This window comes from Hoplias malabaricus, chromosome X1, assembly GCF_029633855.1.
Source record: "Hoplias malabaricus isolate fHopMal1 chromosome X1, fHopMal1.hap1, whole genome shotgun sequence".
In the NCBI taxonomy this organism is placed as follows: domain Eukaryota; kingdom Metazoa; phylum Chordata; class Actinopteri; order Characiformes; family Erythrinidae; genus Hoplias; species Hoplias malabaricus.
The window spans coordinates 17,094,900-17,164,098 of record NC_089818.1 but is presented as its reverse complement, the minus strand read 5'-3'; the positions used below and the strand labels follow the sequence as shown (position 1 = coordinate 17,164,098).

At 39.7% G+C, this 69,199-nt stretch overlaps 1 protein-coding gene and 1 pseudogene across 1 annotated transcript in view; both read right to left on the bottom strand.

The window, feature by feature from the left end:
• The window catches only part of LOC136675466 (uncharacterized), a 1,544-nt gene extending 796 nt beyond the window's left edge, over nucleotides 1-748 (bottom strand). Inside the window, exons 1-4 of the mRNA XM_066652017.1 lie at nucleotides 681-748; nucleotides 404-528; nucleotides 271-320; nucleotides 67-129 (exon numbers count right to left, since the gene is read on the bottom strand). Of these exons, the coding sequence (XP_066508114.1) occupies nucleotides 67-129; nucleotides 271-320; nucleotides 404-528; nucleotides 681-748 (306 nt within the window). The remainder of the gene's footprint in view (nucleotides 1-66; nucleotides 130-270; nucleotides 321-403; nucleotides 529-680) is intronic.
• Nucleotides 749-21,299: 20,551 nt separating this feature from the next.
• LOC136675465 (polymeric immunoglobulin receptor-like) lies at nucleotides 21,300-52,463 on the bottom strand (annotated as a pseudogene).
• Nucleotides 52,464-69,199: the final 16,736 nt, after the last annotated feature.

The following is a 69,199-nucleotide window of genomic DNA, read 5'->3' as shown; positions in this document are numbered from 1 at the left end:
AAGCTGGTTAATTTGTTCTATACATTCAGGCAAAACAGTTAATGAACGTAAAGAATAAAGTCTTACCTTCTCCTTTTTGAAAATCACAGTGCTGTATGTTACTGAGAATTCACCTTCAGCTGTACAGGTCTATTTCAGTCGCACACACACACACACACACACACACACAAACACACACACACACACAAACACACACACACACACATATTACATCAATGACAAAATCTGATGCCAAAGAGGCACAGTACTATCTCCTGCAAAACACCTGACCTGAACTGCAGAGTTACTGCTCCTCTCTCTGCTCTCTGTTTGACTTGCTTCTGTTAGAGAGAGAAGGAGTGAGTGGTGATGAGTGTAATAAAGTGTACATTTGATTAAAAAGCCTGCGCCTACAAATACTTACTGGTAAGTTTTCTCAATATGAAGGTTATAACACAGACCAGGAGCAGGAGCAGTCCGAGGCCTACAGCCAGGAGAATCCAGATAAGCTTTGAGTTTCCATTGCTGCAGTCAGTTAAGTCACATGACCTGTGTAAGTTATTAATTAAGAAATGGAGACCCACCATGAAGCATATGAGTCACTACCACACAAAAATATCATATTATTAAGTGTTACATGCCAAAGAAACTGCTTTATCAGTCACTAAAGTAATAAACATGTCTCATGATGTGATAATTACTTGTTGTCCACGCTCTTGTTGTTAGTTGAGTGGTTAATATGTTCAGCAGTTTCTGCAGAGGGGGCCATTTTTACTGAAGAAAAAGCTGTTGTTCTGCAAGAAAAAAGTGGTGTACAGTGGTGTGAATGAACAACAGGATTCAAAGGCTAACAAACAAACAAATACACTGCCCTGCACAAATGTTTTTTTTTAAATAGGTAAAAAAAATAGGTTTGTTAAAGTGGAATTTGTTTTCTAGAACTAATAATCTAATATCAGAACCTGACCTCACTAATATTCTTGTAATTAAAAGGCAATCATGTTTTTACAGCAATGTTCTCTCTAGTGTAAAGCCTTCCTTAAACATAGTTCCTCCAGAAATTAGTCTCTGACCTAAGGCTGTTAGAGCTTACACTGCTAAATAAGGAGAACATTTGCATTTTGTATACGTTTCATACTTCATTTCACACTTTGGTTGGAACTTGTACATCTTCAGAGTTGTTATATTTTAGAACAAAGAGTTACAGTTCTGCAAAAAGCAAAGAGCAAAAGTATACTACACTGAAGTGTGAAAGTGTAGCTGTAACAGACGTTCACTACTTACTTATTTGCTGTTGTTGACAGTTCATATTTAATCACAGCTGTGACACCTAAAAAAAACAATTATTGGATTTTTTTTTGTTTATTCATTATTTTTAACTCTAACATAAGATTGTGATCTCACCTGGTGAGATCTCATTGATGATGATTTTCTCAGTTGAGGAAACTGTAGTCACAGCTGTTGTTGCTGTTGAAAATGAGAAATGGCATCATTCAATTGCAAATTTGTGCCATAAATGATCTGCAGATGTAGGCCACATTTGGGCCAAATATTCATTGCCCTCTGGGTATGGGCAGTGTTTCTGATAGATGTGATCTTACTTGTAGGTCTTTCAGTGACATTGAGGTGAACAGTAACTCTCACTTCTCCTGCACTGAACCAGTACCAGCCAGCATCACTCTTCTTCAGTCCACTCATCTCCACACTGACCGCTCCTCTCCCATCATCACTGATCTGCACTGCTGAATTCTGGGATGTTAAGCAGCTCCAGTCTCTAAATCTGCACCACTGCTTCTGTTTATTCTTATAATCAGTTCTGTAGAGACACTGGACACTGACACTGCCCCCTTCCTGACCACTCACTCTGCTGTTTATCACAGACACAGCAGGATCTGAATAAAGAGGCAGAGAATGAGTGCTGTAAACACGTCCTCCATCAAACAAGCTTTAAGTTACAGTGAACAGGTTCTACTTCACACAGAGAGACTTCCTACCTGCACTGACCGTCAGGTTCAAATAATCACTGTCATCTACTGTCCATTTATCTCCAATTTCCACAGCGCACCAATAATATCCAGAGTCAGAGTCTTGGAGACTGTTGAGTTCCACAGTAAACATATTCTGGGTCGGATAATCAGTGACTGATGTTCTTCCACTTGTGTTTGTACGGGCTACTATTCCACAGGAGCTCCACTGAGACCCCTTACACCAGTATTTAGCGTTTGATTTGTATTGTTCATCATAAAAACATGGAATGGTGAGAGATCCTCCACTTTTTACAGCTACATTCCTCAGTGTCTTCACACTCTCAGACTCTACAGAGAAGAAGTCAAATGGTACAACAGTGTTACTCCGACTCAGGAACTGCCTCAGAACTATATCAGAGGAATAAACTGGTCATAACTGAGCAAACACATTTCACCCTCGTCCTAAATGTTATTATTCAGTATCCACTCTGCACCCTGGAGCAGGTGAGTTAATCAAAGTGTATTTAAAGCAGTGAGAGAGTGAAGAACACACTTCCAGTGCACAGGAATGATGCAGTATTGATCTTACCTGAGATGTAGAGGAAGAACAGAGAGAGAATTAAAGAACTCATGAGGGAGTAGAAGTGCATCTTCTGTAAAGCAGTTCTGTCACCAATAGAGTCACAGTGGCAGAATACATGAGGTGAGCAAATTAAACAGGAGGTTTAATAGTTTGTAACATGAGATTTGTCATGTTAAAAGTATAATGTGTGTGTGTGTGTTGTCCTGTTACTGTTTTAATGACTATACTGTGCAAATGACTATAAATATATATACTCTATTTATGTAACTTAATAACAATCTACAGACTATTCATGTGAAATTAAATATATTTTATCTTAATAGAGAGCAGTCTTTCACCAATCAGCCATAAATTTATGAACGCATTCCTGGTTCTACACTCTGTCCATACTCTCAGCTTAACTGATCACACAGGACCATTGGTCACACACAGGTTGTTTGACACTTTTTATCCTTTTTCCAATAGCAGTGACCCCACAAGTCCACCACAGAGCGGGCATGATGTTCGTGGCGGGGGCGCTGCCCTCCTCAAGATCGCTTTCAAGAGGCTACTCAGGAGCTGGGCTGACTGCTATGCTGTCTTTAGCCACTAGAGGGAGGCAAAGGTCTACTCCCCAGTAAATTCCGTTCATCACCCAACACCTGATCACTTCCCTATTTAAGAGCTGCTTACAACCGTTATCGTGCTTGTCCTCTATTACATACAAATACAAATTACATACAAATTACATACACTCCTAGCGCCTTTTCTCTCTTGGGAAGATAAAAACCAAACATCTAAGAAAGTGTATGGAAGCAATCTGTCTCATCAGACTTTGAAATATTACCACCTTTGAATTTGTAGCACTGAATATTTTTACACTGAAATTATGCATCTGAATTTTGTTGCTTTTGAATTTAAGTCTTCAGATTAACACGTCTGAATATAATTGCTCTTGAATTGAACTTGTGGATTTTCAAGAACACGTTTTCACTGTTATTATTCAAGGTTAATAAATTCAGATAAAAAAATTCAAACAATATATTTCGAAGTTGCTCATATTCACATATTCATGTCACTTGCTATATTCACAGGGCCATGACAAAAAGTCCACAGTAAAATATCTTCATCTTCAGGATATCAATAGTCTGTTATATTGTGTCTTTAGTGAGACTTTCAGATTTTCAAAGTGAGACACTTTGAAAATAAAGAGATAATATCCGCGGAATGAAGGTAAACGTGTAGTTTTTCCACGGTGTGGAAGTTGTGTTCGTATTTCGCCATCTAGCGGCGACAGAATGCAACTACTGCACCATTTAAGGTGAAAGAGAAAATCCAAATGAATCGATTGCTCATCCTGGGTGTCCCGAATTCGTACTCTGAATTTTTTTAACTCGTGTTTTGGCATCTCCATTTGCTCTATCGAATTTGAGAAACTTCAATTAATTCTCTCTGTGTTCTTCCTCTACATCTCAGGTAAGATCAATGCTGCATCATTCCTGTGCACTGGAGGTGTGTTCTTCACTCTCTCACTGCTTTAAATACACTTTGATTAACTCACCTGCTCCAGGGTGCAGAGTGGATACTGAATAATAACATTTAGGACGAGGGTGAAATGTGTTTGCTCAGTTATGACCAGTTTATTCCTCTGATATAGTTCTGAAGCAGTCCCTGAGTCGGAGTAACACTGTTGTACCATTTGACTTCTTCTCTGTAGAGTCTGAGAGTGTGAAGACACTGAGGAATGTAGCTGTAAAAAGTGGAGGATCTCTCACTATTCCATGTTTTTATGATGTAAAATACAAATCAAACCCTAAATACTGGTGTAAGGGGTCTCAGTGGAGCTCCTGTGGAATAGTAGCCCGTACAAACACAAGTGGAAGAACATCAGTCACTGATTATCCGACCCAGAATATGTTTACTGTGGAACTCAACAGTCTCCAAGACTCTGACTCTGGATATTATTGGTGCGCTGTGGAAATCAAAGGCGGTTCAGATGTAAGTGATCATCTCCAAGAGTCTGGCTATCTCTGAAGAACATGTTCACTGTAACTTAAAGCTTGTTTGATGGAGGGCGTGTTTACAGCACTCATTCTCTGCCTCTTTATTCAGATCCTGCTGTGTCTGTGATAAACAGCAGAGTGAGTGGTCAGGAAGGGGGCAGTGTCAGTGTCCAGTGTCTCTACAGAACTGATTATAAGAATAAACAGAAGCAGTGGTGCAGATTTAGAGACTGGAGCTGCTTAACATCCCAGAATTCAGCAGTGCAGATCAGTGATGATGGGAGAGGAGCGGTCAGTGTGGAGATGAGTGGACTGAAGAAGAGTGATGCTGGCTGGTACTGGTTCAGTGCAGGAGAAGTGGGAGTTACTGTTCACCTCACTGTCACTGAAAGACCTACAAGTAAGATCACATCTATCAGAAACTGCCCATATCTGCTGACCGTCCTGCTGTAGGATTATTGCATTAACATCTTTTCTCTGATTTTCCTCTGTAAGCAACAACTCTGAATTACAGACAGAAAACTGAAGACACTGTAATAACTCAAGGTAAATTTACAGATATTTCTGAAAATTCCGTAAATAGTGGAAGATAAAGTAAAGGGCATCATGTGATGAAACACAGCTCCAGGGCCCTTTGATAATGGGCTGATGGTGTGGATCAGATTTGTTTAGGGAACAGTTGAAGTGGTTATGTCTGTGCTCCTGTAAAATTGTTCTGGACACCACTGACACTATTAGAAATCATGTAGATTTTAGTGCTTTGAGAGAGCAGTGATTCACATCAGTGACATTCTGTCCTTGTTCAACTGTAAAAGAGCAGTTATCATTTTCTGTATCCTGATTATATAACACTATTATATAATTATATAACACTGTTATACGTATAAAATTACTCCCAAAATCAATGCCTGAAAATGTAATGTTTCAAATTATTGCTACAACATCAAAACATCAAAGTAAACTTAAGAAGCTGTAGTGAAAGCAGAGGCCTGTTGTAAAAAGCCATTATAAATGTTTGTGAAGGTTTATTTCAGCTTCTTATAAATAGCTTTTTTAAGGGTCCTGTTTCCTTCTCAGCACTTCAGTAAAGGATAACTCTGATTTCTTATGTTTACTGCAGCAGTTATGACAACATTTTTCAGGGTCAGACAAACTGAGGACATTCCAGGAACGTTCACAAACACTCTGTGATCAACCAAATCTGAACCTGTAAAATATATACAGAGTCAAAAGTCTCAATCTTCAGAAACAAAAGGGAAAGTGGCATTTTTGAACACCCCAGCAAGTAATGTGTGAGGGGGCCTATGTTTTAGGCTATGGCCGGAACATGGCTGTCACCTTGAAAGCTACCATATTGCCATAAGGCCACATTTTTCTGAATTGTCCAATGGGAAAGTGGTCATGTAGCATTTCAAAGAAGACCAGATTTTATTTGACTTTTGTGTTCTTCCTCTTTCTGACCCTCTCCTGCTCTGAATAGATTTGTCAAAAAATACTAAAGTCCTTTTGATGCCAAATTTTAAATGATATTAAGTTAATTAATAAAAATTAAGAATAAAATTAAAACAGTTACTGATTTCAGAGAGATTTCACTGTGTTCACACCCAGAGAGGACAGTCAATCAGGAGTAGTTCAACCAGGCTTTAAATTCTGTTTGGTGTGTATTAATACAAAAAAAAAATCTCTATTTGCTGGATATTGCACTTGATAAAAAATACAATGTGTGCAGTTTAAGGCCGTGTGAGTGTGAGTAACCCCTGTGAAATGACTCTGATTGGCTGTAGGTTGATTTCAGGTCAATATTGTGATTGGTTTAGGTTTGATGATGGGTAAGTGGATCAGCTGCACCTTACTCACTCTTTGTTCAACAGTCCATAGCTGCCCATGAAGACTACAATGCTTTAATGTGTCTCAATTCCCATCTATGGACCATTAGTGTGGCCTTCAGTGAGGACCAGAAAACCCAGTTGTTACCCAAAACTCATGAGACGAAATTAAGGCTCACTTTGCATGTGAAATAGAGTTTTGTCACCAAACAACTACACAGTTCAGCAGAATATGGATCTCTGTTTAAAAAAAAAAGTTGGGAAAGCACATATCTTTGCAATGCTGTATGCTGAAATTCCACTGAAAAAAAAGTACAAGGGCCCACAGGAGGCTGGATAAACATCTGACTGAGCTTTTGCTCCTCAGGCATTCCTCTGTTCTGTCTATGTGGCTGCCTCTTTATTTAACCATGTCTGTCACTGTGGCGTAGAAAAGTCTCTTTTTTAAAACCTTTTCAAAAACTGCCTGAGAAAAATAATGTTCCAAAAATGTCAAATGGAACTGACAGACACTGTGAAGGAATTAGCTCAGAAAATTGCAATAGAAAAGGCATGTTTTGGGCATTGCTCAGTGTAAGAGTGATGTATTGTGTCTTTTCTTTTAGCATGCTGGAAACAGGACCTCAAACCCACTTCTTCTGTTGGGCCCCAGAATTTTGCAATATGCTACTGCTGATGTTAAATGTTTTCATATTATTCTAAGTGTTAATATGTACATTCCCCCTCTGCAGAGAACACACTTTTGCACATTTACACAGTTAATGCACTGTTATCTAATAAAACACTAAATGTGGGCTGTGAAACAGCACATACTTTCCCCCAGTGTGTTAACATAGCATTTAAGTCTGTTCTACTGAATAAATAGTTAATATTTTATTAAAAATGTAATAATGGGTGTTAATGAAAAAAATAAATGGGCAAAATTGGAACATGAAATACATTATATTTTAATTAAAATAACTGTTGCAGCTCAGTTCCATCTACAGAAAACCAATTTACACCATATATTTGTCAAGGATAGAAAACAAGACTGAATCTGAGAGTGAATAATGACTCTTTTAAAGCATATAAATAACAGGAAACTTTAAAGCAATGTGCATTTATATACAGTGACCTACACTGGCCAATATGAAGATTCTATTGTTCTAGTGCTGAAATCACTAAATGTTTTTTTAGAGAAGGCTTTGTTTCGCTTGATCTTTGGTGAAGTTTCTTCTTGCAATTGGCCCGGTCAGGCTGTTTGTCCAGGAATACAGCTGTTTACACCTGGAACCAACACAAACCAAACAGAAACAACAAGCAGAAGGCCAAAAAGTGTCAGAAGCACCTCATATAATAAAGAATTATATAAAGTATGGGAAATTCTGACTGACCTATTACCAGTGGCGATTGCTCTAAGACTGCAAGGGAAGCTCACATTCTCCTAAAATGTCAAAAAATAAGTGATCAAATATATACTGTTGTGTGTACAAGTCATTGAATAAATATGCACTACAACGCGCTCAACTTTTGTTCAGAATCAGCTTCTTATCACTGGTAAAGACGCTTTCTTCTCAATCATTCCCGCAGCTTCACAGTCCTTTAAACAGCGTCCACAGAGTTCAATAGCGAAGCAGTGAAGTGCAGCGAAACGAGACGAGTCATTGGATAAATGCTGGGCCCATCGGATGCTCAGCGTCTCTGGGGGTCTATGGGGCAGTGGGCTGGCCTCGGCTGGCCTGGACGCTCAGCTTCCGCATGATGATTGTATGATCTGTCTGAGGCTGAATCCCTTTTTGATTGACAGCAAAATGAGCGAATCAGCGATCCTTTGGTGTAAAGATCCGTGGGAGCATTACATTTTCATTCTGTTCTGAGTTGAACCGGAGACTTTCTTAATCCTTTTGCGGCATTTTCTTTGTTAAAAACGACTAACGAAAATCGAGCTTCTATTTCTGGTGGCTTTTGCTGCTTGTGTTTGGAGACTGACTTCTATCACTCTTTCTGACTTCTATCACAGTTTCTGTCCAGCGGGTGCTGCTGAGCCCCTCCACCATCACAAAGCACTCACAGGCGGACACACTTCACATAGGCCAAGTCTGTTTAAGCAGCCTAGCTCTGCTGGCCATTGAGAGGACACTAGTCAAGTCCCTGGAAAAGACGCCTTGTTGGTACGACAGGGTCACAGATCATTTTCTTGAAAAGGAACAGAGGGTAAAATTTACGTATAAATAAACCGACACATTTTATGATGTAGGCCGAAATTGAGCTTCCCCTCCTTGAAAGACCAGCATCCGCCACTGCTAACAAGTGTAGTGCATTTTTATGTAATCTCAGTTGGCCATTGTTTGCTGGAAGTTTAGCATTACATTCTGCACTTATTCTTTGCCTCTTTGTGTTGTCTCAGAGACCTGGGTTCAGTCCCACTACAGAGTGCAAGAACATTTGATTTCTGTGTTAAATAATGCATTGAGAAGATGTGCTGTTTTCTAGCAAGCACACCCCTCCACTCATTTAACTGCTTATTTCCTCACAGAAATGTTAAGACAGCGAATCGCTGGTAGAATATTTATAATTTGATTGATAACAACAAATCTTCATATTACAATGTTTGGTGTGAATGTGCCTGATGAAATCTTCAGAAGCACCACCACTGTACACCTTGAGCTGGTCTGAATTCAGCTGCACTTTCCCCTGACACCTGGAGAGATGACTGCAGCATGTGAAAGCAGAGATTTATGTAAATTACAGTATGTGAGTTGTTGAGTACGGCACTCTTGAATTATACATGTCTCAGGAATAATACGTGACTAATTACAGGTGTGTGCAAATGTCAGATGCTTTATTTTACTAAGTGAAAAAAACAAGTACACACACTCTACAGAGAACACACTACTACACAATCACACATTTTAAAGGCTACATCTATAATTGTGGGGAAACACCCTTCTCTCGATTGTTTACATTTAAAAGCTTTGTGTGTTATAAGGTGCAACGGTATGTTTGAGGGGACAAAAAAGACAAGTGTAACTTGTCTGTACGTTTTTAGTCATTGTTTAATTTACCACAGAAACTCATTTGTTTCCTGAATTTAGAGTCAGTTCAATCTACAGCAAAATTAAGTCAAAATTACCACCTATGAAGCAGAAATAATGCAATATCCACATCTTAGGTCATGCTTTTCAAGGTTTGGAGGTCAATTAGTTGTCTAAAAACCTGCAGATGCCTTTTTTCTGCCATGAACAAAGAGGGAAACCTAGCATTCCAGACCAAGACACTGTTTATTTTTACCCATTTACAGGGGGTAATTAATGTAAATAATGACTTATTTACATTAATGAACATACAAGTGTCCTTTACATACAAGCTGTAAAATACATTTGGGAATACCATAATGGTCAGTAAGCCTATGCTGCACTGACCACTACAATGAGAACTGCTTTCGCAAACATTGAAATCACACAAAATTATTTTTATATTAAATATTTTGTTTAGCTTGACCAGCAGTGCAGTGTCGTCTGTGCAGTTGATCTGGTTCGGAATCAACACGGAACAGAAACAATAAGCAGAAGGCTGAAAAAAGTGTCAATCAACCCATCACAGAGATCATGGTGAATGATGGCTCACCTCTTACTTGTAAAGCACAGAGCTGTAGATCACTGCATCATCTTGAGTTGTTGGAGAGAGCTGGAAAATGGGACAGCTTTAGAAATAAAGGAGATCTCTCTGAAAGATTTTTCCTCACTCAACATCAGTTTGCAACAGAAACAGTTATTTCTATGTGCTGCAAAGAACTTATGGGTTAATCAGAAGAATCCACCTCTATAACTCCATTACTAGAAAACTGTGGCTGTTTTACTTGCTGGATGTTATTTCACTTGAAATCTCAGTTGCTCGTATTCATGGACCAAGGTTGGAGACACACTGAATCATGGAAAATTGCACTACATTCTGTGGAATCTCTGTTGCTGTCGTTTCAAGTTTTCATATGTGCAGTGTTCATACACCATTAAATAATGAAAGAAAGAATGGAGGATCTCAGCTTTTTCAGTAAGTAAACTGAAGGCTTGGTCAGGCAACTATCACCTAAACTAGATATTTCACATAAACACTTACTGCTTTCTGGAAAATGATGTGAATCACTGTTAATTTTTTAGTAAACGAGTACTGTTTATAAAGCCACAAGCCATTTTATTTATATCTACTTTTTTTTTACGTACATTCATTGTCCAATTTTTATTAGCCCCCCAAACCATAAAAGACTGCTTTGTAGTTCTAAAATTACACACTGTAGTCCACCTGTTGTTGTGCATATTTTCCCCCTTTCACCCTGTTCTTTAAATGGTCCCACAGAAGACTATAACAGAGCAGGTTTTGGGTGGTGGGTCATACTCAGCCCTGCAGTGACACTGATGTGGTGGTTGTGGTGTGTCTGTGTGTTGTGCTGGTAGGAGTGGCTCAGACAGCAGTGCTGCTGGAGTTTTTAAATCCTGTGTACACTCACTGTCCACTTTGTTAGACAAACCTAACTTGTTCCACCTTGCAGATGTAAAGTCAAAGAGGAGTTCATCTGTTGCACTGTTCTCAGTCCAGCAGTGACACTGAGGTGTTTAAAAATTCCATCAGCACTGCTGTGTCTGATCCACTCCTATCATCACAGCACACACTAAAACAGCACCAACACTTCAGTGTCACTTCAGTGCTCAGAATGAGAACAGAGGGCAAAGTATGCACAGCAAGACGTGGACTGAAGTCTGCAAATCTAGAAGAACAAATTATTGTTAATTACCCTTTGGGCATTAATAAAGGCAATGTAATCTAATTAAATATGCACAGTGGAAATGATAAAATGGCCAATGAATATAAAAATGTAATTTTAATCTTACAACTAATCAGTGTATTAACACATGCACATGAAAATCGTACTATATTCTCTTAATGTTTCAGTGAGTAAATACAATTAAATGTAGACGGATGTGAAAGTTATATTTTTACCTTCTTTTTGTGAATCACAGTACTGTATGTCACTGATTTCTCAGCTTCAGCTCTAGAGGTCTATTGTACACACACACACACACAAACAGTCATGCAATAAATTAGCAATAACAACAAAAAAAAGTTGCTAAATGGGCAAAATACTAACTATTGCACTATGTATATGAACACTGAGACTGATACAAAATGTGGCCCCTATCACTCACAGCACTTTTACTGTGAACTGCAGAGTTACTGCTCCTCTCTGTGGTCTCTGTTTGTTTTGCTTCTGTTAGAGAGAGAGATGGAGAACATTACACAGATTAAACATTATTTATTAGTCACCCTTCTTTTCCAAAGAATGTTTGAAGATTAGAAACATTAGCATCATAACTTCACCATCTGTCAAAAACCGTTTAAAATGATTAAGAGTCCATAAGTGTGTGTCAGATAAAAACTAACTAGATCTCTTTCTCAACATGAAAGTTATAATACAGACCAGGAGGAGCAGCAGTCCGAGGCCTACAGCCAGTAAAATCCTGATAAGCTTGGAGTCTCCATTGCTGCAGTGAATGAAGACACATGACCTCTGTTTAAGTTATAATTTAAACAAAATGGAGACCCATCATGAAGCATATAAATTACTCACACAATAAGTGAAGTGTTTCAGAGCACACATGCTGCCTAATGAACAGTTTCATCAGTATCTGAACCACAAAAGGTTCAGTAAACAACTTTTCACGGTATGTGGGAATAACTTATCTTGCCCACTCTCATTGTCACTTGAGGGATCAGCAGGTTCAGAAGTTTCTGCAGAGGAGGCCATTTTACCTAAGATGACCATATGTCCTCTTTTCAACATACATGTCTTCTTTTTTTTGGACCTAAAATATGCATCTGTTTGTGATTTCTAAATTGTCAAAAATGTCCAGAATTCTGTTGTCTGCACTTTTCCCTGTACCAGTTTTTGCCCAAATACATAAACCCTTCCTTCAAGTGTACACCTTTGCGATGTTTGATGAAATTGTTGAAGAGTGAGCATAAAGGGCACAAGGATTCAAGTGTTCAAGGGGTTGGAGCTGAGTAGAACTGGGACAAACGATGTTGTGAAAATGGGGCCAAAATATTTAAGAACCAAAATAGCTGAATCTTTCATTAATTCACTGTCTGTAACTGTTTATCCAGTTCAGGGGCGCAGTAAACGCTGAATCCATAACCAAAAAATTACATTTCGAAAGGAAGAGGACACATCTGACGAGTTCATCTGTCCAACTTTTTGTTTAATTTTAATTTTTTTACTAAAACAGGTGGAAACTCTGGATTATTAACAGTGAATTACATACAGATTCATTTTATTAGTCAGATCTTTATATGAAATGTAAGTATTCCTACATAAATATCTGGTTTGCAATACTTTATTCCTTTATCCAATATAGGCTATATTAATTCTGGCTGATAAAATGTGGTAGTTGCTTTTATTAATTTTAAAAACATCACAGTTAAAATGTAATCTTGTCAGTTTCTTTCATTATCATAAGTTTCTGGTGTAAACCAGTCATTTGAATGTTATTTCAATACAGTGATAACTGCACGCAGGGACGATTCTAGGAACAGAGCTTTAGGGGTAAAAAAAGAGCATCTGGTCATCCCACTGTGAGCAATGAAGTCACATCATTTTTACTTTCCTCTCCTCTCTCACCTGAATCTGACTGAGCAAAAAAGTGCAGAAATCCTTATCAGAACTAACCTCACTTACTGGACTCACCTGCTAACCCCACCACTCGAGTGTGTGTGTGTGTGTGCACAAGGCTTCAGAGAGTGGATTATACCATATGGGTGAGGGGAGGGGGAGTGGGGATTGCTGTATTTTCCTTGTTAAAATATTTAGTTTAAGCCATATGTACGTTCTATATATATATATTTTTACACTTTTTTAAAAAACGTTTTTAGCTTGTGAGAGATAAATCTACAAAAAAAGACCTTTTCCACTTATTTTTAGGGGTGCTTGGACTCATGTTATGGGTGCTTCATTACCTTCAAAGGTTCATTACTGTTATGCGTTTGTATTTAAAACCTCTCACCTTCCCCAAGTGATCTCTTTTTATTTAAACCAAAACATGGTCACACAATTTTACCTGCAGTTAAAGCATGCCATTCTGCAACAAGCAAAATGAAACAGTGGTATAGTGATCTGTGAAAGTGAAACTTATCAACGGCATAAAAAAATGAGCTGAATGTGAGCCGCAAATGCATGAGGTGAACCCACCATTCCACTCCACTGGTAGTCCACTGCCCCTGCACCCATAAGGGTAGGGGAAAATGTTGTCAGATGTCTCAGATGTTATTTTAGAGAGCAAAGAACAAAACATGCCACAAAGTAGAACTTCACTACTTACTGATTTGTTGTGGCTGACTCTGCATTTCTGCTCAGAGTTAATGAACCTAGAAAGAAAAACTTTCATTATCTCTATTATTTATTTAGCATTGTTTATATTTTGATTCATTAAAATACACTTTATAATCATACATGATGTGCTCTCACTGATGATGGTTTTCTCATTCAAACCAATTTTAGTTACAGCTTTTCTTGCTGTTGAAAGGAGAAATAAACTGATGTTAGTGGCACAGTTACAGCAGGACAATCAGCAGATATGGTCAGTGTTTCTGATAGATGTGATCTTACTTGTAGGTCTTTCAGTGACAGTGAGGTGAACAGTAACTCTCACTTCTCCTGCACTGAACCAGTACCAGCCAGCATCACTCTTCTTCAGTCCACTCATCTCCACACTGACCGCTCCTCTCCCATCATCACTGATCTGCACTGATGAATTCTGGGATTAAGCAGATTAAGCAGCGCCATTCTCTAAATCACTGCTTCTGTTTATTCTTATAATCAGTTCTGTAAAGACACTGGACACTGACACTGCCCCCTTCCTGACCACTCACTCTGCTGTTTATCACAGACACAGCAGGATCTGAATAAAGAGGCAGAGAATGAGTGCTGTAAACACGTCCTCCATCAAACAAGCTTTAAGTTACAGTGAACAGGTTCTACTTCACACTGAGAGACTTCTTACCTGCACTGACCGTCAGATACAAATAATCACCATCATCTGGACCATTTTTGATTTCTACAGCGCACCAATAATCTCCAGAGTCAGAGTCTTGGAGACTGTTGAGTTCCAGAGTAAACATATTCTGGGTCGGATAATCAGTGACTGATGTTCTTCCACTTGTGTTTGTACGGGCTACTATTCCACAGAATCTCTGAAAATACCCCTTACACCAGTATTTAGGGTTTTATTTGTATTTTTCATTATAAAAACATGGAATGGTGAGAGATCCTCCTCTTTTTACAGCTACACCCTTCAGTGTCTTCACACTCTCAGACTCTGCAGGTAAAGCAAAATTACATATATATTAATTCATTCATTTTCACAGCTGCACAGAGGCGCAGCAGGTAGTGTTACATTTACACAGCTCTAGGGACCTGGAGGTTGTAGGTTCAAGTCCCACTCCAGGTGACTGTCTATAAGGATTTTGGTGTGTTCTCCCTGTGTCCGCGTGGGTTTCCTTCCATGGTTCAAAAACACACATTTGTAGGTGGAATGGCGACTCAGAAGTGTCCATCAGAGGTGTGTGTGTTGCCCTCACAATGATTTTGAAAGTGTAATTTTAAGATAAAAAATATTACAGAGTGTTCCGTATTGTGGACTGGCTCTCACCCTCAGTAAGTGATCGGTGACATCCGTAAACCGTGTATATGAATGAATGGTTACTGATGACTTAAATACAGCCAAACACTAAACGGTTCAAATAATTTTGTTAATTCAGAACCGTTCTAAGAACTGAATGTGATTACTTATAGTCTCAAATTCGCTCAACACTTGATAAAAACAAAGTCTGCCTTTGGTATTATTAATTTCAGGCGGAGAAATATTTTACTTGTTTTAGCGCGACGACTGTGTTTGTTCGTCTCCTAGCAACGGCGTCCCGCGGAGAGCTATGTGGAGTGGGGTGATTTATTCAGACACGTTACAGTTTTATTCACACATAAACCAAAATGTAACGGCAGATTTTCATAATGTAGCGGAGTAAAAAGTAAGATATTTGACTTTGAAATGTAGTGGTGTATAAGTAAAAAGTCGCCCAAAATGGAAATACTTGAGTAAAGTACAAATACACGAAAAATGTACTTAACTACAGTAACGAATTACATTTACTTCGTTACTGTCTACCACTGCATTTAGGAACATTAGGTAAGATTTGGTTTTTTTTTCCTGGTCCTGGGGCACACCCTAGTACAATTAATTTTACAGATAAAAGATACATAATGCACTTTCTGCAGTGCTGAGCTGAGAGTAACAAGGACAGAGGCACTATTCTATGCTCCCTATTACAGGTCAGTGAAGCATCACCATTATTTTTAAACTATAATTTTAGAGCAAAATTTTACTTAGTTATCCTTTAAGCTCTCTTTTGTTTACATAGTTACAGATTATAGCTTGTGATATTTGTAATTCTGAGACACTAAACTTACCCTTAAACAGGCTATGGTTTTGTTTTTCTGACTTTTTCTCTCTCTGTACTGATTTTGGGGTTTTGGAATATTTCTTCTGATTTTGACTTTGCTTCACATATTGTGTTAAATAAATCTCCAACTGACTCTCACCCTCAGTGAGTAATTTGTGACATCTGAAGATCCGTAAACCATGTATATGAATGAGTAGTAGTTACTGATGACTCAGATATTTGATTTTAAATATGTAGTGGAGTTAAAGTAAAAACTTGACAACTTGATGAACCATATACATTAGTTGTGCACGCAGAGGTTGTATAAAAAGCATGAAGGTCTGAAAAAGAAATTTAAATTAAGGGTTAATGTCACCATGCCCAATGCCAAATGCTGGATAGAGGGGTATAAATCCTCCTGCATTGGGCTGTAAAGCAGAAGAACAGGACTTTCTGAAGGTGCACAGCCCCATCCAGTACATTCTGAGCTTGCTTTGGGGAGTTGCTTTTGTGACACAGAACTAATAAGTCTAACATCAGCACCTGACCTCCATAGTGCTCTTGTGACTGAATGCTCCAGTCTCTAGTCTAAAGCTTTCCTGGAAAAGCTTGGAGCAAAGTGGGCCAAACTTCCCTTTAATGCTTTTTTTCCCACAGGAAATGTTAGACTAGAAATTATGAACATACTTTTGGCAATATGAGGTTTACTGAATCAAATGACTTCTGCTAATATTTTTGAGAAAAAACAAGTGTTACTAATATAAAAAAATACTCTGTTGATTTTGCTATTTCATTTTTGTGGATGCATGCCCCTGGAACACCATACAATACAAAGTTTTTATATGGAGAACTCAGAGAACTCAGGGAGGGGCTCAGTGTCTCAGTCATGGTTTTTAAATCATCTAATTTATTTTCACCTGTGCGCTTTAAATCTAAGAAGATATAAGTTCGTTTAACTAAGAAAGCATTTCTTTATGGAATCTCTCAAGAACATCTTTACAATTACCATTAAATATCATGAAATACCATTAAAATTAACTACTAAACCTTTTCAAATGAAACAGACATCCGTATCTACACATATCCACACGTTAGATAGGTGATTTAATGAAAGCGTATTTAAAGCAGTGAGTAAATGAAGAATACTCCTCCAGTGCACAGGAATGATGTAGCATTGATCTTACCTGAGATGCAGAGGAAGAACACAGAGAGAATATAATACTTTTTGAGGGAGTAAATGTGCATCTCTCTGTTAGAGTCTCCAGCGACAAATACTCTTCCTGGCTCTGAGATAAGCAGCTCCACTTCAGAGGTCTTCCTGGTTTTTTTTTTTTTTACTCCATTTCAGTGCACAATAATAATTAAACATTTTATACAACCTACATATTGCAGATATAGAGAAAATTCAAGATGTCCTCTAATAGAAGATACTTTTAATGAGCAAAATGTGTGGGCTATGAATACCTTCTGAACTTGGCTGAATGAAAAACTTTACACTGTGTCTCTGTATTTATGACAGCCCAGTGCATGCAATCTATAGCAGTAAGGCTCCAGCATCACATAGGCCACACAGAGGTAGTGCAATCTGTAAATGGTACCGTATCACGTCGGTAGCTTATTTCTCCAGATTTAGACCAAAATCTATGACTCTAGGACATAGTGTTTGATACTAATTTTACATCTGAAGTCTGCTGAATTCATTGTAAGACTCACTTTCTGGAAATAAACAGGGAAAAAAATGAGTGGTTTGAAATTGTAGTGGAGTATGGACAAATATGAATACCGAAGACAGATTTGGACAGATTGAAATGAAGAAATGAAAAGTTTTGAATTAAAACTTCTCCAGTCTGAATAGGACCTTTCCTCTGCGACCAAGTCACATTCCAGAGGACTGTTTGTACATGCGGGGTTGAAGGACTTTACAACCACGCACACACACATAAGATCAAACACTCTCCAGGGCATCTGGATCCCCCGACACCCCTAACCTCTTCAGGAACTCGAGATAACCGATTTTATGATACTTTTAAGAGACAGAAACCTCAAACAAAGAAGAGAGCCTTTACGGCCATTTATGACAATGGCACCTAAATGTCGGCTCCTTATCTCGAGCCCACTAAACAGGGCCAACAGATGTTTAAACCAAAAGTGACCTCGAGTGAACTCCCGGGAATCATCAACCAAAACATGGATCAACAGCGACACCAAATGGACACTGGCGAAACTACGCCTCGCTCGGAATCGCCGGAAACCATGACGGAAAATAGTCGAACTCTGAATTATTTGTGTATTAAACAAATGTATTGATGTCACTTTCTGTACCCTCAGATGAATGCCTACCTCCTAATGAAATGTGTATATTGTGGACTCTTTCTATCATGAAGAGAAATCCTACCTCTGAATAAGAGAAAACGGATTAATATTCCTTTCTAGCGTATCATCATGAATTTGACGTAAAACAGCGTACTAAAGATGGAACCTTATGTAAATGTCTGATATTAATAGTCCAATGTACTCATTGTTATATGTTGATAACAGGTATAAGAATTTTGATACAAGAAATTCATATTCTTTGTGTGAATCAATGATTCAAACCCCCTTCGACTCTCTCCCCCTAGCGAGAGTCACGTGAGACTGAATTTGTGTCCAATCAGAAAGAGGACTCCTCCCGTTAAGGCGTGACCGCGCCAGCCTTGAAAAACAGCAGCTCAACTGCTCACATTCAGTTCGAAGTTCAACAGAGTTACGAGAATTCAGTCTCGAGAGCTCGACAGAAGTAACGAACCACGAAAGAAAGCGGAAAAGAGAGGACGCCGACCACAACGAAACAAAGGAAAACCTCAGAGACTTCAGAAAAAGCTTACGAGAGACGTCTCGAAATTAGCGAAGAGTATGAAGTTTTACTAATACGTCGAGTAATTTGAATATCTTCTTTTCTTTTAATCGTGTTTATGTCTTATAACCCAATCTAAGTTTAATCTCACGACTGATCGAAGCAGGTGAACTTATTCATGGCCAGAGTAAGGAAACACTGCCGAGATACCAAAAAGTCTTAGAATAAGTGAATTTATTGAAGCGGTTTTCAGTTCTGGAGCTGCAGCAACCAGCGAACCTTCGTCTAAGACGTCCATATTTTGGACTCTCCCACTCCGGACCGAAGGCCGAAGAGAGGATCCTGCCGCCGGCGTCATCACACTTCGGGTACGCCCGAGATAACTCAATCAACGAAGAAAGACCTCCACGCTAACTAAGCCTGGATGCTTCTGCGGTAAGAACCGCGAGACTAAGTGAGACGCCTCCACTCCCAGGACTTCAAAGAGCCTCTGCATCCAAACGAGTGGTGAAAATCGACGAAAAAGTAAGCTAAACTTATGCATTTCCAGAGCTGAAAAACCGAATTGAGTTCTTGATAAAATTTGTATTAATTAAACCTTAGCCAGTAACTTTAGTCACAAGTCAGAAGCGCCTAGCTCACCTTTAAGCTCGAATCAGTTCCCCCTGCCGGACACCGTGAGATTACAAGGTTGTGCTATGTTAATTAAATATTTCTCTTTATTAATAAAACTCTCATTCTTGGAAATCAGTGTTTGCAATTTGTTTATTAATTTCCTGAAAATCCTGACGGACTCATTTAGCATGATTATTATTCATTCTCAAACTAATTATTAATGTTTTAATTGCTTAAGCCAATTATAAATCTTAATTAATTTCATCAAGTCAAATATCAGAGATTGGAGGAGTTTGAATAAGGTCAAGGCTATAAAACAAATTATAAAATTATATGTATATGTATTTGTGGTGTACCTTACTACACTACAAAATGTTAATTGTAGTGACATTTACAACATCAGATTTTGTTACAGTGATGGTGATAGGAACCAGAGATCACATTTCTACAACAATATAACCATTATTTTTACAACTCAAAATGACCAGTCTGTGAACTGTGCTCTTCTAGCCACTACAGCACTGACCGTCTCTAGATTTTAAGGGAAATATAATTTAATAATATAAAAGAATCTGAGATTATTTGTACAGTTGTGTTTTGTTAGCGGCTATTGCCCCCTTCTGGTGGATCTGAAATATTACAACTGTCCTGTTGTGCAGCAAATTTTCAACTGATAACAGAAGTTGACAGTGAGTCCTATAACCACCATGTGTCAGGATTCTGAGCTGCTCCACACCTACAGATATTTATGTACATTAAGTTAAAAAAAATCAGAGAATGTGTAGAGGAAAGAACAGTCCACTGCACATTCTGAGGAAGCTTAGGTCCATGTCTTTTGTGTTCTATGCTCTACATCAGACGCTAGAGGTCACTATTAAACAGTAGCAAGGAAGAGACAGTCATTTTGACCTTTTTGAAACATTGAGATTACAATAACTTTAACATAATAAACCCCCCATTTTTAAAGAGCTGTGACGTTAATTATATTGGAGTAAATTTTAATCTAACATTGTTTTGAAATTAATATTAAAATCACAAAAGTGTTCTGAGCACATAAACCGGGAAAGACCAGGTCATGAAGAAGAATCCCATGAATGATGCAAAGAATGCTCAAGCAGTGCTCCACTCCACATTTAGGCATTATGTGTTATGTATATAAATAAAAAGCGTTCAACTTGTGTAAACCATATTAAAATGTTATTGTTCTTTATATTTACAAGCAGTTTTTAAATTATTTTTATTGTTAGTTTTTATTTCACAGTAAATCTATATAAGATGTAAAACATATATCCATATATTGCAATAGTAGACTAACTAGTACTGCCTATTAAATATTATCAATAAATAAATACTCATTAATACAATTTATTATTGTCTTTCTGATATTTATGACTTATTGTAACAAAATGAATGTATTTATTTATACATGCTCTAAGATATCATCAATACGCATGAAAATATCAGATGGTCAAAATGAGACATGCTGCTTGTTCTAGTAGTTACGTAATCCTGGCCATTCAAGTGTTAAACCACAGTTTGAGACAACCGTGTGTGTGTGTGTGTGTGTGTGTGTGTGTGTGTGTGTGTGTGTGTGTGTGTGTGTGTGTGTGTGTGTGTGTGTAAAGACTAAACTGTGCATTGAAACTTTATGTCCATACTAGTTGCCATGATATTGTTTATATCTACTACAATTTCTTACATATGCGCAGCAGTGTACATATAACATATTTACATTGATGTATGTAACATACATGTGGGTATACTACAGTGGTTAAAACAGCTGCTAAGTTACACTGACCACTATGATGAGGGTTCTTATTTTAACCTTTTGAAATCACACAAAAGGACAGTTATTTTGAAGGGAATAATTTGTTTTGTTTGTTTGCCATTGATCTCATCTGGCTGTTTGTTGAGAAATACAGCTGTGTACACCTGGAATCAACACAGACAGAAAAGCAACAATGAGCAGAAGCCTGAAAAGTGTTTAAGTGTTTAAAAAACAAACAAAAAACAAAACATAATATAATGTGGTGTATTCTGCCTCACTTCTTATTTGGGCAAAATATTGCCGTACAGCATTTCATCACCTCCAGCATCTGGTGAGAGCTGTAAAATGAGACAGATTTAGAAGTAAAAGAGGATATAAGCTTTTTCAAAGTAACACTTACTGGGCTCAGATACATGACGTCTCACCTACTTCAGGTTAAAATAGAGGTGTGATTCATAACAACAGCTTTATAAACGTTCACTTACAGGTTCATTTGTGGCCTCAGTGACTACATTGTCGTAGATCACATCAGTTCCCAGAGTCACTTCGGACAAAGGCTGTGGACATTATTTATTCAGGATGAGAAAATCTAGTACTGATTCTATAATAAAATCATGTTTATATGTTTGTCGATATAAAAAATAAATACTTACCTTCTTTTTCTTAGACACAGCAGTGCACATATCTGCATCTTCACCTGTAGTGCTCTGTTTCATACAGACAGACACACGTATATATACACACACAGCACCAATGACAAAATCCACAATGATACACAATACTAATTACTGCACTATGTGTTTGAACACTAGAACTCAAACAACATGAAGCCACCCATCATTCACAGCACTTACTGTGTAAATTGCTGAGTTACTGCTCCTCTCTGTGGTCTCTGTTTGATTTGCTTCTGAGAAATGGAATGAGTGGATCACATTACAAAGGTAGGTGTAAAACAGTGTACATTTGGTTAAAAAGCCTGAGCCTATAAAGAAAATGTCAGGACTTATATTTACGGGTATGTTTTCTTGATATGAATCTTATGACACAGATCAGGAACAGCAGCAGTCCGAGGCCCACAGGTAGTAGAGTCCAGATAAGCTTTGAGTTTCCATTGCTGCAGTGAATAATGTCACAGGACCTTTGTAAATTGTTCATTAAAGAGACCCACAATGAAGCATGTAAAATTCAATATCACACTATAATGCCTTAAAGCACTAACAGACTGACATCGGATATCCTTCATCTTATCCTGTGTATAATTACATTCATTCATTCATTCATTCATTCATTCATTCATTCATTATCTGTAACCGCTTATCCAATTCAGGGTCGCGAGGGTCCAGAGCCTACCTGGAATCATTGGGCGCAAGGCAGGAATACACCCTGGAGGGGCACCAGTTCTTCACAGGGCAACACAGACACACACACATTCACTCACACACTCACACCTACGGACACTTTTTTGAGTCGCCAATCCACCTACCAACATGTGTTTTTGGACTGCGGGAGGAAACCGGAGCACCCGGAGGAAACCCACGCGGACACAGGGAGAACACACCAACTCCTCACAGACAGTCACCCGGAGTGTGAGTCGATCCCACAACCTCCAGGCCCCTGGAGCTGTGTGACTGTAACAACTACCTGCTGCATCGTGCCACCCTGTATATTTACAACCACACAATAATATCATTTTCAGTGTTAACAAATAAACATTTTTATATAATGTATGAAATACTTCTCTTGTTGTCAGTTATGTTATTTACATATTCAGAAGTATCTTCTGCAGAGGAGGCAGAAGCTTTTTACTGAATAAAAAGTTGTTTTTTCTGCTAGAAGTATAAAAAAAATTACACAGAGGTGTATACAGAGGTGTGAATATACAGGGTGAGTCAAAAGACAAATGACACCCATTTATTTTGTTTGATATTACTACATTCCCATTGGAAAAATGTATCCCCTTGATCCAATATGGCCGCCTTCACGATGGTAGCCTTGTTCTGAACCTAGCCTAAAAACCTAGCTCCCCCACAAATTACTTACTGGTGTATTCAGATAAAAGTGTGTCCTGCACCTTTTGACTCACCCTATACAACAGGCTTTGAAGGCTAACTAAAGGAGATTTAACTACACAAATGGTTTATTTGATGGAAAGACCAGCTACACTTTCCAAATGGCATCCAAACACTAGTCAAAGCGAAGGAATATCCATCTGTCTGTACCTACTTATCCAGTTCAGGGTCGCTGTGTCCAGTGCCTACCTGGAAGCACTGGGCCTAAAGGGGGATTACATCCTGGACCGAATGGCAGTCCTTCAGAGGGCGACACACACTCACACCTATGGACACTTTTGAGTAGTCGATCCACCTACCATTGTGTGTTTTTGAGGGAGGAAACCAAAGCACCTGAGGAAACCCATAGAGGCACGGGGAGAACACACCAACTTGTCACAGACATTCACTCAAAGCAGGTATTGAACCCACAACCTGTGATAGAAACACTACATAACACTACAAGATACACCCATAGATGACTCAGGCCTTCAGCAATGCACACACAGTCCACAAGGCAATTCATAATGGAGCATTATGTAATATATAATGTTAGACGTGTTAAATTGGAATTTGTTTTCTAGAACTAATAATCTAATATCGAAACCTGACCTCACTAATATTCTTATAACTAAAGGCAATGATGTTTTTACAGCAAATTTCTCTCTAGTGTAAAGCCTTCCTAAAACATAGTTACTACAGAAATTAGTCTTTGATCTAAGGCTGTTAGAGCTTACACTGTTAAACATTTCCATTTTGTATACGTTTCTTACTTCATTTCACACTTGGTTGGCACTTGTACGTCTTAGGGAAGTGTTGTTTTTCAGAAAATACCATTGCAGTTCTGCAAAAAAGCACAGGGCAAAGGTATGCTACACTGAAGTGTGAAAGTGTAGCAGAACTTCACTACTCACTGATTTGCTGTTGTTGAGGGTTCATTTTTAGTTGTTGGGACACCTAGAAAAACAAATATTAATTGTTTTAATTTATTAATTAAATCAATTCTAACACAAGATTGTGATCATTCCTGATGTGGTCTCACTGATACTGGTTTTCACAGTTGAGGATATTGTAGTCACAGCTGTTGTTGCTGTTGAAAATGAGAAATGACATTATTCAAGGGCAAATGTGGGCCATAACATATCTACAGATGTACATCCATTGCAGTCTGGTTCTGGGCAGTGTTTCTGATAGATGTGATCTTACTTGTAGGTCTTTCAGTGACAGTGAGATGAACAGTAACTCCCACTTCTCCTGCACTGAACCAGTACCAGCCAGCATCACTCTTCTTCAGTCCACTCATCTCCACACTGACCGCTCCTCTCCCATCATCACTGATCTGCACTGATGAATTCTGGGATGTTAAGCAGCGCCAGTCCCTAAATCTGCACCACTGCTTCTGTTTATTCTTATAATCAGTTCTGTAGAGACACTGGACCCTGACACTGCCCCCTTCCTGACCACTCACTCTGCTGTTTATCACAGACACAGCAGGATCTGAATAAAGAGGCAGAGAATGAGTGCTGTAAACACGTCCTCCATCAAACAAGCTTTAAGTTACAGTGAACAGGTTCTACTTCACACAGAGAGACTTCTTACCTGCACTGACCGTCAGGTACAAATAATCACTGTCATCTACTGTCCATTTATCTCCAATTTCCACAGCGCACCAATAATATCCAGAGTCCGAGTCTTGGAGACTGTTGAGTTCCAGAGTAAACATATTCTGGGTCGGATAATCAGTGACTGATGTTCTTCCTCTTGTGTTTGCATAGGCTACTACTCCGCAGATGCGCCAGTACTTCCCCGTACACCAGTATTTAGGGTTTGATTTGTATTGTTCATCATAAAAACATGGAATGGTGAGAGATCCTCCTCTTTTCACAGCTAAATTTTTCAGTGTCTTCACACTCTCAGACTCTACAGAGAAGTCGTCAAATGGTACAACAGTGTTACTCCGACTCAGGAACTGCTTCAGAACTATATCAGAGGAATAAACTGGTCATAACTGAGCAAACACATTTCACCCTCGTCCTAAATGTTATTATTCAGTATCCACTCTGCACCCTGGAGCAGGTGAGTTAATCAAAGTGTATTTAAAGCAGTGAGAGAGTGAAGAACACACCTCCAGTGCACAGGAATGATGCAGCATTGATCTTACCTGAGATGTAGAGGAAGAACACAGAGAGAATTAAAGAACTCATGAGGGAGTAGAAGTACATCTTTCTGTAAGAGGCTCCAGACACAAATACTCTTCCTGCCTCTGAGTGAAGTACATTTGACTGAAGTGTTCTTCCTGTTTCTGACCCTCTGTGATTGATTTGATTGAATGATTTTATGATTTTTTCTAGGAGTTGAACCATGCTCATGTATTAAAACAGGAAAGTGTGTATTTGGTGTATTTTGTACCTGACAAAAATACAAAATGTGAGGTATAAGGCTGTGCACAAGTGGAAGTAAACTAGTGAACTGACATGAGATTGACTTTAGGACAGTTATGTGTATCCTCCTCCAAAATGTACATAGTTCAGTTTCTGTAGTGCTGAGCCCAGAATAGCAATGACAGAGGCTGTTTTCCCTGTTACAGGTCCGTGAAAAAAGCAAGGTCCATTAAGACATGGATGAGTGAGTTTGGTGTGGAAGAACTTGGCCTGCACAGAGTCATGACCTCAAACAGATAGCCTTTGGGATGAATTCGTGTGAAGACCTTGTCTGACCTCACAAATGTGCATTCCATAAACACATTCATAAACCTAGAACAATTATATAGTGAATGAAACTTCTGTTTTTGGTAGCACTGTGTTTAAAAGCAATCTACAGAGAGATGTAATAAAACATGTTCTAAAATATTACCAGTAAAGCAATACATAAAGGTTTCTGACCAGTGTCAGTGCTCACAAGACAACTGCAGCTGTTTAATGAAATAAGAGACATTGTACTGATGAAACGGTCTTAGACTATTGGCAGACTGTAATAAATTGTGATGCTGTTGCATTCGTCCCTACCAATAGATTGTGATTGTCTAAAGTAGCTCAGGTCAAGTGGTCAAATAGACCAGTATATCAGTTCTGGGCTGAGGAGCAGTGGAACTGCATTCTCTGGGTGGATGGAGCACCATCCAGATGTGTTGAAGTGGTGTTTGTGATCCATAACTAGTCATTCAACACCAGTATCTAACCTTACTAAAGCTCTTGGTGGCTGAATACAGCTAAATCTTAACAGCAATGTTCCAGCGTCCTAGAACACCTGAAGAGTGCTAACACTAGAGTCAGAATACATGAGTGTGTGTGTGTATGTGTGTGTGTGTTGGTTTAAATAATTACAATTTCATGGAAGATACGATTTTTTTTTAACTACATTTTTAAAGCACTGTTGTATAATTGTGTAAATTTACTTCTGACTGCATCAGCAAACAATGTTGGCTAATGTTACATAAAAATTCTAATAAAGTTTTAAAGAACATGTTTTAAGTGCAGCAGGTAGTGTCACAGTCACATAGCTCCAGGGAAATAAATCTAGATAATCTCTCTCTGCCTCATCTGTAACTTCCCCTCAAGTCATCACAACAGTGACATTTGTAGTTGTAGAAAATTACACCTTCACAAATTCTTCATTGTAGGTGCACAAATCCAATTCTACACACACCAGTGCAAAATGAACGCACAAACACAGGTCAATGATTACAACCGCTCGAATATGTGGCTACGAGTCTCAAATGCTGTGGTTTTCGCTCACACACGACATCCTCGCGGTTTCACTTTTGCACCAAATATCTCAGTCAGTGTGGTGCAACACTAATTTGTGCATCTGTAGAGCCAGGGGCGGGAAATGTTCAGAGCCCAGCGAACACTTCTGACCAATCAGAGGACTCGTTAGGCACGTGTCGAACGCTAATAGCTGAGGTCTCCTGGTTCTGTCTGGGTTCAGTGACTGAGCGCCTCATACTGAAAACAAACATGGAGGACCGAGGGTCTGTGTAGAAAATGGAAAGGAAAACGGGAATTTACTCTTTATCATATTTCTGATGAAGAAAGTGAGATATAGATCAAACCGGGAGTATCTGTTACTGTGTAGCATGATTATGTGGAGATTATGGGGAAGTAAAATGTTTCCCTAGTGAAAAATCTTTAAAGCGAACCTGGGATTAATATCGCTGCAGGGGATGAGAGCAGAGAAATGGCAATCTGTCCCCAGTGACTGTAAGGTGAGATGGTTAGGTAAAGAGCAGAGTATGTAAACTACTGCATTTGGGTTAATATGGCACTCACTGTGTTCACATTAGGAGGAATGTTTGATGTTACTGTGGTGTGGAAAAATCAAATGCTTTTGTGTTTTTTAAATGCTAATAAATACACAACAAATATATTTTGAATGTTTACACAGTTAAAGCACGGTTACAGTTTATTGGCTGAATTTAAAACGTGAAATGTGGAACATATTGGTAGAAAAGTATGTGGAATGCAACAGAGCATTTTAAAAAAGACTGGTCTACTAAAAATAATATATAAATAATATATTGCTCCTTTTAAAGCAGATAGTATACAACAGGACGACTAATGATCTCTTATGATCTCAAAATAGGATGAATGCGTTTTCAGCAGTGCACATATGACATATTTACATTAACAAGGATTATTTTTTCAACCTTTGAAATCACACAAAAGGACATTATTTTGAGGTGAATACTTTGTTTTGTGTCTTTGCTGTTGATCTCATGAGGTTGTTTGTTGACAAATACAGCTGAGTACAACTGGAATCAACACAGACAGAACAGAAACAATGAGCAATAGGCTGAAAAGTGTTAAAAATCCCATAATAATATATGGTGTATTCTGCCTCACTTCTTATTTGTGCAAAATGTTGTTGTACAGCACTTCATCACCTCCAGCATCTGGTGAGAGCTGTAAAATGGGACAGATTTAGGAATAAAAGAGCATCTCAGCTTTTTCAGCAGCTAAAGTCATGGTCAGACTAAGGAACTTCCATCAAAGTAAAACTTATTGTCCTCAGATACATGACGACATCTCACCTACTTCAGGTTAAAATAGAGGTGTGATTTATAACAACAGCTTTATAAACGTTCACTTACAGGTTTATTTGTGGCATTAGTGGCTACATTGCTGTAGATGACATCAGTTCCTAGAGCCACTTCAGACGAAAGCTATTTCGGACATTATTTACTCAGGATGAGTCAAACTGGTAATGTTTCAGTAATAGAACCATGTTTATATGTTTGTCAATGTGAAAAATGAAGACTTACCTTCTTTTTCTTACACACAGTAGTGTACATTTCTGCATCTTCACCTGTAGTGTTCTGTTTTATACACACACACACACACACACACACACACACACACACAATACCAATGACAAAATATGATGATAAAGAGGCACATTACTAACAGCTGCACTGTGTTTGAACACTAGAACTCAAACAACATGAAACCACTGGTCACTCACAGCACTTACAGTGTGAACTGCTGAGTTACTGCTCCTCCCTGTGGTTTCTTTTTGATTTGCTTCTGTTAAAGAGAGATTGACCAAAAAGAGCACATTACACTCATAGATAAGTGTCAAACAGTGTAAATTAGAAAAAAAAGCCTTTAATGTCAGATGAATATTTACTTGACCGTTCTCTCAACATGAAGGTTATAATCCAGACCAGGACAAGCAGCAGTCCAAGGCCTACAGCCAGTAGAAACAAGCTAAGCTTGCCGTTTCTATTCCTGCAGTGAACGGAGACACATGACATGTTCAAGTTATTTAATGAACAAATAAAATGATAAAAATATATTTTGTGGCATCTCCAGAAATGGGTAAAATCATCGACATCAACAACACATAAGCCCTAAATATCCCTTAAACAGACCCCAAAGAATGGACAGGGGAAACTATGGGAGTTCTCCCAATTCCACCCAGACTCTGATACATATATAAGATACATTTCTTTATCACACAGTAATATACTTCTAACTTAAGAATTTTAAAGCAGGTTCTTCAGTTTCTGAAATACAGATATAATAAACAACATTTAATATTATGTGGGAATTACTTGTCTTGTTTTTTCGGAATGTCACTTGATTGGACACCAGGTTCAGAAGTGGTTTTTGCAGGAGAGGCTGGTTTTACTAATAACAAAGCAGTTGTCCTGCAAACATGCAAAATAAATAAATAAATAAAAGTAGTCTAGAAATATTTGGACATACAATGCATTAGAGCTGCTTATATTTATTGTACTTACTGAACAAGAAAGAAACATTGCATTGTCATAGAGTAATATGACTGATTTAAAACTGTGAGAGTATACTTCAAATAGGGTTAAAATCTTATAGTTCTGAAAACTTATCATGCTTCATCTCACACTTGCTTGAAATATGAACATTCCCAGAAGTTATTTGTGTAGAATGTGCAGCAGATTTTTTTTTTTGCACAAGCAAATGGCTAAACCATGCAAAAGTGTAGCTGTATTAGAACATCACTACTTACTGATTTGCTGTTGTTGATTCTGCATTTCTGATAGATGTGATCTTACTTGTAGGTCTTTCAGTGACAGTGAGGTGAACAGTAACTCCCACTTCTCCTGCACTGAACCAGTACCAGCCAGCATCACTCTTCTTCAGTCCACTCATCTCCACACTGACCGCTCCTTTCCCATCATCACTGATCTGCACTGCTGAATTCTGGGATGTTAAGCAGCTCCAGTCTCTAAATCTGCACCACTGCTTCTGTTTATTCTTATAATCAGTTCTGTAGAGACACTGGACACTGACACTGCCCCCTTCCTGACCACTCACTCTGCTGTTGTTCACAGACACAGCAGGATCTGAATAAAGAGGCAGAGAATGAGTGCTGTAAACACGTCCTCCGTCAAACAAGCTTTAAGTTACAGTGAACAGGTTCTACTTCACACAGAGAGACTTCTTACCTGCACTGACCGTCAGGTACAAATAATCACCGTCACTGAACCACCTTTGATTTCCACAGCGCACCAATAATATCCAGAGTCAGAGACTTGGAGACTGTTGAGTTCCACAGTAAACATATTCTGGGTCGGATAATCAGTGACTGATGTTCTTCCACTTGTGTTTGTAGGGGCTACTATTCCACAGGAGCTCCAGTAATACCCCTTACACCAGTATTTAGGGTTTGATTTGTATTGTTCATCATAAAAACATGGAATGGTGAGAGATCCTCCTCTTTTTACAACTAAATTTTTCAGTATCTTCACACTCTCAGACTCTACAGAGAAGAAGTCAAATGGTACAACAGTGTTACTCCGACTCAGGAACTGCTTCAGAACTATATCAGAGGAATAAACTGGTCATAACTGAGCAAACACATTTCACCCTCGTCCTAAATGTTACTATTCAGTATCCACTCTGCACCCTGGAGCAGGTGAGTTAATCAAAGTGTATTTAAAGCAGTGAGAGAGTGAAGAACACACCTCCAGTGCACAGGAATGATGCAGCATTGATCTTACCTGAGATGTAGAGGAAGAACACGGAGAGAATTAAAGAACTCATGAGGGAGTAGAAGTGCATCTTTCTGTAAGAGACTCCAGAGACAAATAATCTTCCTGCCTCTGAGTGAAGTACATTTGACTCGTGTCTTTCCTGTTATTGACCCTCTCCTGCTCTGAATAGATTGGTTAAAAATACCTAAGTGTTAGTTGCCTCTAATAATTAGATTTAGTTCATGAGATTTTCTGTCTTTTGGAAGAATATTATTTATCAATAGTTTTGACTTATTTAACTAAGATAGGGCTCATAAACATGATTCACAGATCACCACCAATGTCAAGAGCAAAACTAAGACTTTGGCTATGTCTATTACTTTGTTTTCTGCAACTGTTGGAGTTGGAGTACTGTAGATTTGCAGATACAGCCGCACTCAGTGTTATCCAGTTTACAAACTGTCCACACAAAATCTTTTATGTCCTTGTTTTTTAATGTTCGTGTGAATTTAAATATATGAGCTGCCCTTAACACGGTGGTGAAGCAGGAAGTGTCGCAGTCACACAGCACCAGGGACCTGGAGGTTGTGGGTTCATGTCCCACTCCTGATGACTGTCTTTGAGGAGTTTGGTTTGTTCTCCTCGTGTCCGCGTGGATTTCCTCTGGGTGCTCCGGTTTCCTCTCACATTTCAAATACAAGTTGGTAGTCGGATTGGTGACTCAAAAGTGTCTGTGGGTATGAGTGAATATGTGAGTGTGTGTCACCCTTTGAAAGGCTGCCACCTCCTCCAGGGTGTGTTCCTGCCTTGCACCCAGTGATTCCGGGTAGGCTCCGGCCACACTGTGACCCTGAACTGGATTAGTGGTTACAGACAATGAATAAATGAAGGATGAGCTGCCCTTTATGTTGTGTGCAAATTGCTTGATGAATGAACCAATAAAAATGCTTCATGAGTCAAGTGTAACATTTTGACTGTATGACATGAGCTAAGTAAACTTCTACAAGTTTTGAGCATTACTTCCTTCCCAACAGTGATGACTATGGCTTTATGTTTCAGGGGCAAGTGAAAGAAAGAGGTTATGTGCTTTAAGTGTGATTTTGAGAAGGATGAGATATTCTGTTGAGCTTGTCATGAGATTGTCACAGGCGGGCACCTCAAGCTCACTGTTTACTAAAAGGGACTCTTTCAGGAAATGCAGGCCACACCTTTCACTGGAGTGCTTTTAGTGCTGTGACATTCAGTGATCTATATTTAACAACATGATAAATAATTATGATACTATACCCTGTAAAAGCATCATGACTCATTCTGATACTTACGCATGTTGATCTTCATAAATACAACATATACATGATCATATAGATCCAGCCTTCCATACCACAGGGTCAGGTTGAATGACTCATGGTTCCATTCATAGTTCCTCAAAATAAATAAATAAATAAATAAATGAATAAATAAGCTAAGCACCCAAATTACCAACACACCACAGACAAGAACCGACAAGTATGTGCAATTTAGACCATATCATCAGTGTATTGCCTCCTGCTGGCCTGAGTGTGAACTGCCGTAGTTGTGAATTCATTATTTAAACCAGTAAAATGTATTGACCGACGGCACGGTGGCGAAACCACTCAGTGTCACTGTTACACAGCTTCAGGGTCGAGCCCCGCTCCGGGTGACGGTCTGTGAGGAGTTTGGTGGGTTCCTTTGTCCGATGTTCTGCCACGGTCCAGAAACACGTTTGTACGTGGATTGGTTACTCAATAAGTGCCCAGGCGTGAGTGAATGTGAGAGCGCCCCCTCTAGAGTATATTCCCGCCTTGCACCTGTAGTGATTCCAGGTAGTTTCCTGACCCACCGGATAAGCGGTTACAGACAATAAATTAATGAATAACGTATTGACATTTGAACAAATTATTTGTATTATTCAAAGCTCCCTAAATAGCATTTTATTCACTTTAAATAGTTTTTGCTGTTTCAGATTATTTAAATATATTCACAATATTCTTAAAATGTTCAGAATAATCAAAATATTCCAGTTTATGTTTTGCAGAGAATTTTCATATATTTTATATTATTTTTATAAAATTTTAATCATGGATGTTTACGACACTGAACAGATTTACAGTGAATTTAAATCTTTAATATCATTAGCAGAACTGATTTATTGAATGAAGCTGATATTCCACAGCGTAGTGCTTCAATATTTACAGAGATTTGCTAAATTTACTTCCGCTTTAAATGGTGCAGCACTTTGACATTTTAATCAGTGTTTAACTTTCACCTTCTGGGTACATTCTGGGGCTGAGGTGGCTTTTTATAGGAGACTGAGTCCATTTTAAATTCCTGTTCTCTATTTTAATATATCTTTCCATATAAATAATATAGCAAGTAAATTCTGTACAATTTAAAGTGGAAGAGAAACATTAAATAATAAAAGTATTTTCTTCGTGTACACTCGGGGCTGATAATGTCTATATGTGTGTGTGTTATTGCAGGCGGGCAACATAACGGCTGCATTTCTCACAGTCACACACATTTATGGATTGCTCCACACGGGGACGCTATTGTGCAGCGCATCAATGACACTGTCAATGTTTGTGTGTTTTCTTTTTCTTTAGGTGAATTCCGCAGGCTGCGTAGTTTAAAATGGGTGTCTGAAACTGGCTGTAGGTAGAACTCGAAACTCGCAGATAGATGGACTGGTTGTGGAAAAGCATCCATGTGAGTGTGTGAGTGAGTGTGTGGTGCCCTGTGATGAACTGGCGCTATGTCCAGAGTATGTTCCTGCCTTGAGCTCAATGATTCCGTGTAATCTCTGGATCATCCCTGACCCTGAACTGGATAAGCAGTTGGAATGAATGAATGTTTGCATTTCTGAAAATATTTGTATAACAACAACGTTTTAACCTTCTCAGAAACTGATTAATAAGATATTTTGTTAAATAAAACTAAATAAGAAGTGAATTAGTATTAATAAAGTGTAAAACTAAATTTAAACAAACCTGCTGCCAAAATTAACATTGCCACGATGATTGTGAAATGTAAACCAACCTTGTTTATTTTTGGAAACGTGTCAACAAACCAATAGCTACAGTTTGAAGACCAGTGAAAAAGACTGTTCAATATTTCATTCAATCAATGTTTGCCATCCTTGCAGTGCTTCCAGCATTTGAGTTGCTGCTATGATCTTCAGCACAACACCCCACTGGCTCAATTTACCACTCACTTTGCTCCATAGCCATCATTATGAAAATACATTGTTAGCAGTTCAGGCTAATATTTAGATAAACGATATACATGATTTTTAGCATTAGTAAATCACCAAAATTTTACATTGATGTAGCAACCATACCTGCTAGCATTTTAACTGGCCGCTCATATTTCACCTTGCAAAATTGAAAAGCAGCTCTAGATAAAGTGGGAGAGTCAACATACCCACTGGCTCATCTTAACCCACGCTTCCCTATTTCCTTTAAAATACAAAAGTTGGGGGGTAAATAAAGTAAGTCACTTCACCTCATTTCAAATATACAGACCCTGTGCTGACCTCTGACCCTGCTGAAAGTGTTTACTCAGACCTCCAGTACTTGTCCATGGAGCAATGGAAGATGGTAGCCTGGTCTAATGAGTCGACATTTTACATCATGTGGGCAGCCAGGTGTGTGTGTTTTACCAAAAATAAAACCAATAATTAAACTTTGACGCTCTGTATATATATCATAGTAAATTTATGCATTTTCTAGAAAATAAAACTTCTTAATTGAGTTTAGAAACGTAACCAGTTTTCTTTGGTTAAAAGTGTTTTATTCCACAAAAGGACCACATTTAACAACTGGGGCATGTATCAAATATTTGTACTTTGTAAAATAGTAAAAACTTACTGAACATTTCTAAGAAATTCTGTCAATATTGTTTTCTTTTTATAACAGAACATCTGAGTTACTGAAGGAATAAAGTGAGAGGGTTTATCACGATTTGTGGAACAGGCCGTGTCCAGAAACCTTAAATGTTACTGCATTTTCCTACAGACCCTTCTCTATTCCTCAGTGCTGTGTCTGAATACTGGAGGAGATGAGAGAAGCTGCTCAAATCCCACTGAAACAGCTTCCAGTGAAGGACACATCAGTGAACACTACCCAGAAAAACAGTTACACATTTCAGAGTGACCTCACTGTGTTCAAGCCTAGAGAGGACGGAGCATTCTGTAATTGGTGTATGTTGCACTTGATAAAGAAGGTGTGTAGTTTAAGGCTGTGTGAGTGTGAGGAAGCCCTGTGAAATGACTGTGATTGGCTGTAGGGGAATTAAGGGGTTGATTTCAAGCCAATATTGTGATAGGTTTAGGTTTGATGTTGAATACGTCATCAATTTACGCACTCTTTGTTCAACAGTCCATAACTGCCCATGAAGACTACAGTGCTTTCATGTGCCTCACTTCGCACGATGCCATTTAAAAGAGTTGGCGGATATTGCAGTGTTCCGTGAGGACCACAAAGACCCTGTTATCCAAAGCTCCATGAGAGGAAGGTGAAGACCAACCAGAATGAACAGTTTTATTTATAGTTGTGTGACAAACATGGCGGAGAAAAGTATAAAGATGTAAATATATTTATCAGATGAGTTCTGCTTAGTTATTTATGAGATGTGTTCTGCTTTTAATTTGAACAGAGCTATTGTAGAAAACCAGTGTAAAAATACAAACAGGTGCCTGTATATTACACGTCTGTCCCAAATGCAGCGTCTGAAGAAAAATAAATACTTCAGTTTTATAGTCTGCTGCTGCCCCCTGTTGGTGATTTGTAACGGTTGCAGTTGTAATGTAATCAATTAACCGGAGTTTAAGAGAGTACCTTTTACAGATGTAGGCTAATACATTGTGTTGAGGACAGGCATAGGCTTGGGTTTTTTTTGGGTTTGTGTGCACCTAAGGGATGACGTGCGCTAACTGGGTCACGTGGTGTTGGTGGCGGTAATGGTCTGTAATATCACCTGTTCACTCGTTAGATGAGGGGAAGTGAGTGGGTGATGGGGGAAGCCTACTTTTTGCTGACCGTCCAAAACGCTGTAACCTTGGCCGATGTAAATATTTTTTGCCTGTGAACTGATTGAATTGGATTTTATACTGTTGTCGATCGTGGATTTCTGTGGACCGATTCATTGATACTTTAATGTTTGAACGTTGAAGATTTGATAAAATAAAGCAACATCAACTGAAGCTTGGACTGGTGTTTGAACAGCAGAACGCGTCGGGCATTCGTTTCCCCTATTCAGCTGCTCGGCGACTCTGAAGTCTATTGAAGTCGCCAAACATTTGTCAGCAAAAATTACGGCAACGGAGGCTTCCGGATTCAGTGCACAGCCTGAACGCTGACGCGAGCCCACACACCACTGCCATTAAACCAACGAAAGCGGCCCGCCCGAGAGAGTCGGGAAGACAACGGTGGTATGTAACCAGTGCTTGTGCTGTTTTTTGGCTATTGCTTGTTTGAACGCAGTTTGGTTACTTCCAGGAGAAGACGTTGTGACGGGCTTGTCGCTGTGTTGTTGGACTGTGGCTATTGCCGTTTAGAACTGTGTGTAGGCCTGAAGTTCATTGGGAATTTGGCATGTGTGTTGTGGCTTTGCGTGTGCTTAGCGAGCTGTTAAGAAATTGCTACTGATACTGAAGGCGCCTTTAAGCTGGTTTTGCAAGTTCTTTGTTTGAATGCTAAAAATGAGCGGATCACAAGCTGCATCTGTCGTTGGGAAAACTGAACAGGATAAAAGATCAGTTGTTCTTACTGGGAAAGCCTTTGCAAATAAAATTGAAATAATTCAGACAGGAAGAAAAAGGCATGTGAATAAAATGAAAAGGGTAATTCTGTCTCTTAAAGGGCTAATGAAGGATGATAAAAATGATTCACAGGTTAAATCACAGCTTGATGAATTAATGCATCTGTTTGAGGATGCCAGTGCACTGCATGAATCCTTGCTGCCTTTAATTCCATCTGATGAGAAAGATAAGCAAAATGCATGGTTTTCAAGCATCATAAAGTACAATAAAGGGTTTATTGAGGATGTTAAAATATGGCTTTCTGAGGTCGATAAATGTTCAAGCAGGCCATTTTTTGACACTGTGCCATCCCAAGAAACCCCATTAGAGGGGGAAATGGGTTTTCAAGACCACGCTGAAAAGGAACCTCAATTGTTTCCTAATCTTCAGCATGACATCTATGATGATGTGTTGCCATCCGATAGTGTATCAAATCAAGGCAGCAAGTTAAGCTCAAAGGTATCGTCAGCTACGTCTGCACATCTCAAGGCAGAAGCAGAAATGGCTGCCTTGCTCGCACGTCAACGTATGCTCAAGGAAAAACATGCAATTGAAGAACAGGAGGAGCAATTGAGGAGAAAGAAAGAACAACTTCAACTTGAAGCAGACATCGCCGCAACTGTTGCAAAGGTCAATGTGCTGAGAATTGGATCCACTGCGCGTAGTACAGCTTCACGGAAATCCAATGGAATGGAATCATATTTTAAAATGAAGGAAAAAATTTTTGAAATCCTCAATACTGATGCAGAGACCTTTTTTCCACAGACAATTAATTTAAAAGGAAATACAACTATTAGAAATGTGAAGCCTATGGTTAAACCAGTGCAGCAAAGCATGAAAAGGGATAAGCCTGCACCTCTCTTAAGGGGGCCTTCTGATCCTTTAAGACCATGTAGCACAATCCCAGGTTTGCCACTGCAGCCAACCGTTCGCCCAGCAACCAGTGAAAATCTTTTTTCCATTATGGAGAAACAAAGTGAATTAACTAGTATGCTGGTCTATCAACAAAGTCTTTCATTACTGCCTAAAAGAGAAATTCCAGTCTTTGATGGCAATCCTCTGCACTTCCATGCCTTCATCCGTTCATTTGAACAGGTCATAGAAGCAAAAACAGGCAATGCTGACGATTGCCTGCATTACCTCGCACAGTATACCAGGGGGCAGCCCAATGAACTCGTCAAGAGCTGTCAACATATGTCTGATGGTACTGGATATATAAAGGCGAAGACACTGCTGTATGATCATTTTGGAAATGAACATGTAATTGCATCTGCTTATCTGAACAAGGTCCACTCATGGCCATTAATCAGATCAGAGGATGGAAAGGCTCTTCAAGCATACTGTTTGTTTCTACGTGGGTGTTGCAATGCGATGGAAGAGGTTCATGGCCTCTCTGAATTGAACACGCCTGCCAATATGCTTGCTGTGATTAAAAGGTTACCATATAAGTTGAAAGACAAATGGCGAACAGTAGCGTGTGACGTCCAGGAGAGGCAGCATCGCAGAGCTACATTCGTTGATATTGTTTTCTTTCTTGAGCGTCAAGTTAAAATTGCAACAGATCCTGTCTTCGGAAGTCTATGCGACACTCCTCCAACACATTTAATAGTAAAAGATAGTGATGGAGGGAAACGTCCTTATCCAAGAGTTAAAGGAAGTAGCTTTGGTACAACTGCTATTGCATTTGGGAGAAAAAATCAAACAGAGGCCCAAGATCATCACACTTCTGTGGAGATTTGTTTGTTCTGTAAGGGTGGACATATGCTGGAGTCATGCTCTCTGCTTGATAAGAAACCTCAAAGTGAAAAGATTTCCTTTCTTAAAAGGAATGGTATTTGTTTTGGCTGTTTGTGTATTGGGCACATCAGCAAAGAATGTAGAAAACGCCTTTTATGTAAAATTTGTGGTTTCAGACATCCAAGTATCCTTCATATCCATCACGAGGAGGAAAAAGAGGTCGAGTCTGACACTGAAGCAGATAACATTCCCGTTACAGTTCAGACTAGTGGTCTTACTGGGGCCGGTGAACAAGACTGTAAGCTTGCCATTGTACCAGTTAAAGTAAAATCAAAGAAAGGCCGAAGAACAGTGGAAACGTATGCCTTCTTGGACCAGGGAAGTTCAGCGTCATTTTGTACAGTGGGTCTTCTGGACAAACTGAATCTTGCTGGGAGAAAGACCAAGATTCTCTTGCGTACCATGGGACAAGAGAAAGAAGTGGAAAGTTTCGTTGTGACTGGATTAGAAGTTGCTGGGTTGGAGAGTGATGTTTACTGTGAAATGCCTGCTCTCTTCACTCAACATAGAATGCCAGTTAATGTGTGTAACATCCCAAGACAACAAGATCTGGATGACTGGCCACACTTGAAGCATGTTTATTTGCCAGAAATTGAGGCACAAGTGGAGCTTTTGATTGGCATGAACATGCCCAGAGCGTTGGAACCTCTGGAGGTCGTCCAGAGTGTAGATGATGGACCTTTTGCCATTAAGACTGTGCTTGGTTGGACGGTAAACGGGCCACTTGGCAGGGAGTGCTGTGGAAGGCCAGGATGTTCGTCAACAGTCACCGCCAACAGAATTTCTGCTGTTACGCTTGACAAGTTAGGGAAACAGCAGTTTAAGATGGACTTCCCTGAGAGCAGCCAGGATGAGCAGCTGGGACTATCAAGGGAAGATTCCAAGTTCTTGAAGTTGGTTAGTGAGACCACGATTCTGAGTGATGGGCACTACAGTATTGCCCTGCCTCTGAAGGACAGAGATATGAGAATGCCTGACAACCGTGCGATTGTGGAACAACGCACCTTAAGTTTGAAGAGAAGGTTCATCAGAGATAAAGACTTTCACGAGGTTTACACCGCTTTCATGGAAGATCTTATATCCAGGGGGTACGCGCAAAGAGTGCCAATCGAAGACTTGGAGTGCAGTGAGGGTAAGGTTTGGTATGTTCCCCATCATGGGGTTTACCATCCTTTTAAAGGGAAACTCCGGGTTGTCTTCGACTGTGCAGCATCATTTCAAGGTGTTTCTCTTAATGCACAACTTCTGAGTGGTCCTGACTTGACGAATGCATTGGTTGGTGTGTTGACTAGGTTTAGGAAGGAGCCAGTTGTGTTGATGTCTGATATTGAAGCCATGTTTCACCAAGTGCGTGTGCCAGAGGAAGATGCTGACCTTTTGAGATTTCTCTGGTGGCCTGGTGGCGATTTCAGTCAGAGCATGCAAGAATATAGGATGGGTGTTCATTTGTTTGGGGCGACTTCTTCTCCCAGCTGTGCTAACTATGCTCTACGGAAATGTGCAGAAGATAACAAAGCACAGTTTAGCCAGCAGGTGATTGACACCATCCTATACAGTTTTTATGTGGATGATTGTCTCGCCTCAATAGACTCAGAAGAGGAAGCCATATCCCTTTATAAGGACCTTGGAGACATCTGCGCTAAGGGCGGCTTCCGCCTGACAAAGTGGATAAGTAATAGCCGCCGTGTTCTTGCCGTAATACCTGAGAAGGAAAGGGCAAAGGAAGTTAAAAACTTAGACTTGGACTGTGATCTTTTACCCGTTGAGCGAGCGTTGGGAGTGCGGTGGTGTGTGCAGTCAGATGCATTTAAGTTCTGCATATCCATCCCAAACAGGCCAATGACCCGCAGAGGAATCCTTTCTACAGTGAGCTCCTTTTATGACCCTCTGGGATTTCTTGCTCCCGTTATTTTCACAGCCAAGAAGATTCTTCAAGATCTGTGCCAGAAGGTGATAGGATGGGACGACGTTATACCACTCGCAGTTTCCCAAGAATGGAAAGACTGGGTGGGAGAGTTGCATCTGTTGGACAACATTAGCATCAGAAGATGTTTAAAACCTCCTGACTTTGGAGAGGTGACCACTGCTCAGTTACATCACTTTGCAGATGCAAGTGAGAAGGGGTATGGTGCTGTTACTTACCTGCTCCTGCGTAACAGTTGCTCACGCACCCACAGTTCCTTTATAATGGGGAAGTCCAGGGTGGCACCCCTAAAACTAGTAACGATTCCTCGTATGGAATTGACGGCAGCTGTGGTGGCAGCTCGTATGGATATACTGTGGAGGAGGGAGCTAAGGCTATCTCTCTTAGATTCAGTGTTTTGGACAGATAGTACCTCGGTGTTGAAATATATTAATAATGAGACATCTAGGTTTCGTGTTTTTGTAGCGAACCGAGTGTCCGAGATTTTAAAGGTTTCCAGGGCCTCCCAGTGGAGATATGTGAACACAACACACAACCCGGCAGACCTTGTTTCCAGAGGTATGAGGGCAGAGCCCTTTTTAATTAACACTGAATGGATATCTGGTCCCGCATTTCTTATGCAGCCAGAGAAAGAATGGCCTGTAAACCCAGAGAACATGCAGGAACTTCCACATGAAGATCCTGAAGTCAAAGTGTCTGCCGCTATTAATGTTTTGCAAGCAGATGATGATGGTGGCCCATTGACTGATTTAATTAGTTGTACCTCTTCTTGGATACGCCTTGTCAGGGTGATGGGTTGGATCCTGAGGTTTAAGACATTGTTTTTGCATTATGGAAAAGACAAGGCACGTTTTCAGCCTTTATCGGATGCAGCTCAGCGTAAGGATGCTCATCGCAAGGTGGAGTTCCGTAACGACTTTCTCTCATTGGAAGAGATTAAGGATGCTGAGATGCAAATAATAAAGTTCTGTCAGTGGAAAAGGTATGCTGAAGAAATCTCCTGCCTCCAAAGGGGAGAGAGCGTGAAACGAAGCAGCCACATCTATAAACTGAATCCTGTTTTAGAGGATGGTGTGCTCAGAGTTGGCGGACGTCTTAGTAGGGCTGTTATGTCAGAAAATTCCAAACATCCTGCTATAATCGCTAAGGATCTTCATATTTCTAATCTCATTTTACAGCATATCCATAAAGAGGTGGGTCATAATGGTAGGAACCATATTCTCTCAAGGCTGCATCAGAAATATTGGATTCCTGGTGCGGGCACCTTGATAAGAAGCATCATGTCAAGGTGTGTGGTCTGCAGACGGCTTCATGGATCCTTAGGCCAGCAGCAAATGGCTGACTTGCCTGAAAGTAGAGTGACCCCTGAGAAACCTCCCTTTAGCTTTGTTGGAGTGGATTATTTTGGCCCATTTGAAATAAAGCGTGGGAGAAGTATTGTGAAGCGTTATGGAGCCATCTTTACGTGTTTGGCGATTAGAGCCGTACATATTGAGGTTGCCTCATCTCTTGATACTGACTCTTTTATTAACGCTTTACGCCGTTTCATTGCGAGACGAGGCCAGGTTCAAGAACTGCATTCCGACAATGGTACCAACTTTGTGGGGGCAGAGCATGAGCTGAGACAAGCTATGGAAGAGTGGAATCAGGAAAGGATTGCTGATGCATTGGCTTTGAAGGGGGTTAAATGGAATTTTAACCCTCCAACTGGATCGCATCATGGAGGAGCATGGGAGCGGTTGATTCGCTCCATCAGAAAGGTTCTCAACTCCACCTTGCAGACACAGTATTTGGATGAGGAGGGCCTTCAAACTGTTCTGTGTGAAGTGGAGTCAATCCTGAATAGTAGGCCCATTACACAGGAATCCAATGATCCAAATGATTTGGAAGCTTTAACACCAAATCACCTCCTCCTTCTCAAGTCTAATCCATGCTTACCACCTGGTCTGTTCCAGAAAAATGATCTTTATGCACGTAAGAGATGGAGACAGGTCCAATACATATCTGACCTCTTCTGGAAAAGATGGGTTAAAGAATATTTGCCACAACTTCAACAGCGCCAGAAATGGGCACAGAATAAACGCAACTTTACTCCTGGAGATGTGGTTCTCATAGTGGATGACTCTGCCCCTCGTGGTTCCTGGATAATTGGCAGAGTCACGGCAGTTGCACCAGACAAGAAAGAACTTGTACGTCAGGTCTGGGTTAAGACCTCAACCAGCCTTGTACGTAGACCGATCACGAAGCTATGCCTTCTTTAGGAGGCTTCTGACCTATGACAACATATTGGAACCAACTTGATAGGACTACAATATGACTTGATGTTGACAACACTACAGATATATGTCACAAACTGACTTGATATTTAGGCTAAGTGCTGGTAACCTCTGGCCTATGACTGACTGACAAGAAGAAGAAGAAAAGAAATAACTTGGATGGATTTTTAAGTGCATTGTATTATTATTATTATTATTATTATTATGATTCTCTTCCTTTTCATTGAGAATCTGTGATGTAACGTGTTTTTTGTGTGTTTGATTGTGGTGTTAGATGTGTAATTATTACTGTGTGGTAATGTAATAATTAGGGGCCGGAATGTTGAGGACAGGCATAGGCTTGGGTTTTTTTTGGGTTTGTGTGCACCTAAGGGATGACGTGCGCTAACTGGGTCACGTGGTGTTGGTGGCGGTAATGGTCTGTAATATCACCTGTTCACTCGTTAGATGAGGGGAAGTGAGTGGGTGATGGGGGAAGCCTACTTTTTGCTGACCGTCCAAAACGCTGTAACCTTGGCCGATGTAAATATTTTTTGCCTGTGAACTGATTGAATTGGATTTTATACTGTTGTCGATCGTGGATTTCTGTGGACCGATTCATTGATACTTTAATGTTTGAACGTTGAAGATTTGATAAAATAAAGCAACATCAACTGAAGCTTGGACTGGTGTTTGAACAGCAGAACGCGTCGGGCATTCGTTTCCCCTATTCAGCTGCTCGGCGACTCTGAAGTCTATTGAAGTCGCCAAACACATTGCTACGAGCCTTGCCCAAGAACTCACTTTAGTGCGACTCTGTATAACCTCTATATGATGATCTTTCCCCATCACGCAGGACAATGCTGTGACACTCTGGTAAATACTGTGCTTAAATGAAAACATTCATCCATGTGTTTGAGTGTAGGACCCTGCACTGATCCAGTCAGCAGCAACAAGAGCTGAAAACAGGAAGAAACTCTGAGGTGGTGCTGCAGAGGCAGGAAGAGTATTTGTGTCTGGAGCCACTTACAGAAAGATGCACTTCTACTCCCTCATGAGTTCTTTAATTCTCTCTGTGTTCCTCCTCTGTATCTCAGGTAAGATCAATGCTGCATCATTCCTGTGCACTGGAGGTGTTCTTTGTGTTGTTCAGTGTTCACTGCTTTAAATGTGCTTTAATACCCTTTTATCACAGTGTCGCTTCAGTCTAAAAGACTCATTCTCTTCACTCTACAGTGACACTGATGTGATTTCTGATGTGTTAATTAATAAGTTCATAATAAAAGAAGAAGTGTGAATAAACCTATAGACACCCTGTATTGTCCTCTATTGGAGGGGATTTTTCTGTACATGTTTCTGCACCAACCACACAGGCAAAAATAGTTTTTAGTTGAAGGAAATGTCTGCTTTTAGTAACACTGTCTCTGCTGGCAACAAAAAGAGATACGTCATAATGCATGCGCAGGCATTGAATAACGTGTCTGTCCTTGAAGATTTCTGATCTTCGGCACGGTGGCTTGGTGATTAGCACGTTCGCCTCCCAGCACTGGGATCTTGGGTTCAAGTCCCATCTGGGTGGAGTTTCCATGTTCTCCTCGTGTCTGCGTGGGTTTCCTCCGGGGCTCCGGTTTCCTCCCACAGTCCAAAAACATGGAGGGTAGGTGAATTGGCTTCTGTAATAACTGTCCTGGTTTGTGAGTTAATGAGTGTGTATGTGTGAGTGAATGTGTGTGCCCAGATATGGATTGGCGCTCTGTCCTGGGTGAAATCCTAGTGCCCGATGCAGTCCTCCAGGTGGACGGTCGTTTCTGGTCGAGGGTACGCTGTGCGCGTTTGGCTGCCGCTTCTCGCCAGTGTGTGTGAATTGAGCGTTCTGAGCAGTGTAGATTGTAAAGTGTCCTTGGGTATCTAGAAAGGCGCTATATAAGTGTAACGATAATAATAATAATAATAATAACTGCTGCTGTTCTGTAAAATAAGAGACATTGTATTGATGAAAGGGACAGACTGTAATAAACTGTAATAATGTTCCTTTTACAACAAACAACTGGGCAGATGGAACTCCGCCCAATACCTTTTGGAAAGTGTTGGAGTGGTGTTCGTGATCCAGAACTAATCATTCAGCATCAGCATCTTGCCTTACTAAAGCTCTTGGTGGCCAAATACAATCAAATCCAGCAGCATTGTTCCAGCCGCTAGTGTAACGCCTCTGAAGAGCTGGAGCTGTTACTGCCGCCACTAAGAGAGACAGAATATAGCAGCATTAAAAAGTAGATTTAATAGTATCACGAACTTGGTGTGTGTGTGCTGATTTACATGATCATTATTATTTTATGTGAGACATGAATAACCTTTTTAACTAAACATTGTTAGAGTACAATTGTACTGTTGTGTTAATTGTTTTCTTCTCTGTAGAGTCTGAGAGTGTGAAGACACTGAGGAATGTAGCTGTAAAAAGTGGAGGATCTCTCACCATTCCATGTTTTTATGATGAACAATACAAATCAAACCTTAAATACTGGTGTAAGGGGTATTACTGGAGCACCTGTGGAATAGTAGCCCATACAAACCCAAGTGGAAGAACATCAGTCACTGATTATCCGACCCAGAATATGTTTACTGTGGAACTCAACAGTCTCCAACACTCTGACTCTGGATATTATTGGTGCGCTGTGAAAATCAAAGGTGGTTCAGATGATGGTGATTATTTGTACCTGACGGTCAGTGCAGGTAAGAAGTCTCTCTGTGTGAAGTAGAACCTGTTCACTGTAACTTAAAGCTTGTTTGATGGAGGACGTGTTTACAGCACTCATTCTCTGCCTCTTTATTCAGATCCTGCTGTGTCTGTGATAAACAGCAGAGTGAGTGGTCAGGAAGGGGGCAGTGTCAGTGTCCAGTGTCTCTACAGAACTGATTCTAAGAATAAACAGAAGGAGTGGTGCAGATTTAGAGACTGGAGCTGCTTAACATCCCAGAATTCAGCAGTGCAGATCAGTGATGATGGGAGAGGAGCGGTCAGTGTGGAGATGAGTGGACTGAAGAAGAGTGATGCTGGCTGGTACTGGTTCAGTGCAGGAGAAGTGGGAGTTACTGTTTACCTCACTGTCACTGAAAGACCTACAAGTAAAATCACATCGGAAAATATCTGTTGACCGTCCTGCTGTAACTGTGTCACTAGCACCAGTTTATTTCTTTTCAACAGCAACAACAGCTTTGAGTTCTGTCTCTACGTCTGAGAAACCCAGCATCAGTGAGACCACATTGGGTATGATCACAAAGCATGTTAGAAATAAACCAGTTAAATAAATTGGCACTAACCCTGACCTTCTACAAAACTTATAAACAGAAACATGGCAGTAGAATTGATCTGTTGTTGTAATATGACTGAATAATAACACATTTCTTCTGTAATTCATTTCTTTCCTGAAGCATGATAATGAGCTGATGGTGTGGATCTGGTGTGTTTCTACAGTTGAAGTGGTTGAGTCTGTGCTCCTGTAGAATGATTCTGGACACCACTGACACTGTTAGAACTCATGTAGATTTTAGTGCTTTGAGAGAGCAGTGTTTACATCAGTGACACTGTGTCCTTGTTCAACTCTAACAGCTGTATCTTGTACTATATTTTATAACACTGTTATGTATTCAGTTCTGCTTATAAGACACCTCCACTCCACTCCACAAAGTGCAATGTTATAACTTAATGCTGGAAAGAAATCTAAAAATGATCATTAATATTAACATTCAATTGCATATTAGCAGCTGCTGTGACAGTCGAGGTCAATTGTAATAAGCTTTTATATAGGTTTATTGAGGTATATTTCAGCTCCTCATGATATGTAAGTGTCCTGTTTCCTCCTTGGTAAAGGGTTACTCTGGTTTCTTATGTTAACAGAAGCAGCTATAAATACATTTTTCAGAGACAAACAAACTGAGAGAATGATGGACACTCTAGGTACGATCACAAACATTTTTCTTTGATCAACAAAACCTGAACCTGTAATAAATATTATAATATCTATATAAATATTAATAAATATTGTTTGTGTTTTAAAAACAGTAGAATGCATTTTGACTTGTTTTGATTTCTTGACTCTTCTGACAGCATCAGACATATGTTCTGGTGTCAATGTGTAAGTACGAGGGTTTGTTATTACTTTACAGCACATTTATATGTTCTGAAACATGCTAATATTTATTAAAATAAGCCCATATTCTTCACTGGTTCCTTAATTATTGAAGAGATCAGACTTTCATAACATTATAGAGTTTATCATTTTAAACTGATGTAAGTCTGATATGAATGCTGGTTCACTACTTTATTATCCCTGGTGTGTTTTTTGTTTCAGGGCATCAGAGTGCTTCTGTGTGGCACACAAATGATTCCACACACACTGTGATCATAGAGCTGTCAAGATTTGAAAAGCAGGGAGAATAACTCATATCTCATCTAGGGTGGTGTCATGCTTTGGTCCCGTCATGTGTCTGTTGTTCCCACCATGTGCTTACTTAGCTCATGGTTCTGTTTATTTTGATTCATGTATCCGCCCTAGTTCTGCCTTAGTTCTTCCTCCTTGTCAGTGTCTCCATCTGTGTCTCTTTTGTAATCCTGCCCCCTTGTTATCTGTCTCAGGTGTTCCTTGTCTGCGTTGTATATTTAAGTTCCTTTGTGTCTGTGCCCGTTTGTTGGAGATTCCCGTTCAAGTCAGTTTGTGTCTCTTGAGCCACATTTGCTCATCTGTCTCTGGTCTATTTGTCTCGTCTGTTCCTCGTTCCCTTCAAGTCAGTCTTTGTATCTCTCTTGTCTCAAGTCTGTGTTTTTACTCAGTTTAGGTTTCTCTACATCTGTCTCTGTGTCTAGGTCTCTGTTTAGCTTTCTTTGTTCAGGTTAGTCTCTTTAGCGCTCTCTCTGTGTAGGTTTCTCTGTCCAGTTCCCTCTCTCTGTCTAAGTCTTCCTTTGTCTAAGTATCCTGTCATGTTATCCAAGTCTGTCTCTGTTTTTTTATCTATTGTTTAAATAAAGTATTTTGTGTTATTGCAAGTGCGTCCGCCTCCGTCAGTCCGCCTGGTCCTGACAGGTGGGGTGTATTAGGCATGTGACATGTTTCAACATTGTCTCTTTCCATCTAAAAACATGTATCTCTATTTTTTCCGCATTTTTCTTTTTCTACATCATCTGAACACAGCAGCTGTCCTTCACAATGTGCGAATATTTCATCATGAATGAACCAATAGAAATATTCCAGAATTGTTTGGAATAAAATCTTTTTACATTCACTTAAGCTGAAAATTAAGAAGGTTTTTTCCTTCTTCTGTAAAGTTACTATTTCTGGAGATACATGTTTTTAACTGGACAGCGGTGACAATGTGACACACTTCTTTCCTTCTAAGGTGGAATATTTGAAATTTACAATTTTGTGCAAAGAAAAATACTCAGATTCAATTCACACTCTCTACAGAGAATATTTCTGCATATTTACACTTAATGCACTGTTCCATATTTATTTGCTGAGCCTCAAACCCTAAATGTGGGCTGTGAAAGAGGACATTTGTTTACCTCAATGTGTTAAACTCAACATTAGTATTTAAGAAAGTCTGGTCTACTATAATAATATTAATAATATTTTTATTATAAGCATGTGTTAAGTAAGGAATGAGAAATGAACAAAACTAAAACATATTACGAATAAAGTTGCAGCACAAAATCATGGGCCAACTGTAAAAAACTGATAAAAGACCATACAGTGATCAGAGAGAGAATATAAATTGGACTCTGAGGGTGACTCCTAAAACATCCAATGAATTAGAGCAAGGTTGTCAGTAATGCAGATATGACGTACTTACATCAGTGTATGAGAAATACATGTGGGTTTACCGTACTGTTTAGTTCCCCTACTGACCACTAAGATGAGGAATATTTAAAGCTTTAAACCACACTAAAGCCATTTTTTTCAAGTGAGTATGTTTTATTGAAGAGCAAGGAAGGCATTTTCATTTTGAATGGTCTGGCCTGGTTTTGGTTTAGAAATAGGGTCCTGGGGTCATGGGTTCAAGCCTGATCCAGGTGACTGTCTGTGAGGAGTTTGGTGTGTTCTCCCCATGTCCAAGTGTGTGTGTTCTGGGTGCTCCCGACAATGAATGAATGAATAGAGCTGCATACACCTGTAATCAGGCAGAACAGAAAAAGAGGCTGAAATGTGTTAATAAACCCATTACACAATAAAGAATTATGTATTTTGACTCACCTCTTATTTGTAAAGCACAGAGCTGTAGATCATTGCATCATCTTCAGCTGCTGTAGAGAGCTGGAAATTTGGACAGTTTTAGAAATAAATGAAGTTCTTTCAACAGCTAAACTAAAGATTAGACTCGAGAACCTCCATCAAAACCAAATATTTCATGCCTTCACATAACTGATGCATCTCTAATTCCCCTGAAAAATATGGTGGTCTCAAGATCAAATACAGCTTTTAATGAGATGGATGTGGATAATAAAGACTTACCTTCTTCTTTTTGGGAATGACAGTACTGTATGTTACTGAGTCTTCAGCTTCACCTGTAGAGGTCTATTTTATACACACACACACACAATTTCATAATCTTATAAAATCAAAAAAAATTTATAAAATGACTAACATCATACTTTGTGGTTCATTACACCTAAACGTATCATATTAATTTCTCTGAATGCACATTATGATTCAAATCAACTGATCTGAGAGGGAAATCAAAAGGATCGCTGGTGCTCTGATAAAGTCTCAAGCTGGTTAATTTGTTCTATACATTCAGGCAAAACAGTTAATGAACGTAAAGAATAAAGTCTTACCTTCTCCTTTTTGAAAATCACAGTGCTGTATGTTACTGAGAATTCAGCTTTAGCTGTACAGGTCTATTTCAGTCGCACACACACACACACACACACACACACACACACACACACACACACACACACACAAACATTACACCAATGACAAAATCTGATGCCAAAGAGGCACAGTACTATCTCCTGCAAAACACCTGTCCTGAGACAACATGAAGCCCCCTATCACTCACAGCACTTACAGTGTGAACTGCAGAGTTACTGCTCCTCTCTCTGCTCTCTGTTTGACTTGCTTCTGTTAGAGAGAGAAGGAGAGAGTGCTGATGAGTGTAATAAAGTGTACATTTGATTAAAAAGCCTGAGCCAACAAATACTTACTGGAAAGTTTTCTCAATTTGAAGGTTATAACACAGACCAGGAGCAGGAGCAGTCCGAGGCCTACAGCCAGGAGAATCCAGATAAGCTTTGAGTTTCCATTGCTGCAGTCAGTTAAGTCACATGACCTGTGTAAGTTATTAATTAAGAAATGGAGACCCACCATGAAGCATATGAGTCACTACCACACAAAAATATCTTATTATTATTAAGAGTTACATGCCAAAAAAACTGTTTTATTAGTCACTAAATTACACAATCAATAAACATGTCTCATGATGTGATAATTACTTGTTGTCCACGCTCTTGTTGTTAGTTGAGTGATTAATATGTTCAGCAGTTTCTGCAGAGGAGGCCATTTTTACTGAAGAAAAAGCTGCTGTTCTGCAAGAAAAAAGTGGTGTACAGTGGTGTGAATGAACAACAGGATTCAAAAGCTAACAAACAAAAAGACTGCCCTGCACAAATGTTTTTTTAATTAGGTAAAAAAAATAGGTATGTTAAAGTGGAATTTGTTTTCTAGAACTAATAATCTAATATCAGAACCTGACCTCACTAATATTCTTGTAACTAAAGGAAATCATGTTTTTACAGCAATGTTCTCTCTAGTGTAAAGCCTTCCTTAAACATAGTTCCTCCAGAAATTAGTCTTTGACCTAAGGCTGTTAGAGCTTACACTGCTAAATAAGGAGAACATTTGCATTTTGTATGTTTCATACTTCATTTCACACTTTGGTTGGAACTTGTACATCTTCAGAGTTGTTATTTTTTAGAACAAACAGTTACAGTTCTGCAAAAAGCAAAAGTATACTACACTGAAGTGTGAAAGTGTAGCTGTAACAGAAGTTCACTACTTACTTATTTGCTGTTGTTGACTTTTCATTTTTTATCAGAGGTGTGACACCTAGAAAAACAAATATTGGATTTTTTAGTTTATTCATTATTTTTAATTCTAACATAAGATTGTGATCTCACCTGATGTGGTCTCACTGTCACTGGTTTTCTCAGTTGCTGTTGAAAATGAGAAATGGCATCATTCAATTGCAAATTTGTGCCATAAATGATCTGCAGATGTAGGTCACATTTGGACCAAATACTCATTGCCCTCTGGATATGGGCAGTATTTCTGATAGATGTGATCTTACTTGTAGGTCTTTCAGTGACAGTGAGGTGAACAGTAACTGCCACTTCTCCTGCACTGAACCAGTACCAGCCAGCATCACTCTTCTTCAGTCCACTCATCTCCACACTGACCGCTCCTCTCCCATCATCACTGATCTGCACTGATGAATTCTGGGATTTTAAGCAGCGCCAGTCTCTAAATCTGCACCACTGCTTCTGTTTATTCTTATAATCAATTCTGTAGAGACACTGGACACTGACACTGCCCCCTTCCTGACCACTCACTCTGCTGTTTATCACAGACACAGCAGGATCTGAATAAAGAGGCAGAGAACGAGTGCTGTAAACACGTCCTCCATCAAACAAGCTTTAAGTTACAGTGAACAGGTTCTACTTCACACAGAGAGACTTCTTACCTGCACTGACCGTCAGGTACAAATAATCACAAAAATAATCACATAGTCATCTGAACCACCTTTGATTTCCACAGCACACCAATAATCTCCAGAGTCAGAGTGTTGGAGACTGTTGAGTTCCACAGTAAACATATTCTGGGTCGGATAATCAGTGACTGATGTTCTTCCACTTGGGTTTGTACGGGCTACTATTCCACAGGAGTTCCACTGAGACACCTTACACCAGTATTTAGAGTTTGATTTGTATTGTTTATCATAAAAAAATGGAATAGTGAGAGATCCTCCACTTTGTACAGCTACATTCCTCAGTGTCTTCACACTCTCAGACTCTACAGAGAAGAAGTCAAATGGTACAACAGTGTTACTCCGACTCAGGAACTGCTTCAGAACTATATCAGAGGAATAAACTGGTCATAACTGAGCAAACACATTTCACCCTCGTCCTAAATGTTATTATTCAGTATCCACTCTGCACCCTGGAGCAGGTGAGTTAATCAAAGTGTATTTAAAGCAGTGAGAGAGTGAAGAACACACCTCCAGTGCACAGGAATGATGCAGCATTGATCTTACCTGAGATGTAGAGGAAGAACACAGAGAGAATTAAAGAACTCATGAGGGAGTAGAAGTGCATCTTTCTGTAAGAGGCTCCAGAGACAAATACTCTTCCTGCCTCTGAGTGAAGTACATTTGACTGAAGTGTTCTTCCTGTTTCTGAACCTCTCTTGCTTTGAATGGACTGGTTAAAAATACCTGTCATTTAAATGCATATGCTTTTTTACTAGGAGTTCCACCATGTATTAAATTCTGCTTTGTATGTATTAAAACAAGTGTGAAGTTTGAGAGAAACTCAAATAATACTCATTGCCCTCTGGGTATGGGCAGTGTTTCTGATAGATGTGATCTTACTTGTAGGTCTTTCAGTGACAGTGAGGTGAACAGTAACTCCCACTTCTCCTGCACTGAACCAGTACCAGCCAGCATCACTCTTCTTCAGTCCACTCATCTCCACACTGACCGCTCCTCTCCCATCATCACTGATCTGCACTGATGAATTCTGGGATGTTAAGCAGCTCCAGTCTCTAAATCTGCACCACTGCTTCTGTTTATTCTTATAATCAGTTCTGTAGAGACACTGGACACTGACACTGCCCCCTTCCTGACCACTCACTCTGCTGTTTATCACAGACACAGCAGGATCTGAATAAAGAGGCAGAGAATGAGTGCTGTAAACACGTCCTCCATCAAACAAGCTTTAAGTTACAGTGAACAGGTTCTACTTCACACAGAGAGACTTCTTACCTGCACTGACCGTCAGGTTCAAATAATCACCATCATCTGAACCACCTTTGATGTCCACAGCGCACCAATAATATCCAGAGTCAGAGTGTTGGAGACTGTTGAGTTCCACAGTAAACATATTCTGGGTCGGATAATCAGTGACTGATGTTCTTCCACTTGTGTTTGTACGGGCTACTATTCCACAGGAGCTCCAGTAATACCCCTTACACCAGTATTTAGGGTTTGATTTGTATTGTTCATCATACTCTCCTGCTCTGAATGGACTGGTTAAAAATACCTGTCATTTAAATACAAATGCTTGTTCACTAGGAGTTCCACCATGTATTAAATTCTGCTTTGTATGTATTAAAACAAGTGTGTATTTTGTAGCTGATATGTGAAGTTGAATGCTGTGTATAAATGCGAGTAAGCCCTATGAACTGATTATCAATGTTAACCTCCTCCAAAAGTTACACAGTGCAGTTTCTGCAGTGCTGAGGCCAGAGTAGTAATCAGAAATCAGGGTCTGTTCGCCTTATTACAGTTCAGTGGAGCGTCATAATGATTTTGAAGATGTAATTTTAGGGTGAAAATGTAAGATAGTGGTCATTTAGTGTTGGACCCTGTTTGAACCTCAGTAGCTGAAAACAGGAAGAGTTCTGAAGTGGAGCTGTTTCACTCAGAGGCAGAAAGTGTATTCGTCTCTGGAGCCTCTTACAGAAAGATGCACTTCTACTCCCTCATGAGTTCTTTAACCCTTTATTTATTAGTAAAACCACATCAGTGTCATTTCACAGTGAAGAGTATGGGTTTGTTAGACTGAAGCAACACTGCAATGAAATGTTTATGAAGCACATTTAAATCAGTGAAAGTCTGAAAAACACAAAGAACACCTCTGACAGGCTGACTTGGCCACTGTCTTTGGCCACTAGAGGGAGGCAAAGGTCTACTCCCCAGTAATTGCGTTCATCACCCAACACCTGACCACTTCCTTATTTAAGGGCCGCTTACAACCGTTATCGTGCTTGGCCTCTATTACATACAAAGACTGTCGTTTTGGGAGGTAGCTAACTTTTCTTACACTCCTAGCGCCTTTTCTCTATTGGGAAGATAACAAAACCAAAACTCTAAGAAAGTGTATGGAAGCAATCTGTCTCATCAGACTTTGAAATATTACCACCTTTGAACTGAACGCTTTTGCACTGAAATTATGCATCTGAATTTTGTTGCTTTTGAATTTAAGTCTTCAGATTAACACCTCTGAATATTTTGCTTCGCAATTATGCGTCTGAATATAATTGCTCTTGAATTGAACTCATGAATTTTTAAGAACACCTGTTCACTGTTATTATTCAAGGTTAATAAATTCAGATAAAAAAATCAAGCTTAAAATAATTCAAACAATATATTTCGAAGTTGCTCATATTCACATATTCATGTCACTTGCTATATTCACAGGGCCATGACAAAAATTCCACAGTAAAATTTCTTCATCTTCAGGATATCAATAGTCTGTTATATTGTGTCTTTACTGAGCCTTTCAGATTTTTGAGACACTTTGAAAATAAAGAGATAATATCCGCGGAATGAAGATAAACGTGTAGTTTTTCCACGGTGTGGAAGTTGTGTTCGTATTTCGCCATCTAGCGGCGACAGAATGCAACTAACGCACCATTTAAGGTGAAAGAGAAAATCCAAATGAATCGATTGCTCATCCTTGGTGTCCCGGAAGTGTATCCTGAAATTTTTAACTCGTATTTTGGCATCTGAATTTGGTCTATGAGCAACTTCGAAATATATTGTTTGAATTTTTTAAGGTTGAATTTTTTTTATCTGAATTGATTAACCTTGAATAATAACAGTGAACACGTGTTCTTGAAAATTCACAAGTTCAATTCAAGAGCAATTATATTCAGACGCATAATTGCGAAGCAAAATATTCAGAGGTGTTAATCTGAACTTAAATTCAAAATCAACAAAATTCAGATGCATAAATTCAGTGTAAAAATATTCAGTGCTACAAATTCAAAGGAAGTAATATTTCAAAGTCTGATGAGACAGATTTGCTTCCATAAAAAGTGTATGTTTTTTTAGTAACCTGGATTTTGTTTGTGAAAGTAGGTCTTTCAAGAGATTTAGTTCTGTTTTTCTGTCTGCACAAAATATAGCACAAAAACTAAGGGAATTTGTGTTTGGTAGATTATTTATTTGTTGTAACAATGCTTCTTGGCAATAAATCTTATACCGTTGGAAACCTGTTAATTTCCCTTTTAAATGGCACCACATTTGAAAGGAACATGCATTTGTGGGATGAGCCCATGAACAATTTGATTTTTGGTTCTATCTTCTCAGGAGAGAAAAGGCACTAGGAGTGTAAGAAAAGAGGCTAAAGAGACCGTACTAAAGTTACCTCCCAAGATGACTGTCTTTGTATGCAACCACGAAAGGGGTTGTAAGCAGCTCTTATATAGGGAAGTGATCCGGTGTAGGTGAAGAACGCAATTAATGGGGAGTCGATCTTTGGTGGTCAAAGACAGCATAGCAGTCAGCCCAGCCCTTGAGTGGCCTCTTCAAAGATTAAGAGGGCTCTGTGGTGGTCTTCTGGGGTCCCTACTATTGAAAAATAGGGTAAAAAATGTGGCAAACAATCTATGTGTGACTAATAAGATGTTTGGCATTGGCAGAAAAGATTTAGCAACCCATACTCAGCTCTCCTGCTCATCCCACAAATGCATGTTCTTTACAAATGTGGCATCATTTAGGGAAATTAACAGGCTTTACAACGGTATCAGGTTCATTGCCAAGAAGCATTGTTTCAATAAAGAGATAATCTACTAAACACAAATTTCCTTACTTTTTGTGGTGCTATGTTTATTTTGGCCTCTGTGTTAAATGAAGCTAAAAAGGGGGAAAATGCCCCTGAACCACTCACTAAATTACTGCTGGTTTTCTCACAGAAATTTTAAAACATTGTGATGCTGGGAGCACATTAACTTGTGAACAACACATGTTCTTAATGTAGTGTTCTCTGAGGTGTTTGTACCTGAGTGTGGAAATCTCCAGAATAGCAGCAGCTGGACACAACAACATCGAGCCAAATCAACAGCCATCAAAACCTGCTTGTACTGTTACTTATATTTTGCTCTTTTGCACCTCACCTCTATTTCAAATCTCTGTGTTTTTCTGAATTCAGCTGCACTTCCCTTAACAGCTGTGTAGTTGCTGGTTGCAGTAGGTAAAGAGCAGAGAAGGTTTATGTAAATGATATTTGAGTTGTTGAGTTTGGCACTCACTGTGTTCACATCTCAGGAGGAATAGAAAGCACACTTCTACACATTTACACACTTAATGTTAAACTTTGTTTAATGTAACATTTAAAGCACTAAATATGGGCTGTGAAACAGCACAACTTTCCCCAAATATGTTAAACTTAGCATTTAAAAAGCCTCAAGTACTGAATAAATATGTTACAAAAGTGTTAAAAAACGAGAAATGCACAAAGCTCACAGAATTTAAAACTAGAGTTGGAGAACAGAGGCAATGGGCCATTTACAGAAAACTGTTTCAAGACCCTGCAGTGGTCAGAAGGAATAGAAGGTGATGACTATGGGCTCTCCTAAAATATGTGATGAATTAATGTATTCACCAATGCACATATTTACTTTAATGTATGAAAACTACACAATGGGTATATCATAGTAATGTTTACATCCACTTCACTGTACACTGTGATGTGAATACTTCTATTAAAGCTGTGAAATTACATGTTTTTTTGGTATTTTGTGATGAATTCTTTGATTTGTTTGAACTGAACTGCAGCATCCTTCTTCTTTGCAAATGATGTGGTCTGGTATTTTGTTCAGAAATATAGCACGCACAACTGCAATCAGCACAGAAACAACAGAAACAATTAGAACAATTCTAAAAAGTGTAATAAACCCATCAGATAATAAATTGTACTTTATTTTGACTCACCTCTTACAGAGTTTTACATCACTGCATCGTCCCCCGGCAGCTGGAGAGAATTGGAAAATGGAAACGCTTTAGAAATAAAAGGATCTCTCTGCTTGCTTTAAATCTAAACTGAAATCTAATTCATGACATTAAAGTCACTTACAGTTGTATTTTTGGAAGCTGAGGCTACATTGACGTAGATAGAATCAGTTTCCTGAGCTGCTGCATATGAAGGCTGTGGATAGTTATTACTATTGATAAGTCAGTCTGATAATGTTTCAGTAATCATATACATTATTGAGGTGTCAACTGCAGAATTCTGTTACATTTTAATACTTAATTTGGATTTGACTTGTAAAATCCAAAACCTTTACAAAGTTCATGATTAAATTCACAATATACATTTCTCATGGATAGAGGTAACATTGTCTTCTCCATATATACAGCACAGGCTCCCTGTAACTGCTAAGACAGAGCAGTACTTCACTAACTGCTTGGCCTTGCTCTTTCCCAATCCTACAAACTGTAGACCACTCACTCACACCTACAGACACTTTTATGAGTCCCAATCCACCAATGTGTATTTTTGGACAGTGGGAAGAAAACAGAGCACCCAGAAGAAACCCATGCAGACACAGGGAGAACACACCAAACTCCTCACACACAGTCACCCGGAGCAGGACTTGTGACTGTGACTGTGTCACTACCTGCTGCACCACCATGCCGCTCTTAGTCTGATGCCAGTGAGGAGCAATTACTATCAGAACTGGATCAAAGTTCATTCTGGTTACTGTCCTCTACCATACACCTGTAAATCAGAAAAAGCTGGCACTGGGTGGAGAATTCAAAATAAGAACCCTGTCATTTTTAAATTTGCACAGACTTTGAACAAAAGATCCATGTTTTAGTTTCTACTATTTCATGCATCCACTCTGTGATTAGGGCATTTTAGGGAGAGTAGAGAGGGACAAGAACTGTTTTTAAGAGTGGATATAAACACTCTTTTTTAGCATTAACTTTGTTCTAGCATTAACTTTAATGTTAAAACATGCAACCTGCTGCCTCCTAGAAGAGATCTTTTTAAGGACGTCAATGCTCATTTCAACAAGACAACGCACAAAGCCACGGCTGTGAAAGAAGAAGGTGCAGGGGCTGACTTGGCCTTCTTTTAAACTGATCTGTTCCCAAAAGAGAATGTGTGACACATTCTGAAACACAAGAAAAGACAAGCAAGATCTATATACTGCTGCATAGGCTAAGATTGGTTTGTAGGAAACACAAAACCAACACCTGAAACAATTTATCACAAGGTGTCATTTACTGCATGTATTTCAGCTGTTGTGGAAGAGAAAGGCAGATTTTTGAAGTTGTGAACACTTTGCTGTCAAACCTTTTTCTATAATCTGTTGTAGCATTTAAATTAGTTTATTTTGAAAAGACAACATATTTAATTAGGTCTAATATGAAATAATGTGCTTTTTTAAATGGTTTTTCAGTGTAAAACAGGCCAAAGATCATTTATAGAATCATTCTGGCTTTTTCTAAAAAAAAAAAAAAAAAACATGCATAAAACCACAATAACAGAAAATAACATGATACAATAAAGTCACAGACACCTTTCTCAGTCTCTTATTGTTTCAGTGATCAAATAAAGTTTAAAGGCAGATTAATGGTCTTACCTTCCTTTTTTTAGGTTTCACCTTAGTGTATGCCTTTGAATCTTCAGATGGCTATCAAACACACACACACACACCAGCCTTACTATTGTTTAAACAACCAAAATCATTTTACTGAGAAATGGGCTTCAAAAGCTGCTAATCTAAAGCCAGAGAAGAACAGCAGTGACAGCACAAATCTATGAGAGAGCTGAGAGCAAGGCAAATACACACAGAAAAGCTGTAAACGACCCAGTCTAGGGTTGAGCCGTAACAGAATGATGTGTGTGTTGGAATTAATATATATGAAGGGAATAACTGTAACAGAGATGTAAATGGTGAAACAAAAGGACACAAACGGAAACACAGAATGGATAATGAATAGAATATATATTGTAAATGTGATACGTACAATGAAACCAAACACCAGTGAACTTCAGGATGGCCTTTAGCCGACAAAAACAACAAAGAAAGAGAGAAAAAACACATACACAGCGCATCGTAACACACATCAGCAAGATGCATAGCTCAAAAATAATAACTCTATCTGAGCAGGGGAGTATCCAAGAGAATCAACAAGAGCACAAAAGAGCCACTTATCAGCATTAATACTGACTGTGTGAACTGTGGTGTCACTGATCCTCTCTCTGGTCTCGGCTGGATCTGTTTGTAGTTGGTGAAGTAGTGATGGAACGGAATAAAGTACATAATATAGAATAGAAAAGTTTATTATTATAAGCAGTGGTTAGTACAGTTTGAAATGTGTGGATTAAAATCTGAACAAATATTTGACTATTATCCTCATGAACATAGATTTTTGTAAATAAATCTCCTAATAAATTCCCAATATAATTCCTGCAACATGTTTCAAAAAAGGTGGAAGGAAAATGTTTAGTGTAACCAATTATCAATAATATATTAGTAAGTTACAGTATGATAACGAGTTGGACCGGTAACAATCTATGACCCGAACCAGAAGACACCAAATTCTCTAGGAGCTGGTGTGTTGAGCAGCAATAAAGAATCAGAAAAGGGAATGAATATTGATTAACCTCTCTTGTATTTTTCAATTAACCAAAAATATTGTTTCACAAAATAATCAATCAATAACCAAAAACCCAAATGTCTACAATAACCAAAAGTGTGCACACACAAAATAAAATAAAGTGTCTGTTTGGGATCCCTCAGACCTGAGAATTTGTTACAGGTGCACCTGATATTAAATGTTCGTCTGAGTGTCTTGAGGATGTATGAGTGTATGAGTGGATACGTAGGTATCTCCTTGTCCGTGTCTTTTCTTCAATGTTCCTGGTTCGCCATCTAATGCATTCAGAATCACGTCCTGATTCTTGAATTTTCCCGTCCTCTCAAAAAACCTGACCTATAAACAAGGTCATATCTATTATTTCTATTCTCAGATGCATCACTAAAAGTTTAAATGTCTAATTGCTACATACTACACCCAACTTCATACGTATATCTTAAATCTTATCAGATCTCACATCTTCAGTTTCAGTTGTACAACATTCAAAAATATTGTTTTCCACTCATATGAAATGTTTCAATGTTACTCACAGTGAGATACTTAACATTCTGAGTTGCTTCCAGAGGTATCAAAGAAGTGTGCTTAATTACTCCTCATACACTATAGGCCTACTAGTGTGAAGAAGACTGCACCAAAAATTACCCTCTTAATTCCTTAAATTCACAATGGGAATTAATGAATTTCTGCACTTACAAGTAAAATAGAATATAGTTTTACACTCATCATATGAATTATCAAATCATTATTATTCCCTTTCTTTCCTTAAATTGGCAACAGAAAATAAAACCATTCCTCTTATACATTATTATTTTATATCAAATACAATATACATGTTCCAAACTTTGCACAATTACTCACTTCTGTGCATTCACAGACTTTAGAAATACCCCAGCTTTTGATAGCACACTAGACGTAAGATAAATTTAGCACCAGGGCATCAAAAAGAGACATGTTTCTCACCGTTGCGTCCGTATTTCAAAACTGCGCCCGCCGTCCTCGGCTTGAAGCGGCCCCGAAATTGGAAGGTAAGTAATTAGCCTATGATACACCAAATTAGCATTAGCATAGGTGATAACGATAAATTAGGAATTTGGAAAGTTATATATTCTCATCATCAAAAAACATTGTTCCCAAAGAAGGGTCAGATTACAATGATGTTCTGAAGGAAAATAAAGAAAACCAGGAGCAATACATTATTAAGTATTTAGACTGATATGGGCAATATTTATTGAGCTACACACTGAAGATTAAAATGTTCTTTTGGACCGTTCTCAGAGTAATTAAAATTTAGAAAATATCAAAAAGGTCCAAAATACACCCTCCCTCTTCGGGGAGGCGTGTTCGTTACGGAAGAGTCGCAGACACCAGTCGAGTGAAGTTCAAAGCAAATCAAAGTATTTATTTAACAACACTGGATCCAGGAGAACAATACATCGAGAACAGTTTAATACCCTTCCCAAGTAAAGCTCTGACCTCTCAAAATCTGACTCCGACAGTTATACCCCATATGAAGTAATCCCTGCCGGTGAGGCGTTTTCTGGCTGATTAGCGTATATTAATATGCATAATTTCACGTGTTAGTACTCAGCTCTTCACGTGCAAGATTCAAGTGCATGCCGTGACCCCGAAGACATTCGTTATCGGCCAGGCTGACAATGGGCCTCTCTTCCCATGAGACCAAAATTTAGGGAGTCCTAAATGCACTTCAAGGTCAACAACATGCCCCTACACTTCAGTGCACATCTGTTCAAGGTTAGACGTTTAAGAATTAAGAATGTGTAAATATCACGTGAGTTATCATGCCATATAGTTAGTCGTGCAGGATCAAAAAATGTTTAACTACATGTGTAGATGCTGGTTAGACATTCATATAAATGCATATAAGGTACAAGATTTCACACAATGAGTATGTAGTTATAAATGCTAATTTTAACTAATCATCATTTAAGGATATTTGTCCACAAACACAAAGTAATAAAATTGTTTCCCACGACAGTTCCCCCTTATGACGTGTCCCCAAGGCACGTCATCACAGTCTAGGTCCTCCAAACATGTTTTTGACATGTGTTTAACCTGTGAGAGCGAAAACCTGTCCGGCAGCCAACCAACCAATTTTTTTGACAGGAAAAATTCTCTCAGTGCCCCTTCTGCCCCAGGCGGCCAAAATTTTAACCATGTCAACGGGAGGAAGTAACATTATTTCCCTGTATGTTATCTCCCAGACTACTTGTTCTACAACAGTAATGGTGTCTGTTTGCGTTTTTGTGGTGCGTTTTTTTTTTTTTTTTTTTACAGATTCGTTTAGAAAGTTCAACCTGCAAGGAAAGAAGAAGGAAAAAAAAATTAAGAGTCCAAGCAACCTGTAAAGAAGAAGAGTCCACGACAACCTGTAAAGAAAATAATAATGTGTTCTGGATCTTCAAGAGCTTCAGACAGCTCTCCGGTGACACCTGTCGTTCGCAGAGTGTCCAGCTGGCACTTGTTACTAATTAGATGCTTGCTTCTGCGTCTGGTGGTCTCCTCCTCTGTTTCTACGTACCTGCACAGATATTTCCTCACACACTGATTTTAGTTTCAAAAACAGTTGACGATACTCATCTGTGTTCGTCCCAGGCGAGCCCGCATCAGGACTCAGTCTTGTTTTTGGGCCTGGGAATGCTACACCTCTGACCAGTTCAAATGGGCAGAAGCCTGTGCTTCTATTAATAGAGCTCCGAATACTGATCAGGACAATTGGTAGGGCATCTAGCCAATTCATGCCCGTGGTCAGTGTAATCTTAGCTAATTTGGATTTCAAATTTTGATTCATCCTCTCCACCTGACCTTGTGAGGCAGGATGATACACACAACCATAGCTATGGCGCAGCCCCAACGACTGCTCCACCCACTGCAGTGTTTTGCTCGTGAAATGACTCCTGTTATCTGAGAAAAGTTTCCTAGGAAACCCGTGGTTCGGAATCCAACAATTAATCAGAAACTTACAGACTGATTTTGCATCTTCCCTCAGAGTGGGGAGTGCCTCTACCCACCCCGAGAATCTATATACAACTACCAGGAGATATCTATATCTCCTAATGGGGTCAATCATATCTGTGTAATCCATTTGAATCTCGTGTCCATGAGAATCTGGCAATGGAAACCTTCCTGGAGCTAGTTTAAATGCTTTTGCTACATTCTGAGTGTTACAAATCTGACATTTAGTGATGTAATCTACCACTAATGCTGACATGAATGGGTGCCGCCATTGTTTTAGATTTTCCAGTGTTTGTTGTCTTCCTACGTGCGCTACTGTGTGTGCTTCTTCTAAAACTGCTTCTGCTAGTGACATTGGTAAAACTACTTGTCCTTCTTGTGATGTCCACACCTGACTGTTTGGGCTAGCCCCCTTTGCTAGCCATACTGACTTTTCTTCTGGACTTGCCTGATCCTGTATGTGTCTAAGCTCTTGTCCTGTGGGAATCGGTTCCCAGGGTACACTGGAGTCCAACACAAGCATGTTGTTGGGTTCCGTGTATCCTGCTGCTCTTTTTGCTGCCTCATCTGCAGCTTCATTCCCTCTGTTTATTATTGTGTCTCCCTTTTGGTGTCCTTTACACTTCACAATTGCTACCTTATTTGGTTTGTGTATAGCTGCTTCTAATCGCATCAGTTCTGTCTTGTGTTTGACTGGTTTCCCTGTGCTTGTGACATATCCAACCTGCTTCCAGTGTGGAATGTCTACATGTGCGGCTGTCACTACGTACGCTGAGTCACTATAAATAGTGACGTCCCTTCCTTCTGCCACTTCTAGTGCTGAAATTACTGCTAGCAGTTCTGCCTTCTGTGCTGATGGATTTTGTTTCACTTCCTCTGCTATGACTGTCTGAAACTCATGTGTTTCCCCCTTTGCTTCCTGAACTACTGCGTATCCTGCTCTGACTTCACCTGTATCTGCCCTGTACCCACACCCATCTGTCCATAAATTCCATGACCCTGGAATGGGTGTGGCTTGTAAGTCTGGTCTTACTTTTCCTTGCCTTTCTACCTGTTCCTCACACTCATGTGGTGGGCCTTCCAGCATCCCATCTGCCATGTTGACTCCTCCGTGTGTGTAAGTGATGTTGGGTGCAGTCAATGCTTTGTGAATGCGTCTCGGTCGCAATGGAGTGAGTGTGAACATCTGTGAGTTTATGTACGCTACTACTCCGTGTGTGGCTAGAATGCGCAATGGGTATCCTGCTACCAGATGTGCTGTTTTCTGGACTAATTTAGTCAGTCCTGCTACATGTCTTGTGCACTGTGGTTGTCTCCTCTCTATAAGGTCCAATGGGACACTTAAGTACATTAGTACTGCTCTACCTTCCTCCTTTTTCTGAAACAGTACACCATTAATCACAGTGTCTGTTTCAGAAACATCCATGTAAAAAGGTAGTGAATAGTCAGGTCTGGCTAAGTCAACTGCAGCGGATAAGGCTTGTTTAACATCTATAAACGCCTGTTCTGACTCCACCGTCCAAGTGAGCTTACCAGACAAATTTCTCATCCCTAGAGATTTCACCATGTCTCTAAGAGGTTGTGTTCATCCGACAAAGTCAGGAATGTATTGTCTGCTGTAGCCAGTCAGTCCTAAAAATGCTAACATGTCTTTCACCGTTTCTGGTCTTGTGTGTGACAGTATAGCGGACCGGTGTGTGGCGGACATGCCCATAGAACCCTGTGTTACTACCCTCCCTAGGAAAGTAACCCTAGATCTGCAGCACTGTAATTTCTGTTTGGACACTTTGTACCCAGCGTCTGCTAAGCATTGAAGAACCGCCTTGGTGGCTTCAAGGCAGATTTCCGGTGTTTTAGCCGCCAAAGCAAGATCATCAAGGGCCTGATTGAACAATCCTGGAGACAGAGCAAAACCTAGTTCCGACAGGGCGGTGTACGGGTTAGGGTTAGGAACCGGAACAGTGGCAGTAGCTAAGGCTGCATTCACTGCATAAGGCTGATTCTTAGATCATGTGCCATCCGATATTGGCCAGGCTCCTTTTTCGGAACCGGCAAAATCGGTGTGTTCCATTCTGATTGGCACGGTTCCAGGACTCCGGCCTCCACCAAAGCCTGGACCGTTTTATCCAAGGATTCAACAGCATCTGGCTTGTGTTTATATTGGGGAATCCAAATTGGTTGTGTATTATTCATACAAAAAGAGACAGGTGTTACACTTATTAGTGTATCCTACATCATCTGGGCCTGTGGACCACAATGTGTCTGGCAGTGATGCCAATAATGCCTCCGTCTGTGGATGATCAGAGTCCTCACAACCATGGTGTCTAGGCAGCAATTGATGGTGCAATGTGACTTGGATGGGTGAGTTATCAGTGATGTGGTATGTCTGTGTTGACTGTGAAAACATGACGCCAGGCAGCTGGGTCCGGACCCAATCCGTGGCCTCATTTGCTCTTTTTACCATAGGGCCCAACTCCTTGGCCTCGTGTCCCGGATGGAGAGCTAGTGAAATGTGTGTTGCCGCCGTGTCAGACAGTTTGTACCAATTATGTTGTTGTGGTGTTAGTGAGACAGGAGATGCCACCCCTTCAGGACTTCAGCATGGGTTCTGCCCTGGCCCTGCTGTCCTGGTGCTCCTCTGGGCCCCGTCAATGTCCACCCCACGGCTCCATGCTGTATTGGCCAGCAGGAAGATGTGATGGCCCCGGTTTTGGTGCCGCATGTGGGTGTGGTGCCTGGTGTGGATAGCTGGTGTCGGTAAAAAGTGGTGCCCTACATTGTGATACAGTGGCCCATGGCTCCACATCTTAGGCATGCCCCGGTCCGGTGGTGGACCCTGCCCCTCCACCTACCACTGCCCCGCCCCCTGCCCCCTGTGTAGGGCTGGTGTGGGAAATATGGACTTGGTCCATAATTGTACGGTGGGTTTTGTGGTGGCCCTGGTTGGGTTGGCATGTATGTTTGTGTGTTCATGTATGTTTGTGGTGGTTGCATATTTGGTTGTGGTAGTGCAATCATAGGCATCATGGTGACTTTATTTGCTTTTTGTTATCATTTATAGATTTCCTGGCTTCTGCTAGTTGAGCAGTTAGTAGTTCTCTTTCTAACTTAACTGTCTCCTTGTCTTTATTATCTAATTTTTCCTTATATTTGTTCATATGGAACAAAACGTGTCTAACCCACAGGTCATGTGGTGCATCAGGGTCCATATTAGGATCGTCCTCAATTTTGTCCTTTATGAGGGCTGGCAAGCCTTTCAAAACTGCTGTTCTAAACCAAACCACCTGCTGCCCCCTAGCAGGGTGAACCTCTGTAGTGTTAGTCCAATCCTCAACTGCTTTACCCATATAGTCCCCTGGGCTGACTTTTTCATCCCAGGCATATGATGGGATTGTGGATGCTGCTCTGGTAGGCCACATCTCTCTCATAGCGTCAGTGAGGCGCTGCGAGTGAGCGTGGAAAGGATCATAGTTTGGTTGAGTAGATGTCTGAGCCTGTCTCTCTATTTCAGCTGCTTCCATTGAGGTAGTAGACCTTTTAATAATGTTTCTAAAATTCCCTAGTGCTAGAGTCATGCCACCTGTCAGACTGTCCAGCTTTCTAATCCAAGCAGCCGCTCCACTACATAGAGGCGGAAGCTGGTCGGCCAAAGTCTGTGCATCAGTCAGTGATAATGGTACATATTTATATGTTCCTGTGCTAGTGGCCACTAATGGAAGCATATTTCCGACGTTAGTGTCAGTTCTAAACCTCTCAGGCGGGTGTCGGTGTCTAGTGCTTCTTCTCAAAATGTCTGTTCTGTCTGAGGTGTGCATGTCGCGTTCTAAAGTCTGTTGTTGTAATTCCAATTGTCTCTTTTCTTCTAGTATAAGGTTTTCCACGGTACGCAATGTACGGTTCAAATCAATCATCCTTCTACCACTACGTCGTCCGTTTGCACTGTCCTCATCATCTGCTATGTGTCCGTCATCATGGTCAGAGTCACCATCAGTTGTGACATGGCCCTCTAAATCTGCTTTAATCCTGAAGTTTTGTTTAGTTTTTTGTGGCATCTGGTTCTTAAATGGTGTTTTCAGTGTTTGTTTATGGTGAAGGCGCGGCTTATCCTGTTCTACATAATTTCCCGTTGGTATCTATAATGTCAGAACAGTCGGTGTTAATATTTGAGTGTGCAATTGAAATTGACTCATGTGGCCTCCGCAATTGAAATGGATCTTCTGTGTGTGCGTTTGTGTGTGTGACTCTGTGTGCTGCCTGCTGACAAGCAGAGCCCCTCCCTTCTATGTCTATCTGTAAACTCACTGTGCCCGAGTCTACACTGAAGACAGGCAGGATGGTGTCAGGTGGTGGGACGTGGCCTAAGTTGTATGGCGGAGGCGGGGCTGTAGGCCCCTCCCCCTTGTGTTTTGTATACTCACTTTCCACTTCCGCCTTCTCATCAGTAGGTGAAGCTGCCGTCGGCTGTGACGGACCTGGTGTTTTCAGTGTAACAAGCTGTGGAGTCATGCTCAGAAATGCAATTGTGATAGCTGTAAGCTCCGCTATGTCCTTCTTAGCTGTGTTCAAGCTTTTCTTTGCCTTAGCTCTTTTGAAAAGGCTAGCCCTACTAACCTCTGCTTCAGCCTGACTTAATATTTCCACCAGGTCTCTCTTCATCTGGTTAATGCAGTTGATCAGACATATACTATCCCCTGTGTGTGTTTTAGCCCATTTGTGAAATCTCTTGAGCACACTTTTGTGCACAATATCCCGCTTTTTTAAATTTACCACACCCTCTTTCACTACCTCAGCTATCTTTTCAATTTGCTGAACAGTTTCCATTCCCAATTCCCCACGCCGTAAATGGCGTTTAATTCGTTATGCAAATCTCTACTACTAGCCATGTTGTCTGTAAGGTGCTGACTAAATATGGATCTCACCTGAATGGGTCTTCGTTCTACTTCACTCTCAAACGCGGATCAGTTAACACCGCAAGGTTTCACCACAATTCAGAGTGAACAGAACAGTGTCCCAGGGTCTCCCCCCACAGCGCCCTCGGCAGCAGCCGCTGCACTTAACGCTCTCCGGGCGGTATGTAACAAAAAGAAAAAGTCCAAGTTTAGAGTCAAGTTTAAGCTCAGCCAATAAAAGCAGTATCACCTCAGCCCTGTGAAGAATTTCACAGGCTGATAAGAAACGTAGTGCGTGTCTTCAAACACAGTATTTAATTTAGAAGCAAGCTAAGCCTAATTTACATTAAGTATCAAACCGGCCCATGGACCAAAAAAGCTCATTAGTCAGAAACAAATAACACACCAATATATGAAATAAAATTTGTAGTAAACGGAAAAAACTATGAAGGCAGGACAATAAGCTCACAACACAGAATTAAACCAAAGACTATATTTTAGGTACAAAAACAAGTTACCAGACACACTTAACAGTCAACAAGCCACAAACATGCCTAATATGTTGAGAAATAGTTCCAGCCAAACAGAAGGAACACTGTTAACTGAACACAGCACACTGTTAAAAAGGCAATCAAATTACAAGTTATATTATAACAAGTGAAAGCAACATTTTTGAGAACTACTGAAATAGCAAGCAGGTTACAAAATGTTATGATGAACGAAAAATTGAAACCGAAGCAGAAAATAATTTTTTAACACAAACTACCACAGTAAAAGAAAATGCAAACTGAACCGGAAAAATAAGATTCTTATTTTTATCCACAAGAAGTCTAAATCACCAAAATATGCAAATAAACCCCAAAAAGAAAGAAACAGAATTTTTAAATCTGAGCAGGCGCTCTTGTCCAAATAAATCAACCAGTTTATGCAATCCTCTATCGCCCTCCAGCGAGCAACATACACAACTGTCATGTAAACAGCCTGAATAATATGATGAGCTGAAATAATGTGATCTCTCTCTCTCTCTCTCTCTCTCTCTCTCTCTCTCTCTCTCTCTCTCTCTCTCTCTCTCTCTCTCTCGCTCAAGATGCTGTTGTTTGGTGAAATAAAAATGTATTTAAAACTCTAGACCGTGTCTGGCAGAGATTCTACTTCATCACCCACAACACCCCACATCACCCACAACACTTCACTTCATGAAAAATCTCTAAGGCTAACCTAGGATTGATAGCCGTGCTGGGGATGAGAGCAGAGAGATGGCAGTCTGTCCCCCAGTGACTGTGAGATGAGATGGTTAAGTAAAGAGCAGATAAAATGTAATCTACAGCATTTGGGTTAATATTTGATATTTAATTGTATGTGGAATAATCATATGCTTCTGTGTTTTTCTAAGTGCTAATAAATACACAACACAGAGAACACATTTTTGCATATTTACACACTTAAAGCGTTGTTAAAGATTTTTTTTTTTGCCGAATTTAAAACACTGAATGTGGGGCATATTAGGGGAAAAGTTTGTTAATGGCAACAGAGTCTGGTGAACTGAAAAAAGTGTGGTGAACAGAAAAAATATATGTATAATATTTTGTTAATTTTAAAAGCAGATACTATTCAAACGTTAAAAAAGTTGTAGTACAGAGTTTGTCTACAGCAAACACTCAAGAATAAATATTGATCAGAGGATGTAATACAGGCTGGACTCTGAGGATGACTAAAGATCTCTTATGATCTCAACACACATATGACATATTTACATTGATGTATGTAACATACATGTGGGTATACTACAGTGGTTAAAACACCCGCTAAGTTACACTGACCACTATGATGAGGGTTCTTATTTTAACCTTTGAAATCACACAAAAGGACAGTTATTTTGAAGGGAATAATTTGTTTTGTTTGTTTGCCATTGATCTCATCTGGCTGTTTGATGAGAAATACAGCTGTGTACACCTGGAATCAACACAAACAGAAAAGCAACAATGAGCAGAAGCCTGAAAAGTGTTTAAGTGTTAAAAAACAAAACAAAACAAAAACAAACACTTCTTACTTCTTATTTGGGCAAAATATTGCCGTACAGCATTTCATCACCTCCAGCATCTGGTGAGAGCTGTAAAATGAGACAGATTTAGAAGTAAAAGAGGATATAAGCTTTTTCAGCAGCTAAAGTCATGGTCAGACTAAGGAACCTCCATCAAAGTAACATTTACTGTCCTCAGATACATGACGACATCTCACTTACTTCAGATTAAAATAGAGTGAGTGTGATTTATAACAACAGCTTTATAAACGTTCACTTACAGGTTCATTTGTGGCCTCAGTGGCTACATTGCCGTAGATCACATCAGTTCCCAGAGTC